Raw genomic sequence first — 52,500 nt, forward strand, 5'->3', positions numbered from 1 at the left:
TCATCTGTAAAATGGGGCTAAGGGTACCCACCTTGCAAGGCTGTTGAGAAAACTCCCAGAACGACCATCTCAAATGACTATAGGGCCAGGCAAGTCCCATGCATGAGGGAAGAGGGCGGGAGGGGTCAGTGCAAACTAGAGAGCAGATGCCTTATCAGAAGGGGGCAGCCGTTCGTCACTCTAGCTATTGATGCCGCAGGGAATATGGGCCCCGTGTTGCTAGAACTTCCAAGTTTTCAAGAGCGGCCCCCAACCAGCTTTTCATGTGGAATCTCCAGATATGTATATGTTGGCAATTAATTGAAATGTTTCTTTAAGCCCATGAAGGCCAAACAAAACATTTGCCTCCAGGTCACCAGTCTGTACTCTGATGTGTGCAAGGAGTTGGACCCAGTGTCCGCGCATAACAGAGAGTCAATAAACATTAATTCCCTTCTCTGCCCTGCTTATTGATTCTCTCAAAAGAAAAAAAAAAAAAAAGTCACTGCCGGCCGTTCCTCCCACTCCACCCCCATCATCATCATCTCCATGCAGCCCTCATTGACCAGCAGCCGCCAGGCCCTGTCCATCCACAGACCCCGGCAGGGCTCTGCGCCCCTCATCCAAGGTGCCTCCCCTGCCTGGTCCCCCCATGCCTGGCCTTCTGGGCAGAAGGGAGCTCTTTGCTTGGGTCCAACACTTCAAAGCCCCTACCCTTTCACTGTCTAACTTATATTTCCAACAACCTATAAAGTATTATTGACCCTAACATGCAAATGAGGAAAACGGGGTCCAGAGAGTGTACATCAGTCAACAGATACTTACCAAACAAACACCTACCATTCACCAGGCTCTATTAAATGGCAAACCCAAGGTCATACAGAGTATTCTTGGTTGCAAGTGACAGAAACCTAAATTAAATAGACTCGGGCAGAGGGACCGTGCAGTGGGGAAACAATACTGGGTTCCAAAGATAAATGGAGCCGGAGACGCAAACATCTTCCAAGCACTCACTTGCTCCTCGTCTCTGCTTCCCGCTCTGTCCCAGAATCATTATCTCATCCAGCCGAGCAGCATTTCCAAACGGCAGGACACCAGCAGGTCCAGTGTTTATCATCGACGGACTCTGTCCCTGCCCATATTCAAAAGTCCCAGGGAAGGACCCTTGGCAGATCGGCGTGGGTTACGTTGTCACTTTGGGTTGATCAACTGAGCAAGGTAAGTGTGACTGATGAGCTCGGTTTGGGGCTAGCCTCACCCCTGGGCCAATCAACAGGCAACAAGAGAGCAAGCTTGTGAGGCTGGTTAGCCTAAGGATGGGGGAATCGCCCAGGAAGTGAGGCTGCTGTTTGTTCAACAGCAGATGTCTTAGTTTGGGCTCTCCCAAAAGTCAAGCCTGAGACACGGATTTGCAAGCAAGTTGCTTATTTGGGAGGTGATCCCAGGAAATGTGGACATGGGAATGGGGAGTGAGGCAGAGAAGGGAAGGAAGCTGGGGAAGGTATGTAATTGAGTGAGTTTCTGTGGACAAGTGAGCTCAGTCATGCTGGGGATTGAACTCAGTCTGGGAAAGACTAGGACGTGGACCTCACAGTGATCTCAGCCCAAGGAGGAGGAGGCTGGAGGAATCATGCCGTAACTTCCACAAGGCATTGGCTGAAGGCTGCCCCCCATGAGGCGGCAATTCCCTGGCACTTCCAGGCTGCCCCATTCATGGGCAGAGAGACCCCAGAAGCCCAGAGAGCCCCGGCCGGCCGAGTGGCAGGTGCTGGCCACTGGGCACTGGGCCCACCTACTATAAATCACCATGCTTTACATAGGTCCCCTCAACCACCAAAACAGAACAGGCCAAGGAGATGTGGGCTGGGTTCTGACAGCACCCGCTACCTGTACTCACCGCTTGATGGAACAAAGTTTAAAACCCAGATCTGCCCAATTGTTTGCAATACGCCATGTGGTCCCCACACTAGACCGTGACTGAGCAGAGGTGCTGAGCATCCAGGCCAGAGCCCACAGGGAGGTCCCTGGCCCTGGAGTGCCAGCAGCAGAGAATGTGGTGGCCAGTGGCCAAAGCTGCAAGAACTGTACATCGGCCTCCCAACCCTCTGCAAAGGAGGCTGCACAAGCTGCCCAGAGACAGCAGGGCACCCGATGATTTGGGCTATCAGCTCAGTCTTACTGTGGGCCTGGCTGGAGGGATGGGGAGGTATGGAAGCATTGGGCCCCCAGCCTCAGGGACGGTGGGTCTCACTGCTGCCATGACTCAATCCGCCCAGAGCCACAGAAATAGTAGAGAGAGGCCAAGGGGCAAGGCCAGCTCTAGCCCCCTCGGGCTGAGCACAGGAGCACAGGCAGAACTGTGGGTGGGTCTAGGGCCCCAGGGGAACAGCGTGGCTGTTCCCTGGCGGTCCAGTGGTTAAGACTCCGTGCTTCCACTACAGGGGACACGGGTTCGATCCCTGGTCAGGGAACCAAGATGCCCCCGCATGCTGCGCGGTGCAGCCAATATTATTAATTAATTAATTAAAATCTAATATCTAAAAAAAATAAAATAAAAAATAAGAATGTCCACCCAAGCAACCAGAGAGCTGTAGCCTGCAGAGCAGGGAAGTAAAGGAATGGGGGTTGGCCGTGCCAGCCATGACCCACCGTACTTTTCCTCTCCATCACTTTTCTCCACAACAGCTGTCACCCCCGTGTACAGGAAGGACACTAAGGCTCAGAAAGAAAACTTGGTTTGATCAAGGACATGCGGCTAGGGAGTAGGAGGGGACTTGAGCCCGGGTCTGTGCGGGCTCTGTCTGTCACCCAGCTCTCTCCCCTTCCCAGCTCTGCTTCCTCTCTGCCGCGCCTGTCTCCCACCTTTGCTAGACTCCTGCCATCCCACAACTCCCCTCGTTCTGCAAAAGCATAGCCGTGAAGTCTCGCCAGGGATGGGAACTCACAACTCTTTCCAGGAGAAAGCAAAGCTTCTCCATCAAAGGAGCAGGCTGTCTGGCTAAAGCCAGCCCAGGCCTCACAGCAGACGCAGGTCAGCAGCAGAGGAAGCTCTCCCGGGGGCTGGGTCCTGCTCTTCCCCCAGAACCTACGTGACTGGGTCTCCCCCACCCCCCTCTACGCATCTGGAGGGCAGGAATCCGATCTGCAGCATCTCGTGTCCTTCCAGTGACGGAGAAGGATTGGACTGCTCAGGCCCACACGGCTGTTTACCTCTCGCCGCATTTCCCCTCAGCGGAGCTGAGACGGGCTCTCCCAAAGACATGTCCAAATCACGGGGGACAGAAATCAGAAAGCAGCATCAACTCAGTCTCACTCCCAGATAGCAGTCCTGGCTGAGAATTACAGCAGCTAGCATTTATTACATGTTTATTATGTGCCAGGTGTATATATTTTACATATTTTTATTCATCTGAGCCTTACAACAATCCTATGAGGTAGGTTCTATTGTAGTCCCTATGTTCCATGTGAAACTGAGGCCCAGAGAGGCTAAAAACTTGTGCAGGACTGCACAGCCAGCAGCAGGATTGCTGGGGTGGGAATTCAGGCAGCCAAGCTCCAGAGCCCAGGCTCTCAGAACAGTATCACTTCAATACCCTTGTGCCCAAGGATTTGGCAGTGTTCTTGGCTTTTTTACTTTCGATAAAGAGAATCATTCATCCATTCATCTTCAAATACTCATACATGCCAGGTTCTGTGCCAGATGGTGGAGATGGAGCAGTGAGCGTGATTCCCATGGCCCAACCTCTGGGCCTGGTCCTCGTGAAGATTACAGTCTAAAGGAGGAGAGGACATTAAACACACAAGCACACCCATAACTCTAGGAACGCAGTTGTGACAGGGATACAAAGGAGAAGCACATGCAAAGAGAATAGATAACAAAGATCCTGACCTAGTTTCAGGGGTTAAGAACGGCTTTCCTGAAAGTGACATTTAAATTAATATCCAGAGGGACTTCCCTGGTGGCGCAGTAGTTAAGAATCCGCCTGCCAGTGCAGGACACACAGGTTCAAGCCCCGGTCCGGGGAGATCCCACATGCTGCGGAGCAACTAAGCCCATGAGCCACAACTACTGAGCCCACACGTCTAGAGCCCGTGCTCCACAACAAGAGAAGCCACCGCAATGAGAAGCCTACACACCACAACGAAGAGTAGCCCCCACTTGCCGCAGCTAGAGAAAGCCCGTGTGCAGCAATGAAGACCCAACGCAACCAAAAATAAATAAATAAATTTATTTTAAAAATAATAATAAAAAAATAAATTGATATCTGGAACTTGATGGTAGTTAGCTCAAAGAAAATGAGGAAAGAGCATTGAGTCATGTGCAAAGGCCCTGAGGTGGGAAAGAGACTCCTCCGTTCTAGAAAGTGAAAGAAGGCCACTGTGTTGGAGCACAGACACGGAAGGGAAGAGGCTGGGAACAAAGGCTGGCAGAGGCCAGGTCATGCAGGACTTTATAGGACATATTAGCAACAGGAGATTTTATTTCAAGACAATGGGGAGCCTCTGAAAGACCCGGAACAGATTGTTTTAATATGATTTGCATTTTCCAAAGATGACTCTGCTTGTGTGGACAGCTGCTTAGAGAGGGGCGAGCGTTACGTACAAGATGCACGTAGAGCATTTGGCACGGTTTCTGGCACAGAGGAGGCGCCCAGTGACGAAGCTGATACTATTACCCCAGTGTCCAGCCTTCTCACCTCTCCTGAGAACAGTAAATGGACACCCTACAGGCCAACCTAGCTTGTTCGTCCAGGACCAAAAGTTAACTTGCCTTTGGGAACAGTAGTTTTGATGGGTAACTGGTAGGGTATCGGGCCCTGATGCCTGTGCTGCCCTCTGCCCTCTGCATCAGAAGGGAGCCTGGGGGGTTGGCTAGTCTCCAGAAAAGACTCCAACTCTCACCCACCCCGACCCATTAACAGGGAGAACAGGCAGGGCTCAGCCTGAGCCAGAAGAACATGTTGGAGGCGGTGACAAGAGTCAGGAATGCCTGGGCTGAAAACTGGGGGGACACAGAGAGCCGAGTAGAGGCCAGGGAACCAGGAAAGAGCAGAGTGGGGAAGGGATAGGATGGCGGATATAAAACAAGATCTAACTGCAGGTCAGATGGCTCTCCAGCAGCTCCTTTGATATGTCTGTTCCCATCTCCCCGGAAGAAGCGAACCCTTCTCCAGCTCTGATCCCCCGCCTTTCTCCCTCACTTGCCAGCTTCCTGAAAACGTGCCACCCACGGCTCTCTGGCTTCTGTCCCCATCACTCTGCAGAAATCACTCGGGCAAAAGTCCCCAGGGACCTGACCAGCCTCTCTGCCTCTGGGTTTCCTCCCCCGCCCGCCCTGGTTTCTCTGTCCCTCACTGCGCTTTCTCCTCCACAAGCATCTTTCTTGCCTGCTTCCTAAACATCAGTGCTCCCCCGAGCTCTGCCTGGACCATCTTCTCTTCTCACTCCACACACTCTCCCAAAGCCACCTCGTCCACTCCGACGGCGGCTCCCACCACCCCCTTGGGGCTGAGAACCCCCAAAGTACATGCCCAGCTGTTGCTGCCAGCTGCTGGCTGCGGGCAATCCATATGGCTGTCCTCCACACCCTCCCGTTCAGCACATGGAACATTGAACTCACTAACTCCCAAACATCTGGGACGAACTCCCCCTCACCTGCCCCCCCCCCCCCCAAGCAACCTGCTCTCCTCCTGTATTCCTTCCTTCCATCAGGAGACCCACCACCTGCCAAATCACCAAAACTAGCAAACTGGGCGCCCTCCTGGGTCTTCCTCCTGCCTCCTTCCCTGCATCCACTCAGACTCCAAACACTGCCAGTTGTACCTGACAGCTGTTTCCCAAATCCATCCCTCTGGCTCATCTCTTCCCCAAATCACTGCAGTAATATTTTTACTGGTCTCGCACGCCCCTTTCTTCGAAGAGCAGGAGCTTTCTAAACAGACCATCATTCCTCATTATTCACAGATTCCATAGGGGTGAGTTTGTCTAGTCACTAAAATTTATTTGTTTAACCCCAAAATCAATACTTGCAGTGCTTTCGCTGTCATCCGTGGACACGCACAGAGCAGCAAAACACTTGAGTCACCTATGTGCACATTCCCAGCTGAGGTTGAACAAGGGGATGCTTTGTCTTCTTGTTTCAGCTGATACTGTACACAAATGCCCCACTGGAGGTTGATTTAGTACCGCTTTTTTGCATTTTTGTGCTTGTGGAAGGTGAATCTGCTGTTTAAACTGGCCCCCAAGCGGAGCACTGAAGTACTGTTTGGTGTTCCCAAGCATAGGAAGGTTGTGACGGGCCTTAGGGAGAAAATATGTGTTAGATGAGCTTCGTTCAGGGGGACTCCCCTGGTGGTCCCGTGGTTAAGACTCCACGCTTCCACTGCAGGAGGCACGGGTTCAATCCCTGGATCCCTAAGATCCCGCATGCCGCGGCCAAAACAAAAGAGGATAGAAAGATGAGCTTCGTTCAGGAGTGAGTAATAGTGCTGTTGGCCGTGAGTTCAACATTAATGATTCAACACTATATATAATTAAGGTGTCTTTCAAGAGAAACACACATAGAACAAGGTTATGTATTGATCAGTTGATGAAAATGTTGTAACCAGAGGCTCGCAGGAACCGAACCCTGTATTTCCCCTACTGGCAAAGTTTCAAGATTTGCTGATTCAGTGTTTGTGGTGACTTACAGAACGTAACTACCACGAAGAATGAGAATTGACTGTACCAATCTGACCACATAGCCTCCTTCCTTCCCCCAGGTCTCCCTCTGCACACAAGATAAATCCAAGCCCCTGAACACAGTGTTCCAGATCTTTCATGGTCCAGAATGTCCTTGCTTTTTAGTGCCCCCACTGCTGCCTCCTCCAGCCCACTCTCCAAAGCGCTTCCATCATCTTTCACTGCACACTCTATGCCCTCTGCCTCAAAGGCCTCTCCTCCTCATCTCCTCTTGGTGAACTCCTACACATCCTTCAAGACCCAGCTTAAATGTCACTTTGTCTGGGTCCCCCTCTGGCAGAACTTGACACTCCCCTCTCTGTTATATGTCTCTTATAGCTCTTCTCACAAAATTGTACCCAATCCATTCATGTGTCTCCTCTCTCCTGTACTTGGCAATCGTTTGGAGGAAGAACGTGGAGGGGGATAGATATGTGTGACTCTCTTTGCAAGGTGTGTGCATTTCATACATCATTCATTCCATAAATGTAAACGGAGGCCTAACGTGGTACCTAACAGGCCCCGTACTAGGCACCCAGGGCTCAGCACTGCCCCACAAGTGTGTAGCATCATGCCCATAGTGTGGCCTGTGTGTAAGAGTGTGTGCGTGTGGGATGTACCACGCTCGCTGTAGACCTGCGGTGTTTGTGGCTCTTGCACACACTGTCCATTGAATTCAGGCCCCGTGTGACCTGCTGATAAAGGGCATCTTAGAAGTTAATTAGACCAACAGGCTGCGTCCAGGCACTAATGAGAAACCCTCCCGGGGCACAGACTGCCTGCCCTCCCCACTCCCCAACCGTCACTGCCTGACCCGGGTTTTGCCTTTTTAACCCAAAGACATCATCCATCCACATGAGATTTTCTCTGGGGAGTAGTCTGTCTCCCCCTCCTTTCTCTGCCTTCCTTACATCTCAGAGAGAAGAGATGAAGAACAGGGAAAGGGGAAGGAAGTCATTTTGGGTACCCACCACGTGCCAGGTGTGTGCGGGCAGTTCACATACATCAGAGGCAGTGGTAGAAAGGGCTTCCTTTGTGCCGGGCACTGTTCTGGCACTGGGCCTCTATTGGCTGGGCTAACCTGTGTGCCAGCCCTACGAGGTAGGCAATGCTATTGTCCCACTGCACGGATAGGAAACCAGCACCACACGGAGAGGAAGAGGCAGAGCCGGATTCAGGCCACGCAGCCTGCACTCAGGCACCGCCCTGCACTGCACTCACTGTCCTCACAGGACACCCCTCACGGGCACAAAATGTCTCATTATACACCCGAGAAACAGGGAAAGTACCCAGATCTGAAGCTACCAGAGGTGAGATTCAAATCCAAGGCTGTGAGATTCCAGATGCAGGGGTGTGGGCCCCGACGTAGGGGCGTATGAGCTCCAGATGCAGATCTCCCCTGCCTTAAGGCAGTTCCTTCTTCTGCCTGACCCATTAGACAGGGAGGCACCTACTCTGGACAGGACTCATCCACCCCAAGGGACCCCAAGTCCCTTCTGCTGGAACTCCCCCTCAACGTCCTTCTTACATCTCTGTGTCTCTGGGACCCCACCTGTGTGCCTGCCCCGGGCTGGGGGACCCTGCCAGCCTCTTCTGCTCCTCTCTCTATCTGTGTAGCCCAGCCCCAAACACAGCACCTGGCACACAGCCGTGTCTCAGCAATGATTCTTGAATTCAAAACACGGGCTGGGGCTTCCCTGGTGGCGCAGTGGTTGAGAATCTGCCTGCTAATGCAGGGGACACGGGTTCGAGCCCTGGTCTGGGAAGATCCCACATACTGTGGAGCAACTAGGCCTGTGAGCCACAACTACTGAGCCTGCGCGTCTGGAGCTTGTGCTCCACAACAAGAGAGGCCGCGATAGTGAGAGGCCCGCGCACCGCGATGAAGAGTGGCCCCCGCTTGCCGCAACTAGAGAAGGCCCTCGCACAGAAACGAAGATCCAACATAGCAATCAATCAATCAATTAATCAATCATTAAATAAATACAATAAAATAAAAAACAACACGGGCTGGTGGAAAGGCTAGTGTGTGCGGTATGGGGGTGGGGAGCAGCCCCTCAGGGTCGGGGTGGACAGTAGAGGGCAGTCAGCCATGAAAGGGCTGGGGAGGAGCTCGGTGTACATGTTTGGGGAGGAGTGGGGCTGTGTGTGCAGGGGAGAGGGTGGCTTTCCGTACAATGCCTCGGGTACTCAGTGTTGGGGTGCAAAGACTGAACTAGATTTCAGCAGCAATGGGAAGCTGGGCCCAGAAACTGTTCCATGACCTCTTCGCCATCATGAGAGGCTATGCAGCTGGTACTAGACTTATCAGCTGGTAATTAAGGTCAAGTTGGTGAGTTCCTGGGGGTCAGGGGCTGATCCGTGTTATGTCGTGCTCACGACAAGCCCCTAAAAATGTCCATTCGCGGGGACTGATTTGCTCATTCAACAGGCGGGTCCCTGGAGCAAATTCAATTAAAATCAACTATTCCAATACAGTCTGATGAGGGCATGGAAGCTGAGGGCAGTGGAAGCCCTGAGATGGGGCCCTAAGCCACCTGGGGCTGCACAGTCAGGGAAGGCTTCTTGGAGGAGTAGGCCAGGTGAGGAGAAAGGTGAAGGAAGGGCATCCAGGTGGGGACTATTGATGGGCAAAAGCATTTAGGCTGGAGAGAGAGTTTGGGACTCATGGCATTTCCAAAGGTAACTGAAGCTGCGAGAACAGAAGGCCACTGGGCAGCAACTAGAGAGGGAGGAGAGTCTGGAGCAGCCCATAGAGTCCCAAGAAGTAGCAGTGGGAATTTCTGGAAAGGATAAGAAGCCAGGTCAGGCCTCAGCTTCTTCCACACAAGGCCAGGGATGGGAAGACAAGCGGGGAGTCAGAGTGGACCTGTGGTTGTCCCCGAACGGATGCCAGGATTTGGGGCTCAGCCCCTGGGAGGAGGGAACCCCTAAATTTCCTGGGCCTCATCAGAGGCAGTCTGGGGAGGCTGGGGCCCAGCCAATGGCCGTGCCTGGCGCAGCTCCTCCTCCTCCTGGCCGGCGGCACACCCAGGCTGCCTGCCGAAATCTGCAGGCTCTGTCCTAGGAACGGGCTTCCCCAGACACTCTCCCTGGTTCTGACATGAGTCCCAGCTGCCTGCTGAGTTCGACGGCTGGCAGCCCAGAGCCGGTACCCAGAGAGTCCTGAGGAGTAGCCACTCAGGTAAGGCCATCTGTGTCCAGATGTGCCCTGCCCCTCGGCACACCTGGAAGGGGGAGACTTCTCTGGTGGAGAGCAGGGGGAGTGGCCTGGACACAAGACCACCCTGCGTCCTGATGGTGGAGGAGTGAAGATGGGCCCCTCCGTCCTCTGCTCTGAGTTTTTCCCCTTGCTCCCCAGCTGAGCAGAGGTGGGAGCCAGGGACTGAGTGGGAGAGGGGCTCACAGAGGGGCCAGGAGCTGAGCAGGTGGGGCAGCTCTGCCTGGGCCTGCAAAACCCCGCCAACCCCAGGTTGGGCTGGGCAGAGAGCCCCTGGGCTAGAGCCTCCTTGGGTGTTCCCTGAGAAGCTGCCAGGAGTTCCGCCCACCTTAAGCAGGACTGAGCAAAGACAAGCGGATGATTCAGAGCCAGGGCCCACATTCTCGTGTAGACAGGACAGTGGAGAGACAGGGCAGGGAGCAGAGTCACCCCCAGCCTCCCCTACTGGGGATTCACCTGGTGGAGGAGGGAGTGGACACAGCAGGCAGCTCCCCGAAACCTAAGGAAAGGGGCCCAGGCCCAGAGTGTGGGCTCCGAAGCCAGCCTGTCTGGGTTCAAATCCCAGCTCTGCCGCTTACCAGCTGTGTAACTATGAGCAAACCTCTCTGGGCTCCACTTTCCTCATCTGTAAATTGGGAATAAAACATATACCCTTTCATACAGTTGCTGTATTGATTCATGCCAAGTGCTCAGAACAGTGCTGGCACTGCATAAACACCTGATAAATGCTGGCTTTTATCACTACCCTGCCCATCTGCAGTGGATCACGCAGTGGGGGGGGGGGGGCGGGGGGAGGGGCTGGGGGAGGGGGGGAGGGGGAGGGGGCAGGACAGCACAGTCACCTTTGGCCTGGACCAGCACTAACCCCTTAGAGCAACAGGCTGTGCAGACAGGCTCCCTGAGGTCCCAGGGAGCCCAGTATGGCAAGACCACCGTGCACAGGTCTCAGTGGACCCCCCAGGAACCAGGCAGAGGAATTCCAAGACAGGTTGTTGGGCACCCCTCACTCTGAACCATAGTCACATTCCCTAATTGGAGGTAAATCCGATTCCTGTGTGTTCATCACACCAAACTCGCCAGCAGAACCGACCAGAGCAGCATTTCCCATTTCGGTGTCTTGACAAGGCTCTTCTACAAGATGACAAAAAAGGTTCTATAGTCAAAGGAGTTGGTGCAATGCTACATATTCTGTCCTCCTTTGGGAGACTCATAATGTGAATTTATTCGCATGGTCAAGTAAAGGGACCTATTTAACTTTGCACTGAACATAGTGCTTGCCTACTTTTCTTGAGCACAGAATAGAATCCTTTTCTCTTGCTGCTTCTGTTGCCAGCCTATCGAGCAGGGTTCCATGGAACACCAGTTTGGGAAGCACGGGAATACCAGGCTACTCTATGAAGCCTATTGTATCAATAGCAAGAGAATCATCGCTCCCTCCCTTTTGTTTCAGCTGCATTGCCGTTGGCCTTGCTTCAAGTGAGCCGCACGTGGGCAGGACACTGCCTGGATACTTATAGTGTTAGACCAGACGGGAGTTTGGGGACAAGGTTCCAGCCTCCTCTCTAGCCCCATCCCCCAAGCCAAGTAAAAGGCAAAGAGCAGGTCCCCCTTGGGAGGAAGCTGTCTAAGGGGAGACAGCCTAGCTCAGAAAGGAAAGGAGAAGTCAGCCCCAGGTCCAACTCGCTGAGAAGGGGGGCCATGGTTGGGAGAGAGAGGGAAGTCAGCATGTCCCACCTCCTTAAGACCTGGGAGGACTAGTGGCTCCCTGGACCTGCCTTCACCCAGTTTTATGGGTAAGAGTCGGGTTCTGGGCTGAATGACCTGTGCTCAAGGCCCAGCTCTGCACCTAATCGTGTGTGACCCTGCAGAAGCCCTCTGAACCTCAGTTTCCCTCAGCTGTAAAGGGGACGATCATAGAACCTAGCTCCGCCGTGGCTGGGAGGACCCAACCCAGCGACGCTGTTCTATAAGGTGCTGAGGGTGAGTGTTCTGTAAACTTGGGAGATGACAGTCATCCTCTCCCTGCAGTAGCGGCTGACGCCCGGGGCCACCATGAACTGGGGGATCTTCGAGGGGCTCCTGAGCGGGGTCAACAAGTACTCCACAGCATTCGGGCGCATCTGGCTGTCCCTGGTCTTCATCTTCCGCGTGCTGGTGTACCTGGTGACAGCCGAGCGTGTGTGGAGTGACGACCACAAGGACTTCGACTGTGACACCCGCCAGCCGGGCTGCTCCAACGTCTGCTTCGACGAGTTCTTCCCCGTGTCCCACGTGCGCCTCTGGGCCCTGCAGCTCATCCTGGTCACGTGCCCCTCGCTGCTCGTGGTCATGCATGTGGCCTACCGCGAGGCCCGGGAGAAGAAGCACCAAGAGGTGGCAGGGAAGAACGGCGGGCGCCTCTACCCGGACCCCGGCAAGAAGCGGGGCGGGCTCTGGTGGACGTACATCTGCAGCCTGGTGTTCAAGGCCGGCGTGGATGCCGCCTTCCTCCACGTGTTCCACTCGTTCTACCCCAGATACACCCTCCCTCGCGTGGTCAGGTGCCACGTGGCTCCGTGTCCCAATACGGTGGACTGCTTCATCTCCAAGCCCGCGGAGAAGAACATCTTCACTCTCTTCATGGTGATCGCGGCCGTCGTTTGCATTGCGCTCAACCTGGTGGAGCTGGCCTACCTGGTGAGCAAGAGGTGCCGCGAGTGCCTGCTGGCGAGGAAAGCCCAGGCCATGGGCCTGGGCCACCGCCGGAACTGGGCCACATCTTCCTCCAAACAGGACGACCTCCGCTTGGGTGAACTCATCTTTCTGGACTCAGACGCTCCCCCTCCTCTCTTACCAGACCACCCTCGAGACCACGTGAAGAAAACCATCCTGTGAGGGGCTGCCTGGTCAGGCCTGGGTTGGAAGGACCTGGCAGCCAAGGTGCAGCCTTGGGGGTGGGAGCGCTGTGCCAAGAGTGGGGACAGGCAAGAGGGAGGGTCCGACGACCTGGGTCCAGATCCCTTTTCCCCAGCTCCTGCCGCCTGCCCCAGCTGTGTGGCCTTGGGCAAGTTACCCCTTGGAGCTGAACTTCGGTTTCCTTTTGTGTACAACGGAGATGATGAGGCCCCCCCAACAGGGCTGCCGCTGTGAGGAGGGGCTTAATACGAGAACGGATGTGCACATGCCTTCAGTGTGTGCTGCCCACGGTTAGGGCTTAATAAAAGTCAATTCATTCACTGATTCAAGGTGACCTTTGATCCTTCGACCTTTGCGAGCCTTATCAGGTCATGGGGTCAACATCTCTGCCCCTGCAAAGGGCTGCGCTTGATCTAGCCAGGTAAGACAGCCCCCAGCACTCCTGGGGGGTCATGCTCCTTGCTCATGCTCAAGTCTAGCCTTTATCCCCAGTTGCAGTTTTAGGCCCGTGGGTTGCCTGCAAAGAGAATGGAGCTTAATTACATGGGGAACCTCTTGTCTCCGTGGAAAGTTAATGGGCTTTTGAGTCATAACACTTGCATTTGAACACAAGTTCCAGTGGAACGCTGAGAAAGCGACCACAGCCCCTCTCCAAACCGGGTTAATAATACTGAGCTGGTGGGGCTGTGAGTCTGGATGAGCTCACGACTGCAGATGGGGTTAGCCGGCTGTAAAAAGGGCCACATAAGCGTTAGTCACTGGTGTTAGGAAGTGCTCTATAAATGCTTGTGGGAAATGAGGCAGAGGAGCCCCTCCTCAGCTGCACATTAACCTTCACTGTTCCAGGCCCAAGGCCTCTCTGCAGCCCCCACTGGGTCGCACTCCGACTTCCCCAGAAACCCAGGCCCATGGAGGCTTGACAGGGAGGCTGTGCATTTCACGCTGCGACCTGCATTCCATGTCTCCACCAGGGCAGCGGTACCCTTGTCCAGAGGAACCATAGGCAGGCCCTCCCACGCCCTACACAACTCACCAGCAGCCCAAGCTCTAGTCCCCAGAAATGTCCTGCCAGGGTAGAATGCAACCCTGGACTGGATCAAGGTTGCCCCTTTCCATAGATGTCAGCTGCTGAGGGCCTCAGAACCAGGCTTCCAGAGAAAAAGGTAGGAGAGAGGCCTGGGGACAGGGGGACGGGGGCAATAGGGCAATGGGAGGGGGACGGGGACAACGCCATTTGGTGCCGACCAGGTCCCGAACACGAGGCTACCAGGCTCCTGTGCCTGCTCGGGCAGTTTCCCTGCCAGCACGGGGAGCCAGACCCAGCCATGCCTGGCCAAGCTGCAGAGAAGGCGTGGGCCAGGGGAGAAGAGACACAGGTGTTTGCTCTGAACGTGTGCCCAGCAAGCCCGCCCGCCTACCTGCCTGCCCACCCGATCGCTCTCATTTGGCTCATTGGCTCAGAAAGCTCCCCCAGCAGGGGAGTGAGAAACAAAAGCTGCCTCCAGGAGGCCCTTGGGCAGACGGGCAGAGAGACCGGCCCAGGGACAGGAGAGTGGCTGCTAGACCCAAGAAAGGTGAGGACCAAATCGGGAAGGAGGCTGGGCTGGGAGGCAGGGATGGGCTGAGGATCCCCAGGGGAACTCGGGCTGTGGGCCAGACTTCAGGGAGGAGTAGGGGGGACAGAGGATCTCTGGAGAAACCCGAGGGAAGCCCCAAGGAGGGGAACGAATGTCCTGCCAGACCAAAGGGAGGACAGAAGACTAGAGAAGAGATAAATAAGAGGAGAGATGAGGAAGAAGTGGGGTTTTGACTGGGTTTAGCAAATGTCTATTGTGTGTTCACTGGGTCAGGCTCGGTGCTGAGTCCTGGGGGATCAGAGACGAATGATATGCGGAGGCTTCCCTCCAGAAGCTGACAGTCTGGCACGGAAAACAGGTCAACAGACCATTTAAGTACCGGTGAGGCATTCTTCCAGAAACGATGGAGGAGGGCGCTCAGAAAGTGTCCCAGAGGCACAAGGTTTGAAGATGCTGATACCTGAGTCAGGGATAGGGGAGGGCCCAGGGCCAGAGATGGAAAAAGATGTCACTGCAGGTAAGGGGTGTGGAGGAAGGAGCACGCAGGACACAGCCTGAATGAACCAATGGCCTGTGTGGGCAGCAAACAGCCACCGAGCAGACGGAGAAGGGAGGTGTCCCTGAAAGAAAAGGTAGATGGTGGGGGGAGGACCATGCCAGAATCTTAGCTCTGTCCCTTCCCCAATCCCTCCCAAAGGCTGGAATGGTTGGAATTCTAGAGGAACCCACTGTGGTCAGGACAGTCAGCCCTCAGGCTCAGCACCAAAAGAAGGGGTGGCAGGATGATACCAAGCCACCATGGTTCCAAAGAGCCTGTTTCATTTGGAAGGGAATGTCAGGGTGGGGGACATCCTGGAGCCAGAGAGGAGAATGAGGATGGATATTACTCCGGGGTCTGCCCACCAGGCACAGGGCCTGGCTCATGCTGGCGCTCAGTTGGAGAAAGTTGAAGGATAAAAATACACATCCCTTGGGTTTCCCTGGTGGCGCAGTGGTTGAGAATCTGCCTGCCAATTCAGGGGACACAGGTTCAAGCCCTGGTCTGGGAAGATCCCACATGCCGCGGAGCGACTAGGCCCGTGAGCCACAATTGCTGAGCCTGCGCGTCTGGAGCCTGTGCTCCGCAACAAGAGAGGCCGCGATAGTGAGAGGCCCGCGCACCGTGATGAAGAGTGGCCCCCGCTTGCCACAACTAGAGAAAGCCCTCGCACAGAAACGAAGACCCAACACAGCCAAAAAATAAATAAATAAATAAATAAATAATTAAATTAAAAAAAAATACACATCTCTCAGATTTCCCTGGCGGTCCAGTGGTTAAGACTCCATGCTGCCACTGCAGGCGGCACGGGTTCGATCCCTGGTAGGAGAAGTTCTGCATGCTGTGCGATGCGGCCAAAAAAAAGTGATACATGTCCCTCCCATCCTGCCGGGTCCAGCCCTGGCAGCTGATGGGAGAGCGGATCACCCAACCCACACTTTGTTACTATTTCTTTAGAATTCATGTCACCCCGCAGGCCTGAAGGTTGGAGTCGATGAGGTTGGTGGGCACATCCATGCAGGATGATTACCCTTCACATGTATCTATTACTTTGTAGAATAAAATATGCCCTGATTTTGGAACTGGAAGATGGAAGTTCAAGACCAGCTCTGTCACTTCCAGCCGTGGGCCTTGGGCGTGCGCCTCTCTGGGCCTTAGCTTACTCCCCCGTGAAATGGGGACAATGGCAATCCTTACCCCACCGAGTCATTGCCAGTGTGGACATGATGACACGGTGGTTGTGAAATGGTTTGCCAATCACACCCTTAATGAAGTTTCCCATTTCCAGGTTCTCCTAGGCCTTGTGACCCCCTGGTCTAGATCGTCCACACGAGGAACAAAGGCCACAGTCAGCATGAACTGGGCGTTCCTGCGGGGCATCCTGAATGGGGTGAGCAAGTACTCCACGGCACCGGGCCGCATCTGGCTGTCCGTGGTCTTCATCTTCCGCGTGCTGGTGTACGCGGTGGCGGCCGAGGAGGTGTGGGGCGATGAGCAAAAGGACTTCATCTGCAACACCCGCCAGCCGGGCTGCCCCAATGTCTGCTACAATGAGTTGTTCCCCGCGTCCCACGTGCGCCTCTGGGCCCTGCAGCTCATCCTGGTCACGTGTCCCTCACTGCTCGTGGTCATGCATCTGGTCTACCGCCAGGAGCGCAAGCGGAAGCACCGCCTGAAGCACGGGCCCGATGTCCCATCCCTGTACGACAACCTGGACGAGAAGCGGGGCGGCCTCTGGTGGACGGACCTGCTGAGTCTCCTCCTCAAGGTGGCCGTCGACTCCGGCTTCCTCTACATCTTTCACCGCCTCTACCAGGACTATGACATGCCCCACGTGCTGGCCTGCTCCAAGTCGCCATGCCCCCACACTGTGGACTGCTACATCTCCCGGCCCACGGGGAAGAAGGTCTTCACGTACTTCGTGGTGGCCGCAGCCATGCTCTGCATCCTGCTCAACCTCAGTGAGGTCACCTACCTGGTGGGCAACAGGTGCCTGCAGACCCTGGGCTCCAGACGCCGGGGGTCTCAGCGCTGGACTCACCTGCCCGAGACATGCCCACCATATGCCCTCTCCCAGGCGGAGCACCCCCAGGATGGGAACTCTGTCCTAATGAAGGCTGGATCAACCACAGTGGATGCAGGTGTGTATCCATAACCGGTGAGGTTGGCGGCTGAGACCACCAGAGCCTCTGCCTGCTCCCTAAGGCCACGGCAGGGCAGGTGAGGAACGTGGGTGTGGAGCTCAGGAGACCCACCCAGGGGCCAATGCTGGGAAGCAAATCGGTCTCTGGGTCCTCAGCCCCAGGGGAGGAAAGTTGATGGCTGGAGGGGATTTTGTATATGGCGATAGGGTATGTCAAACCCTTAATAAATATGATTTTCTCAGGGTTTTCCAGACCAGGGAGGGAGTGATGGGAAGGAAAGCAGGGGGGTTCACAATGGACCTTGGAGAGGTGGCCAAGACCGTTCAGTGGGCCTCTGAGCCCTGGAACCTCAGATCCAGGTTTACCCATCACACACACACACACACACAGTCACACCACACTCACACACACACACCACACACAGAGCATGCCCCCAGGACGTGGTGGGAAGCCCAGAGGCTGACCCGGGGGTCTCTGGACTCTGCAACCAGCTGGTCAAAGCAGGAGGGGAGGGAGCCCAGGAGACCCTGTGCCAGCATGAGTTGGTTCTCAGCAAGTGTCCCTCAGATGAGTGCACATGGCTCCCCCATTCCGGCCTCCCTAACCCTGCCCAGCACAGGTCCCCAGAGGTAAGTCCCTTGGAGGGTAGGAGAGGCAGGTCTGCTGTGCGTGGGGCAGCACCGAGAGCATGTCCCAGATGGGCAGTCTGCCAGTGTGTCTAAGAGGCCCACGCCCACAGGCCAGGAACCCACAGAGAGCATCCAAGCTAACGGGTCCCTCACAGATCCTCAAGGATGAGGAACTTCCCTTCTCTTTACTGGCTACACAATCCCTCATCCTCCCCTATACACACCACTCAGACCTTGACAATGGCCAAAACCAGCCTAGACTTGCCCTGAGTCCCAGAACACACACAAATGGCTCATGGGACAACCATCTGGGAGACCCCCAGGCATCTCCCACTCAGCAACCCCCAAACTGACCGTGTCATCTTTCCCCAAACCTGCCCTCCTCAAGGATCACCCCTCCCCCATGAATAACACTGCCATCCACCCAATTGTCTAAGCCAGGAGCTAGCCTGACATCCTCATCCCTGCCCCATCTCCCAGCCCCTCACACCCCACGTCCCAGTACAGCACCAAATCCCACTGATTTCAACCCCTAAATGTTTCCTGAATCTACCTCTCCTCTCCCACCCCACAGCCTGACCACCTCCCACTGGGCCTCTCCCATCTGCCCTCCTCTACGGGGACAGAGCGGTTGTATACGAATCTGACCACATCATTCCTCCTGCTCTGACAGTCTTTCCACCATGACCACCACCCCCATTGCCCTCCACCTGGCCCCACTGACCTCCCCAGCCTTATCCCCCCACCCTCCTCATACCATCATAACACACCAAAGGGCTTGCGGATCTCCAACCAGACACATCATGCTGGGTCGTGCCGGGAGCTTTTGGACATGCTGTTCCCTCTGCCTGGAATGCACTTCCTCCCTCCACCAGGATGTTTCCCCAAACCCCAGGGACAGCCTCAACCACCTTCTCCGTGCACCAGCCTCGCCTGTACCTCTGCCATTCTCCCCGAATTGGAGGGGTCCTATCCCCATGCGTCTGTGAGCCCTTCACGCACAGGACGATGAGTCATCCAGCTCCCTGCTGCCTTCACTATAACTTTGTTAAATGAGTAAACGGGCTATGAGCTGCTTGACAGAAGGGACCGTGTCTCGTTTAGCTGAATCTGAATCCTCCACCACACCTAGCCCAGGGAGTTCAGCATGGTGTTTCCTTGCTTGTGTGTTTTGTTGTTGTTGTTGTTGTTTTAACTCATCCAGCCTAAAGGTTGTTTGTTTGTTTTTTTAAGGTATTCAGCAATTATTCTTTATTGCTACTGGAGCTGATAGATACTAAATCATTTAGGAGACACCATTTCATAGGGAGTATACATCCATTAATCAACTTCATTGTTTGGGAGCTAGAATTCGAAAGAAGGAACATCGTGCCAGTCTCTTCAGCTTTCCAGGGGAACTTGGTACTTTTTCCCAAGGTATCCACCCCCATCATACAGTGAGGGCACAGCAGCAGGAAGCTTAGGTCTGAACGGAATGGCGTTATGCAGGTACACTGAATAAGTCCATATTACATATCTTTGGTTGACTCAGTCTCCCACCAAATAGTTTAAAAACTTCAGTTCAGGGGCTTCGCTGGTGGCGCAGTGGTTGAGAATCTGCCTGCCAATGCAGGGGACACGGGTTCGAGCCTTGGTCTGGGAAGATCCCACATGTCACGGAGCAACTGGGCCCGTGAGCCACAACTACTGAGCCTGCGCGTCTGGAGCTTGTGCTCCGCAACAAGAGAGGCCGCGACAGTGAGAGGCCCGCGCACCGCGATGAAGAGTGGCCCCTGCTCGCCACAACTAGAGAAAGCCCTCGCACAGAAACGAAGACCCAACACAGCCAAAAAATAATTAATTAATTAATTAATTAATTTTTTAAAAAAAGAACTTCAGTTCACATGTGGGCACCTTCATTCATTCTTTTACTTGTTCATCTGAAAGTAGTTATTAAGCATCATTTGTGGATGGATGAGAAGTAGCAGCGTCATTCCCAAGACGGAAGCTTTTGGGAAGCTGGTCATTCCATTTCTGGTACCTGCACACAGCCTAAAGGTTTTTATAGCTGAGGAAACTTTGGCCTAAAGAGGGAAGGGGACCTTCCAAGCCCACTGAATCTGTAGGGGACTGTGTCCCCTATGATCCCTGGAGAGCCTCCAAGCCCACCCCTGATGATGGAACAAGATCAGAGTGTCACCGCATCTTAGGTCAGGGTCCCTGGAAGCAGAGCCAGTGGCAAGAATTTGTGTGCATGTAAGGAAGGAACAGAGGAAGCAGGATACGGAGGGGGAGGAGCTGAGCAGGGTGTGTGTTCAGGGAAACTCAGCCTTGACCTGATTGATCCCCATGGGATGAAGGGCATTTGGATCATAAATCCCACCACAGCGTTGTCCCCCCCCCCCGAAGGAAAGGGCATCAGGCTTAGGAACTCCCATAGCCGTCAGTCATTGGTTTCACCCCGAGCAGGAGGGCTGGCAGGAGGGGTAGGTGGCTCCCACTCAGTCAAGGTCAGTTCTCCAGGGGCAGCTATAAGCCATGAGTGGATGTCCCCCAGGAAAGGGGACATGGGCAGGGCACCAATACCATCCACTGAACTCCTGACCTCAAGAAACAAGGTGGCCCCCACCACCAAGCTGTGATCACCCAACCCTGGGGAACAGGGTGGCCCTCTCGACCAGCTCAGAACCAGACGGCCCCAAGCTGCTCAGCTCAAGGCAGCACCCGCATGCAGGACAGGAGACAAGCCACAGGCAACACCCTCTGAGATTCCAGGCTCCCCATTCCAAGGGCTGCTGCTGGGTCCAACACAGGGCGAGAGCATCCTAGGACCTTGACTACTCCCACGCCAGCCCTCTTCATGGGCACTGTTCCCAGAAGTCTCAAGTCCTGAGCCAACTGAGCCAGGTGGAGACCAAACACCATCTGACCAGCCTGAGGCCACCACTCTCTGACATTCCACCTCCATCTTCTTGAAATCTCTTCCCTCTCTTAGTCCCCGCCATCTTTCTCCTCCACCCTCCACCCAGCCCCATGGCTGCACCTACTTCTCCTCGTTCATTAAAGACTTGAGCACGTGACTTGCAGTCTTCCGGTATTCTCTCACGGCCCAGGGCTGCAGGGACCACCCACGTGTCACTCTGCCCTCTTCATTCCATGCCATCCTCGCGTCCTGTGACCTCCTCCTCCACTCCATTTAGCTACCCACTTGCAGGACCACACCCCGGACCTTGCCTTCACCCAGAACTGCTACACCTCTAGAATCTTCCATTCAATTCAGGTCAGTGAATATTTATTGTTCACTTTTATGTGACAAGCCCCGTGCTGGGTGCACAGGATTTGTCTGGGAAGAATCAGGCACAGTCCCTGACCTCGTGGAGCGTACATGCTATGAAGAAGATGGCTGCTGAACTCGTGACACCTGGAGAAGCAGGGGGTGCTGGGGGAGGGGGAGCCAACATCCGGGCACCCAGGAAAAGCTTCCCTGGGACTTCTTTCTTTTTGGGGGGCTGTGTCACGAAGCCTGTGGGATCTTAGTTCCCCGACCAGAGAGCGAGCCCGTGCTCCCTTGCAGTGGAAACACACAGTCTTTACCACTGGACCACCAGGGAAGTCCCTGGGACTTCTTAAGCTGACACCTAGAGAAAGAGGAGGATTCTGCCAAGCAAAGAGGGGACGGGATTCCAGGCAGAGGGGAGAGTATATGAAAAGCCTAGAAGGGAGAGCAAACCTGATGCGAAGGACAGGAAGTAACCCAGGAGGGCTCATGGTAGGAGTCGGGCCGAAGTAGACAGGGGCTGGATCATGCAGTGCTTTCTCTGGAAATCTCCATTAATGATTTTGGACTTTATCCTAAGAACAATGAAAAGTCACCGGGGAGGCTTTGTACAGAAGCAGCACGATCTAGTTTACAGCGTCTGGTCACAGTGCGGAGGGGCCGAGGCAGGGCTCTCTGTTTAGAGCCTGACGTAATAGTCCAAGTGAGAAACAACAGCGGCCTCAACTAGGGTGTGCACAGTGGTGACGGAAAGAAGTAGCTGGATTGAAGAAATGCTTACGAGATAGAATCGAAATGATTTGGTGACTTGGTTGGGTGTGGGGATCAGGTAGAGAGAGGAATCAAAGTGACGCCCGGGTTTCTGGCTCTGGGTGGTGATGCCATTTACCAAGTGGAGGAGCAGGTGTGATAACTTCCACCTGATAACCTCTGATAACTTCCGTTTCAGACGAATTAGTCTGAGACACAAATTAGATACCTGGTTATCCCCTCTCATTCATGGACTGCCTTATAACCCTGGCTCACTACTAAGACACTTATTATCCTTCTTGGCGACTTCACACCCAAAACCTTGACCTCTCAGTTCCTGGACTTCCTTGTTTCCAACAATCTTTTTCTCCACCCATTGAACCTGCCCACATGTGTGCTCACACCCTAGACCCTGTGTGTACCGAGAGCTGCACAACCTCCTATCTGTGTAGCTCACTCTCTCTCGTTCCCACTCCAGCAATCCTTCTGCCCCATCTATTAGTCAATAACCCCATTATCTCAATGTCCATCACCCCCTTCATGTCCCCACCTTCCCTCCTTCCCCAGCTTAGAGTCCATGGGCCCCCATGTCATTGCCGACTCATAGTTAACCTCACTCCCTTGCCTTTCTGTGCTTCTATCATCACTCCCCAGGGAAGACCCTAACTTCAATTAAACCCAACTCTCCATGTGGCCCCTGTTCCAGAACACCTGGAGAATAATACCACTGGACCGGCTGGTTTCAGGTGCAACTTCTAGCCACAAAGATCAAGTGGGCACTCAGCATCTCTAAGAAATTCTACGTTTTCCTAAAACTTTAACTCTATTCTCCAAGATAACTATATCATACCTTCTCTTTCCCCAAACCTCCAGCCCCCACTCTCCTAATCCCCCATTTCAGCCAAGAGCCAGGCATCCTGTGCCACTGGGCAATAGAAGCAGTAGGCAAGCATTAACTTATCCCCCACCACCAAGTCTGCCAGCCTCCTGGCATGAGTGCCCCTTCACTCTGCCTTCTCCCCTATAACATGGATGAAGCATCCCTGCTCCTGGTACCCCTGCCCCCAACTGTATGTGGGCACTGGACCCCATCCCCTCTCACCTCCACTGCATCATGATTCCTTTCTATAAATATATCCTATAAGGTTCTCCTCTCTCTCTTTTTTTATTTTTATTTTCTAATATTTATTTATTTATTTTTGGCTGTGTTGGGTCTTCGTTGCAGCACGTGGGCTTAGCTGCCCCGTGGCATGTGGGACCTTAGCTCCCCAACCAGGGATCGAACCCGCATCGCCTACATTGGAAGGTGGATTCTTTACCCCTGCGCCACCAGGGAAGTCCCTCTCTCTTTTTTAAAATTCCCTCTTGACATCACATCCTTCTCCAGCTACTACCTTGTTTACAAAAAAACCAAACTCCTCTAAAAGTTGTCTACACTTGACAGCTCCACTTCCTCACCGCTTTAACCACTGCAGTCAGGACTGCTCTTGTCAAGGTCATGAATGGCCGACACATTGTCAGATCCACTGGTCATCCTCATCTTAACTCTCTCAGCAACATTTGGATGTTGAGAGCTCCCTCCTTAAACACCATCTTCCCTTGGCTCCCAGGCAGCACCCTCTCCTGAATTCCACCTCATTGATGGGTCTTTCTTGACTTCCATGGTTTCTTCTTCCTCTTGCTGATCTCTGAACGCAGGATGCCCCAGGGCCCAGTTCTCTACCCTCTTTTCTCCTCTATCTACATTTCCCCTCTGTGGTCTTGTCCAGAACCATCCATAAAATCACCTATAAACTGCTGACTCTCACATTTTTAAGTTCAGACCTAACCACTCCCATGAGTGTTAGACTCATGCATCCAACTTCCTGTTGGTCATCCAAAATAGAACTCCTAATCCCGCAACAGAGAACAGATTTATGTTTCCTCTTGGTCTTCACCACTTTGGAAGATGTTATTCCCGACCACCCAGATGCTCGATTCAAAGACCTAGGTGCGTCTTTCCGCATAATCACATCCACACCATTAGTGAGTCAAGTTGGATATAATTCCAAAATATGTTCAAAGTCCATTCCCTTCCTACCATCTCCAAGTGCCACCTCATTGAACACTGGATACCTGCAGTTGGCTCCCTGCCCCCACTCTTGCTCCTCTTCAATTCCTCCTCCACTTGGCAGCCTGAGAGATCTTTCTATCATGTAAATCAGGCCAAGTCACTCCCTTGCTTAAAACCCTCCAAGTGACTTCCCATCAGGGCCGCAAAAAATGAAGATAAACTCTTTACCATGGCCCGCAAGTCCCTACCTGGTTAGGCCCTGGTTACCTCTCCAAACTCATCTTCCTAAGCCCTCCCCTCCCCTTCTCGCACTCACCCCCCACCACCACCACCCGGCTCTCCCCCACCCACCTCCACCGCGCACACGCACACACCAGCCTTCTCTCACCTCAGTGTCTTTGCTCTGACTTCTGCTGCCAGTGCTCTTCCCCAGAGCTTCACACAACTGCCTCTTAGCATTCTCATCTCAAGTCAACATCCTCTCCTCCAGGCGGCCCTTTGTGACCCACCCACCCCCGATGAAACACAGGCCACACAGTCGCCCTGTACCATATCACCCCATTTTATCGTCTTCATGGCATTTACTAGTATATGAAATTTTCCTATTTGTTTACATGCTTATTCTCTGTATCATCCCACTAGGATGAGCTCCTTGAGAACAGGGACTCTGTCACGTTCACCCCTTTATCCACCAGCACCCAGAACAGTGCTTGACACGTAGTAGGCACTCAATAAAAATGCGTTCACCCACTGAGTGATTGGCACCCAGGTGGAAACGTCTAGCAAGCTGTTGCGTATAAGAGGGAAAAGCCCTGGCCAGGAGATATCAATTTGGGAGTTGTCAGCAAAACATCTAAATATGAGATAAGATTTTGCTCCAAAATTATCTCTGAGGTAGGAAAGATTTGTCTTATATTCCAGTCCTTACAAAGTCTCCTGAATTACGGGGCAGGCTCTCAATTACCACGTTTTGAACAACAAAATGCTCTTTGGGGAAAACTCGTTAGCCTGAAATAACCTCAATCAATGAAGTTTTGGATATGCATGGAGGTCGCTGGTAGAATCAGGAAAAAAATGGAGGCAAAGACATTTCACACAGATTCAATCATTATTCCTAGGGGTATGACCTTATAATGGCAAGTATTCGTCTTTTTAAGCAAGTCTTTCTAAAAAAAAATCACTTCAAGAATAATAAAGAAATTGGTTATGTTGTGGAGATGACAAATACACACCTACAGGTGATTTTTTTTTTTTTTTAGCTTATGCAACCTAATATTATGCAATCAGGTTTTTGTGGCAAAGAATAAAGTTTCCAGCATCACACAGATTCAGAAAGCACTATGACACAAATAACTTGGGCAAAAATAAAGTTTGTGTGTTCTATAAAAGGTTAATGATAACAAACAAAAGCTCTAATGGTACTGACCCAGGTGTTAAAGAGAAATGTTAAAAGTTTAAATAAAATTGCTTCATAAAATATGAGGGGAGAAAAAAAATAATGTCTTACTACAATGTCTTATATAATATGTGATTTTTTTAATGTACAGCAAACTAAGTTAATAAAGTACATCAGTACTTCAACCACACTAAAAGTTTATGTATTCAAATTAGGCTCCAAACTCTTTGGAGAGTCTCCTCATTGGGAATCTAGGGGATTGCTTTTAATTTGGTTATTATCTTATATCTGGGCCTCTGTGGTAGGTGGTAACTGAAGCCCTGAGACTGTCTAATACTGTACAGAGACTGTTTGGGGGAGAGATGAGAAGATGCCCTAGGATGGAGGCTTAAAGACCAAATGGAGTGGGCCTGTGGGATAAACTGGTATCATACAAGCCAAGGGAAAACAATGTCACAGAGGAGGAAGTTGATGTCACGGAAGCCAAGAGAAGTTTCTAGAAGAGTTTCTAGGAAGAGGAGAAAGTGATCATCGGTGCTAAACACTGTCATGGGTCAAATCACATAAAGACTGAAAAGTGTTCTTTGGGTTAACAAAGATGGTCATTGGTACCTATGGCAGGAATATCATCTGTAGAGAATGGGGTGCAGAAACCAGGTCCCAACAAAGTGAAGGACAGTGAAGGGCAAGCAAATGGAGATAGCAAGAGCAGACAACTGGTTGGAAAATGGTGGCTGTGGGAACAATAGAAAATTAAAGGGTATTGGCTGCAAGAGAATGGGGGCAGTCAAGCAATTTTTTTTTTTTTTTTTATAATGAGAGAGGCTTGGGAATATTTAAAAGTGGTGAGATGAATCCAGTAGAAGGGAAAGGAGGTCAAGGTCCCCAAGAGAGCCAGAGGGAATGGGGTGCAGAGCCCAGATGGGGGCTCAGACTTCGACAGGAAAAGTACAGTTCGGTTACTGTAACAGGAGGAGAGGAGGAAAGGGTGAGGCAGGTACGACTCAACCCGCTCTCTAACCGCAGCTACCCCAGCCCTCTCACTTCGCTCTCCCTCAACATCTGCCCGTGTTTGTTGACCTCACGGGCACCTCCAGACCTGACCCTGTGACCCTCTCCCAATCTGCCAGCCCTCCCTACATTCCCTTCCGTCTGTATCCAGCCTACACTCGGGCTCCACAGAATCCCTCCCACCACCCTCCTCTCACATGGGAGCTTCTAAATTGATGTCTAATATCATATGATATCACTTATATGTGGAATCTAAAAAAAGTCTACAAATGAACTTATCTACAAAATTGAAATAGAGTTACAGATGTAGAAAATAAACTTATGGGGACTTCCCTGGTGGTCCAATGGTTAAGAATCTGCCTTCCGATTCAGGGGACATGGGTTAAATCCCTGATCAGGGAAATAAGATCCAACAGGCCGTGGGGCAACTAAGCCCATGCACTCTAGAGCTCATGCACCACAACTAGAGAGTCTGCACACCACAATGAAAGATCCCACCTGCCGCAACCAAGACCCAATGCAGCTAAATAAATAAATTTTAAAATAAATAAAAATAAATAATTTTTTTTAAATTTTATTTATTTATTTTATTTATGGTTGTGTTGGGTCTTCGTTTCTATGCGAGGGCTTTCTCTAGTTGTGGCAAGCGGGGGCCACTCTTCATCGCGGTGCGCGGGCCTCTCACTATCGCGGCCTCTCTTGTTGCGGAGCACAGGCTCCAGACACGCAGGCTCAGTAGTTGTGGCGCATGGGCTTAGTTGCTCCGCAGCTTGTGGGATCCTCCCAGACCAGGGCTTGAACCCGCGTCCCCTGCATTGGCAGGCAGATTCTCAACCACTGCGCCACCAGGGAAGCCCCCATAAATAAATTTTTAAAAAAATAAAATAGAAGCCTTTTAGATAGACTCATCCACCAGAGGGCAGGCAGCAGAAGAAAGAAGAACTACAATCCTGCAGTCTGTGGAATAAAAACCACATTCACAGAAAGATAGACAAGATGAAAAGGCAGAGGGCTATGTACCAGATGAAGGAACAAGATAAAAGCCCAGAAAAACAACTAAATGAAGTGGAGATAGGAAACCTTCCAGAAAAAGAATTCAGAATAATGATAGTGAAGATGATCCAGAAAAAAAAAAAAAGATGATCCAGGACCTTGGAAAAAGAATGGAGGCAAAGATCTGGAAGATGCAAGAAATGTTTAACAAAGACCTAGAAGAACTAAAGAACAAACACCTAGAAGAATTAAAGAACAAACGAACAGAGATGAACAATACAATAACTGAAATGAAAAGTACACTAGAAGGAATCAATAGCAGAATAACTGAGGCAGAAGAATGGATAAGTGACCTGGAAGACAGAATGGTGGAATTCACTGCCGCAGAACAGAATAAAGAAAAAACAATGAAAGGAAATGAAGACAGCCTAAGAGACCTCTGGGACAACATTAAACACAACAACATTCGCATTATAGGGGTCCCAGAAGGAGAAGAGAGAGAGAAAGGACTCAAGAAAATATTGGAAGAGATTATAGTTGAAAACTTCCCTAACATGGGAAAGGAAATAGCCACGCAAGTCCAGGAAGTGCAGAGAGTCCCAGGCAGGATAAACCCAAGGAGAAACACGCCGAGACACAGAGTAATCAAATTTACAAAAATTAAAGACAAAGGAAAATTATTGAAAGCAACAAGGGAAAAATGACAAATAACATACAAGGGAACTCCCATAAGGTTAACAGCTGATTTCTCAGCAAAAATTCTACAAGCCAAAAGGGAGTGGCATGATATATTTAAAGTGATGAAAGGGAAGAACCTACAACCAAGATTACTCTACCCGGCAAGGATCTCATTCAGATTCGATGGAGAAATCAAAAGCTTTACAGACAAGCAAAAGCTAAGAGAATTCAGCACCACCAAACCAGCTCTACAGAAAATGCTAAAGGAACTTCTCTAAGTGGGAAACACAAGAGAAGAAAAGGACCTACAAAAACAAACCCAAAACAATTAAGAAAATGGTACTAGGAACATACATATCGATAATTCCCTTAAATGTGAATGGATTAAATGCTCCAACCAAAAGACACAAACTCGCTGAATGGATACAAAAACAAGACCCATATATATGCTGCCTACAAGAGACACACTTCAGACCTAGGGACACATACAGACTGAAAGTGAGGGGATGGAAAAAATATTCCATGCAAATGGAAGTCAAAAGAAAGCTGGAGTAGCAATACTCATATCAGATAAAATAGACTTTAAAATAAAGAATGTTACAAGAGACAAGGAAGGACACTATATAATGATCAAGGGATCAATCCAAGAAGAAGATATAACAATTATAAATATATATGCACCCAACATAGGAGCACCTCAATACATAAGGCAACTGCTAACAGCTATAAAAGAGGAAATCGACAGTAACACAAAATAGTGGGGGACTTTAACACCTCACTTACACCAATGGACAGATCATCCAAACAGAAAATTAATAAGGAAACAGAAGCTTTAAATGACACAATAGACCAGATAGATTTAATCGATATTTATAAGACATTGCACCAAAAACAGCAGATTACACTTTCTTCTCAAGTGCGCATGGAACATTCTCCAGGATAGATCATATCTTGGGTCACAAATCAAGCCTCAGTAAACTTAAGAAAATTGAAATCATATCAAGCATCTTTTCTGACCACAACGCTATGAGATTAGAAATCGATTACAGGGGAAAAAATGTAAAAAACACAAACTCATGGAGGCTAAACACATGGAGGCTAGGTTATTTATTACTAAATAACCAAGAAATCACTGAAGAAATCAAAGAGGAAATCAAAAATACCTAGAGACAAATTACAAGGAAACCACGACGATCCAAAACCTATGGGATGCAGCAAAAGCAGTTCTAAGAGGGAAGTTTATAGCAATACAAGCCTACCTCTAGAAACAAGAAAAATCTTAAATAAACACTCTAACCTTACACCTAAAGGAACCAGAGAAAGAAGAACAAACAAAACCCAAAGTTAAAAAAAAAAAAACCCAAAGTTAGTAGAAGGAAAGAAATCATAAAGATCAGAGCAGAAATAAATGAAATAGAAACAAAACAGTAGCAAAGATCAATACATCTAAAAGCTGATTCTTTGAGAAGATAAACAAAATTGATAAACCATTAGCCAGACTCATCAAGAAAAAGAGGGAGAGGACTCAAATCAATAAAATTAGAAATGAAAAAGGAGAAGTTACAACAGACACCGCAGAAGTATCCTAAGAGACTACTACAATCAACTCTATGCCAATAAAATGGACAACCTGGAAGAAATGGACAAATTCTTAGAAAGGTATAACCTTCCAAGACTCAAACAGGAAGAAATAGAAAATATGAACAGACCAATCACAAGTAATGAAATTGAAACTGTGATTTAAAATCTTCCAACAAACAAAAGTCCAGGACCAGATGGCTTCACAGGTGAATTCTATCATTTAGAGAAGAGCTAACACCCATCCTTCTCAAACTCTTCCAAAAAATTGCAGAGGAAGGAACACTCCCAAACTCATTCTATGAGGCCACCATCACCCTGATACCAAAACCAAAGGTACTACAAAAAAAGAAAATTACAGACCAATATCACTGATGAATATAGATGCAAAAATCCTCAACAAAATACTAGCAAACAGAATCCAACAACACATTTAAAAAATCATACACCATGATCAAGTGGGATTTATCCTAGGGATGCAAAGATCCTTCAATATATGCAAATCAATCGATGCGACACACCATATTAACAAACTGAAGAAGAAAAACCACATGATCATCTCAATAGATGCAGAAAAAGCTTTTGACAAAATTCAACACCCATTTATGATAAAAACTCTCCAGAAAGTGGGCACGGAGGGAACCTACCTCAACGTAATAAAGGCCATGTACAACAAACCCACAGCCAACATCATTCTCAATGGTGAAAAACTGAAAGCATATCCTCTAAGATCAGGAACAAGACAAGGATGTCCACTCTTATCACTATTATTCATCATAGTTTTGGAAGTCCTGGCCACAGCAATCAGAGAAGAAAAAGAAATAAAAGGAATACAAATTGGAAAAGAAGAAGTAAAACTGTCACTGTTTGCAGATGACATGATACTATACATAGAGAATCCTAAAGATGCCACCAGAAAACTACTAGAGCTAATCAATGAATTTGGTAAAGTTGCAGGATACAAAATTAATGCACAGAAATCTCTTGCATTCCTATACACTAATGATGAAAAATCCGAAACAGATATTAAGGAAGCACTCCCATTTACAATTGCAACAAAAAGAATAAACTACCTAGGAATAAACCTACCTAGGGAGACAAAAGACCTGTATGCAGAAAAACTATAAGATACTGATGAAAGAAATTAAAGTTGATACAAACACATGGAGAGATATACCATGTTCTTGGATTGGAAGAATCAATATTGTGGAAATAATTATACTACCCAAAGCAATCTACAGATTCAATGCAATCCCTATCAAATTACCAATGGCATTTTTCACAGAACTAGAACATAAAATTTGTATGGAGACACAAAAGACCCCGAATAGCCAAAGCAGTCTTGAGGGGAAAAAATGGAGCTGGAGGAATCAGACTCCCTGACTTCAGACTATACTACAAAGCTACAGTAATCAAGACAATATGGTACTTGCACAAATATAGAAATATAGATCAATGGAACAGGATAGAAAGCCCAGAGATAAACCCATGCATCTATGGTCAACTAATTTATGACAAAGGAGGCAAGGATATACAATGGAGAAAAGACAGTTTCTTCAATAAGTGGTGCTGGGAATACTGGACAGCTACATGTAAAAGAATGAAATTAGAACACTCCCTAACACCGTACACAAAAATAAACTCAACATGGATTCGAGACCTAAATGTAAGACCGGACACTATAAAATTCTTAGAGGAAAACATAGGAAGAACACTCTTTGACATAAATCACAGCAAGATCTTTTTTGATCCACCTCCTAGAGTAATGGAAATGAAAACAAAAATAAACAAATGGGACCTATTGAAACTTAAAAGCTTTTGCACAGCAAAGGAAACTACAAACAAGATGAGAAGACAACCCTCAGAATGGGAGAAAATATTTGCAAATGAATCAACAGACAAAGGATTAATCTGCAAAATATATAAACAGCTCATGCAGCTCAATATTAAAGAAACAAACACCCCAATCCAAAAATGGGCAGAAGACCTAAATAGACATTTCTCCAAAGAAGACATACAGATGGCCAAGAAGCACATGAAAAGCTGCTCGACATCACTAATTATTAGAGAAATGCAAATCAAAACTAAATGAGGTATCACCTCAAACCAGTTAGAATGGGCATCATCAGAAAATCTGCAAATGGTAAATGCTGGAGAGAGTGTGGAGAAAAGGGAACCCTCTTGCACTGTTGGTGGGAATGTAAATTGATACAGCCACTATGGAGAACAGTATGGAGGTCCTTAAAAAACTAAAAATAGAATTACCGGGCTTCCCTGGTGGCGCAGTGGTTGAGAATCTGCCTGCTAATGCAGGAGACACGGGTTCGAGCCCTGGTCTGGGAAGATCCCACATGCCACGGAGCAGTTGGGCCCGTGAGCCACAGCTGCTGAGCCTGCGCGTCTGGAGCCTGTGCCCCGCAACGGGAGGGGCCGCGATAGTGAAAGGCCCGCGCACCGCGATGAAGAGCGGTCCCCGCACCGCGATGAAGAGTGGCCCCCACTTGCCGCAACTAGAGAAAGCCCTCGTACGAACCGAAGACCCAGCACAGCCAAAAATAAAATAAATAAATAAATAAATAAATAAAAAGAAAGAGCAGGGTAACTTTAAAAAAAAAAAAAAAAAAAAAAAAAAAAAAAAAAAAAAAAAAGAATTACCATATGACCCAGCAATCCCACTACTGGGCATATACCCAGAGAAAACCATAATTCAAAAAGGCACATGCGCCCCAGTGTTCATTGCAGCGCTATTTACAATAGCCAGGTCATGGAAGCAACCTAAATGCCCATCGACAGACGAATAGATAAAGATGTGGTACATATATACAATGGAATATTACTCAGCCATAAAAAGGAATGAAATTGGGTCATTTGTAGAGACATGGATGGATCTAGAGACTGTCATACAGAGTGAAATGTCAGAAAGAGAAAAACAAATATCCTATATAAATGCATATATGTGGAACCTAGAAAACTGGTACAGATGAACTGGTTTGCAGGGCAGAAATAGAGACACAGATGTAGAGAACAAATGTATGGACACAAAGGGGGGAAAGTGGTGAGGGGGTGTGGTATGATGAATTGGGAGATGGGGATTGACATATATACACTAATATGTATAAAATGGATAACTAATAAGAACCTGCTGTATAAAAAAAATAAATAAAATTCTAAAAAAAAAAAGAAAAGAAACTTATGGTTAACTGGGGGGCACAGGGAGGAGAGGGATACATTGGAAGATTGGGATTGACACATACACACTACTATATACAAAATAGACCAGGTGTCCCCAGCCCCCACGCTACCAGTCTGTGGCCTGTTAGGAAACGGGCTGCACAGCAGGAGGTGAAGCTTCATCTGTACTTACAGACGCTCCCCATTGGTTGCATTACCGCCTGAGCTCCACCTCTTGTCAGATCATTGGTAGCATTAGATTCTCATAGGAGTGCAAACCCTACCGTGAACTGCGCATGCATGGGATCTAGGTTGTGCACTCCTTATGAAAATCTAATGCCTGATGATCTGAGGTGGAGCTGAGGCAGTGATGCTAGCGCTGGGGAGCGGCTGCAAATACAGATTATCATTAGCAGAGAGGTTTGACTGCACAGAGACCATAATAAATCAATTGCTTGCAGACTCATATCAAAACCCTATCAGTTGGTGGCAAGTGACAATTAAGCTGCATCTTACGGAGTAGACTGGACATAAGCAACACACTTTGGGTGTCACTGTCTCCCATCGTCCCCAGACGGGACCATCTAGTTGCAGGAAAACAAGCTCAGGGCTCCCACTGATTCTGCATTATGGTGAGTTGTATAATTATTTCATTATATATTAAAATGTAGTAATAATAGAAATAAAGTGCACAATAAATGTAATGCGCTTGAATCATCCCAAAACCACCCCCACACCTACCCCCACCCTGGTCCATGGAGAAATTGTCTTCCACGAAACCGGTCCCTGGTGCCAAAAAGGTTGGGGACCGCTGAAATAGATAACTAATACGGACCTACTCTATAGCACAGGGAACTCTACTCAGTACTCTATAATGGCCTATATGGGAAAAGAATCTTAAAAAGAGTGGATATACCAGGACATGGAAGCAAACTAAGTGTCCATCATTGGATGAATGGATAAAGAAGATGTGGCACATATATACAATGGAATATTACTCAGCCGTAAAAAGAAATGAAATGGAGTTATTTGTAGTGAGGTGGATGGAGTTAGAGTCTGTCATACAGAGTGAAGTAAGTCAGAAAGAGAAAAACAAATACAGTATGGGAACACATATATATGGAATCTAAGGGAAAAAAAAAAGGTCATGAAGAGCCTAGTGGTAAGACGAGAATAAAGACACAGACCTACTAGAGAATGGACTTGAGGATATGGGGAGGGGGAAGGGTAAGCTGTGACAAAGTGAGAGAGTGGCATGGACATATATACACTACCAAACGTAAAATAGATAGCTAGTGGGAAGCGACCGCATAGCACAGGGAGATCAGCTCGGTGCTTTGTGACCACCTGGAGGGGTGGGATGGGGAGGGTGGGAGGGAGGGAGATGCAGGAGGGAAGAGATATGGGAACATATGTATATGTATAGCCGATTCACTTTGTTATAGAGCAGAAACTAACACACCATTGTAAAGTAATTATACTCCAATAAAGATGTTAAAAAAAAAAGAGTGGATATATGTATTTGTATAACAGATTCACTTTGCTGTACACCTGAAGCTAACACAACATTGTAAATCAATTATACCCCCCCAAAATTTTTTTAAATAAATAAATAAAATAAATTGATGTCTGCCCTCCCTACTAGAGGGCAAGCTCTCCGAGGGCAGGAACAGAATCTGCCTGACTTGCCAATGTATCCTCAGGTCCTACACCACACCTGATATACAGTCAAGGGGTAAGAAATATTTGCTGAGATAAAACTGGAATGAATTGCCATCGTACCAATACCCCCATTGTCCCTCTGCCCCTCCTGCTTGTTTTCCCACCTCTACACCCTGTGATGGGCTCTGCTGGTGTGAATCAAGCCACCAGCATGAGGCCACTGCAAATTCACGTTCTCCAGTCCAGTCTGACTGTCCTCATTCTTCCCTGCTTCGGTCTCTGCTGCTGCTCATGCTGGTAGCCTTCTCAACTTTCTCTACTCTCCTTCTAGCCAGTTCCATCTTGTTTTCATTCTACCTCTCCAAGAAAATAAAAGCTGCCTGAGAAGAACGCTCTCCCGTCTACAGCCACCAGACCTATAGACCAACCGTATTCACACTGGTCCTCCTCCTTTCCCCCAGCACAGAAAAAGGCGTGAGCCTGCTCCAGCCAAGGCTCTAATCTGCCCCTCACCCCGTGCTCAGATGCCCTCCCTCCCCATCTCCTTACTCTCTCCCGTTTCTTCAACCTCTGCTTCTCTCCAGGTTCTCCCAGCATCCAAGCATGCTCACCTCTCTCCATCCAAAAAACAAAAACAAAACCCTTCCTCGACCCCGTCTCCCGCAGCTACCTCCTCATCTCTCTCCTGGCTCTCACAACTGTGCCTCCTGAGTCAGAGGTCTTGGTCTTCACGTACTGACTCGATGTCCTCACCTCCCACTCACTCCCACCAGCTATGAGCCAGTCTCTGCCCCAGCACTCAGACCTGCCCTTGCCAAGCACACCTAAGACTCTTCTGTGGCTAAGCCCAGCAGGTGCTCCCAGTCCTCATCTTAAACCGTGAGTCATCCTACAGGTTAAACAGCCTTCCTTCTTGAGCCTCTTCCCCTATGTGTCTTGTGCACCCAGGATTCTCCCCTCCCTCTAAACTGGGGTGCTAAAGGTATAATAGAGAAGAACCTTTTGTATTCTATTACAAGTTAATCACTAAAGGGATGTTGCCTATAAGCTTAAATTATACATAATGGCCCATCTCTGGGAACCCTGTTACCCAGGTAATGAGCATTCAGCTAAAATACCTTTGTTTAGCTCACAGGAAACATCCTGGCCAGGCCCACCTGTAAATGACTGCAGGGAGGAAGAAATTAACACATCTCCTCCGGAGGCTGATGGGAACCAGAAAGTGTTTGACTTTACTCCTTCCCCTTCTGGTATAAAAGGAGCCTGAATTCTAACTCAAGCAAGATGGTTCTTTGGGGCATGAGCCCACCATCTTTCTCGGTTTGCTGGCTTTCTGAATAAAGTTATCCCTTGCCCCAACAATTCGTCTCTCGATTATTGGCCTGCGTGGAGCGAGCAGTATGAGCTTAGACTCGGTAACAAAAGCAACTATCAGCATGCATCCTGGCCCCCTGACCTCAGAGTGGATATGTGCTCGAGGTGGGGCCACTCAGGTGTCTTCTCCAGGTTACTTGAATCCTTCCTAAGGGAAGCATGTAGCAGCAACACCTGGGGAGGTGTGTGCTCAGGTTGCTGCAGGCCATGAGCAAAAGCCTTGTGTAGGGGCTTCCCTGGTGGCGCAGTGGTTAAGAATCTGCCTGCCAATACAGGGGACACGGGTTCGAGCCCTGGTCTGGGAAGATCCCACATGCCGCGGAGCAACTAAGCCCGTGCGCCACCACTACTGAGCCTGTGCTCTAGAGCCCACGAGCCACAACTACTGAGGCCACATGCCACAACTACTGAAGCCCACGCACCTAGAGCCCGTGCTCCGCAACAAGAGAAGCCACCGCAATGAGAAGCCCGTGCACCGCAACAAAGAGCAGCCCCCGCTCACCACAACTAGAGAAAGCCCGCGCGCAGCAACGAAGACCCAATGCAGCCAAAAATAAATAAATTTTAAAAATTAAAAAAAAAAAAACCTTGTTGCAGAAGCCCATCCGTACGAGGAGAGAGGAAGCCAGGAGTCCCAGAGGAGCAGAGGAAGGCAAGCAGGAGAGAGGGCCTAGAAAGCAGATCTGACTTGGGCCAGGTGCTTGTGGGGTCCCAAGGTACCCCTGCCCTTCCCACGTTTCTGCAAACCAATAAATTCCCCTTTGTGCCCAAACTAACTCAAGGTGGGTTTCTGTCATTTGCAATCCAGGGTGCCGACGAATACACCCAGGCTTCTAGGACACCCCTCCTCCAGTTTTCCCGCTGTTCCAACCACTCCCCCTCAATCTCCTTCACCTGCCCCCTTCGTTGGGGAGGTCCTCAGGGCTCTGTCCCAGGCCGTCCATCCGCAGTCCTCAGTGTCCATGCCCCCCCTGGGTGAACTCGTCCTCCCCCATGGCCTTCATTACCATCTGGACACCACTGACTCCCAAACCCATATTTCCATCCCCTTTTTCTTTTTCCTTCATTTTTTTAATTGTGATAAAATATATACAAAATGAAATTACCATTTTAATCATTTTTAAGTGTAAAATTCAATAGTGTTAATTACATTCACAAGGTGTACAACCATCACTACTATTTCCAGAACTTTTTCATCACCTCTGAAAAAAAGTCTATACCCATTAAACACTAACCCCCACTCACCCTTCAACCCAGCCCCTGGTAACCTCTGACAACTTACTGTCTCTATGAATTCACCTATTCTAGATATTTCATATAAGTCAAATTATATGATATTTGTCCTTTGTGTCTGGTGTATTTCACGTAGCATAATGTTTTCAAGATTCATCCATGTTGTAGCATGTATCAGAACTTGATTCCTTTTTATGGCTGAATAATATTCTATTGTATGGATAGACTACATTTTGTTCATCCATTCTTCCTTTGATGGACATTCAGGTTGTTTTCAAACACTGGCTATTGTGAACAGTGCTGCTATGAACATTCATGCACAGGTATTTGAGTCCCTGTTCCCAGATCTTTCGGGTATACACCTAGGTGGGAACTTGCTGGGTCAAGTGGTAATTCTATGCTTAACTTTTTGAGTCACCACCAAGCTGTTTTCTTCAGCGGCTGCACCGTTTTGCATTTGCACTAGCAAGGCATGAGAGTTCCCAGTGTTCTTCTCTTTCCCGAGGCCCAGGCCCATGCATCCAACTGTCTCTGGACATCCACGTGCGTGTTGTCCCACAGGGAGCTCAGACCACCTGGCAGGGCATTTGGATGCAGAGGACAGTTTGGCTGTATAGAAACAACCAGTCCTGAGCCACGCCCCAGCCCTGAGGACCTGGGAGAGGCCAAGGGTTGGGCTTCCGGTGAGGCTCAGGGGTGGAGTGGCAAACGGGGCAAAACTGTCTTCTACGTGCTTGCATCGCAAGAAAGGGTTTTTACAGCCACGTCAGAATGTCCCAATGGCCCCTGTCAAAGTGGCTGCAAGGGAATATCATTTACAAACACAAATATCATTTAGCAAACTCCAGGCACAAGGCCCCCACCATTTTCTTCTTCCCCACCCTGTCTGCTCCTCTTGTGCTCCCGGCTCAGCTAATGGCAAACCACCTACACAGGTGCCAAGATCATGACCTCCCCAGTTCACAGGAACAGTGAGTTCAGGAAACACCATCCTGCAGCCCAGACCCAGTCTAGGCTCTAGTCCCCGGTGCCCAGTGCCCATCACCTAGTTGGCCCAGGACCAAGGCTCCAGAACCTCCCACACTGCAGGTGGCTGGTTGGCTTCAGGCATATTGCACACGCCGCACCCCAGGCTGGCTTCCCTGGCCGCCCTGATGCCCAAGCGAAGAGCTTCCTCCCATCCAGAAGGACAGCAGTGGCTGGATGAGGACAGACAGACTCAGCCAGACACACAGCCCACCTGACCCTTGAGTTCCAGGGGTTTGGGCCTGGTGGCAAGAAGAAAGGGAGACAGACAAGGCTCGGTCAGTAAAGGCTTCCTGGAGGAGGGCAGGCAGTCAGGGAGAGACTTCTGGAGGGTCGGAGGGTGGGAGGCTAAGCTAGAAGGGGCTGATTAAACAGCTGCTATGTGCTGGCCTGGGACAGGAGCTTATTGTGCTTGATGGTGCCATTCGCTCATTTGGTGAGTACTTTCGTCCACAAAGTGCCAGGCGCTGTTTCAGGCATTGGGAATACACTAGTGGACACAACAGACAAAAGTGACTGCAGATTCTAGTGACTGGGAGACAATTAACAAGAAGCATAAGCAAAATATAAAAGACGCCACATGATTCTAGTGCTAAAGAGAAAGATAAAGCAGGAAGGGATGGAAGGAGCACGGGGACGGGAACTGCAATTTGAATGGGGAGGCTAGGCAAGGTGAGGGGGCAAGCCAGGCAGAGGTTTGGGGGAAAGTGTGTCAGCTAGAAGGAAGGGCAAGGTCACAGGTGCTGAGGCTAGGGAAGACCCAGTGTGGACCCAGGATAGCAAGGAAGTCAATGAGGCAGGGCAGGGAGAGAGTCAAGAGGTGTGGAATATGAGGCCAGAGCACACTGGTGAGGCTGAGAAGGACCAGCTCACATAGGGTCCTAAAAGCCATCCTGATGCCTTTGGCTGTCACTCTGAGTGAGCAGGAAGCCCGTGGAGCATTTCTAGCAATAGATAGACGGGGCAAGGAATAAAGCAGGGTGACCAGCTGTAAGGCTATTGCAGTGATGCAGGGAAGAAATGATTCGTGACTTTAATGTTACCAGAATAACACTAATGGAGTCAGTGAGTAGTGTCCAGATTCTAAAAATAATCTGAAAGTAGAGACAAAATAATTCAGTGACATTGAAAGTGTGGGCTCTTTGAGCCCAAGCCGCCTGTTCTCCTTCCTCAGACCTTGCAATAAACCTTTCTCTGCTCCAAAGTCAAGAAAGAAAGAGAGGAGAGAGAGAGAGAGAGAAAGGAAGAAATAGAGAGAGAAAGAAAGAGAGAGAGAGAAAGGAAGGAAGGGAGGGAGGGAGGGAGGAAGGAAGGAAAGAAGAAAGGAGGAGAGACAGAGAGAAAGAAAAAGAAAGAAAGAGAGAGAGAGAGAGAAAGAAGGAAAGAAAGAAAGAAAGGAAGGAAGGAAGGAAGGAAGGAAGGAAGGAAGAAAGAGAGAGTGGAAGGAATGAAGGGAGGAAATAGAAAAGAAATGGAAAGAAAAGAAGAGAAGAGAAAAGAAGAATGATTCACTGCCATTGAATGTGAGGTATGAGAAAAATGAGTCAACATGCCTCTGTATGGGGCCTGAACAGGTAGATGAGTAACACTGCTGTTTACTCCAGGAGTACATGAGTAGAGAAGGTGGAGCGGAATCTAAGGAGTAGGTTGCTGGATAGAATACAGGACACCCAGTGAAATTCCAATTTCAGATAAACAACAACAAATTTTTTTTTTAGTTTTAAGTATGTCTCATGGACTATGTGAAACTTAAATTTAACTGAGTGTCCTGGGTTTGGTTTTTTGTTTTTGCTTTTGTTTTGCTTCATTTCTAAATCTGGCAATCCTATTAAGAAGATGAATTTGGGATGTGAGAAGTTTGCAATACCTGCTAGATGTCTTGAGGGAGAGGTTGAGTGGCAGCTGCATACAGGGGTCTGGAGTTCAGGGAAACGGTCTGGGCTGGAGATAAGTATTTAGGAGTTGTCAGCCTAATTTTGATATTTTGAACCCTGAGAGGGATGACATTACCAAGAGAGTGAGTGAGGACAGAGAAGGAGTCCTAGGACTAAGCCCCCGGGCACCCCAATATTTAGAGGTCAGGGAGATCAGGGGGAACCAGCAAAGGAGACCTAGAAAGAAAGGCCAGAAAAGAAGGAGAAAAGTCAGGGGATGTGATGTTCTGGCCTCCAAAAGCTGCTAGGAGTGCAGGGAAAGATAAGGGTTGAAACTTGACTGTGGGATTTAGCTATGGGAACCTTGGCAAGAGCGGTTTACGTGGAATATATGGAGCAAAAGCCTGACTAGAGTTCCAGAGAGAGAATAAAAGGAAGTGAGGAATCAAGACAACTCATCTGAGAAGTTTTGCTATAAAGGAATGGAAAGAAACGAGGCAGGTGCTGGAAGATGTGGGGTCAAGGGACTTTTGTCTGTTAAGACAGAGAAATACCAGAGTATCTATTGTCATGGGAAAGACCCGGTAAAGAGCAAAAGGGTGGGGGTAAAGAGCAAAAGGGTGGGGCTTCCCTGGTGGCGCAGCGGTTAGGAATCCGCCTGCCAATGCAGGGGACACGGGTTTGAGCCCTGGTCCAGGAAGATCCCACATCCCACATGCCGCAGAGCAACTAAGCCCTAGCGCCACAACTACTGAGCCTGCACTCTAGAGCCCGTGCTCCGCAACAAAGAGAAGCCACCGCAGTGAGAAGCCCGCGCAGCGCGACAAAGAGTTGCCCCCGCTCGCCGCAACTAGAGAAAGCCCGCGCACAGCAACGAAGACCCAACGCAGCCAATAAATAAATAAATAAATAAATTTTAAAAATAAAAAAATAATTTAAAAAAAAAGAGCAAAAGGGTGATGACATGGCGTGAGGTCTGGGGGTGGTGAGAAGGGGTGGGATCCCAGGACACAGGTAGAATGGCTGAATCCCGACTTCAACTCAGAAAAGTCCTGGATTACCTCTATCTGAGGATAAAGTTGGGCAGAAGTTCCAGGTCACTTGGGATGTCTTGTAAGGAAAGTAACATTCTAGCCCAGATCCTGGGGCATCTCTTCCTACCCACAGCCCCAGACACACTGCAGCAGGACTGGAAAGCCCCCATGCTTCCGCCAACCTGCTTTCCAGAGGGTTCTGCCTGCCCCACCTCTGTGCTCAAAGGTAGAAAGGGCCTTCAGGCCCAGGAGAGGGCCCAGGTCCCTGCCTCGCGCGAACACACACACAAACACAAGAAAATCCCAGCAGGAGAGGGAAGCTCTCGCCCGAGGCCTGGGCAGAGTTTCAGACACAGGGGCTCTTGCCTGGGAGCAAGACCAGCTGGGCCAAGGTCTGAGCAGGAAGAACACAGTGGCAGGCTTCAGGCCTGCTGCCCCCGGAGAGCAGGTGCAGGCCCTGAGGGGAGTGGGGTGGCCCTGAGGGGAGTGGGGTGGCCAGGGCAGCTGCTAAGCCCTGGTGCAACACAGCCCTGCCCTGAGGCAGGAGGATGGCCTAGATGGCCTCCCACATACTCCCCTGCTCAGGAAGCAGAAACTTGGAGTGGGCCAGCAGGGCCTGGGGGTCCTCAGAGCCTCTTCCTGGAATGGGGACTCTTCCAGCTCACTCCAGAAAAAGCAAAGGCCGGTTGTTGGGGGCGCTGCCTGATGTCAGGAATGAGTGGTGGCATCTGGCAAGGTCGGAGTGATAGTGAAACCGTGCACCTTAGATTGGGACTTGTGAACCCACGTGCCAGGACTCGAACCCGGACAAAACCCACAGTCTTCCAACTGAGATCACACACCTGGTTTCAGGACTTAATGAAGCTCAGGTTCTTGATGTCTTATCGCAGAAAGAATTCAGTGAGAGACAAAGTGATAGGTAAGAAGTGGATTTATTTAGAGAGAAACACACTCCACAGAGTGTGGGCCATCTCAGAAGGTGAGAAAGGCACCAGGGTATGGGAGTGTCACTTTTTATAGGGGTGGGTCATTTCATAGGCTAATGAGTGGGAGGAGTATTCCAGCTATTTCGGGAAGGGGTGGGGATTTCCAGGAATTGGGCCACCGCCCACTTTTTGATCCTTATGGTCGGCCTTGGAACTGTCATGGTGCCTGTGGGTGTGTCATTTAGCTTGCTGACGTGTTACAGTGAGCATATACTGAGGCTCGAGGTCTAGTGGAAGTCGACTTGTCCGCCATCTTGGACCCACTTGGTTCTAATCAGTTTATGTCATGTCCTCGGGCTATGTCATTCTTTCACATGTTGTGCCCTGCCCCCTTCCCTCCTGTTACAATAGGACCTGGGCAATCAAATCACCTGGTCACCAGAGCAGATTAACCCAACCACGCACACAGCCACACATGCACACAACCTCACAAAACCCTACCAGCCACTTCCACAAGCATGCACATTCACAACCACACACACCAAACATACACACCTATGCCTCATGCTACCACTTCGACACCCAGCTACCCCAACTCACACAGTAACAGACAGTCCTCACACACAACCTTATGTGCGCCCAACTTTTACTTTACAAATAGAACTTGTAGAACTGATGTCTACAACCAGTGAGCTCCCTACTCTCCTGGAAATAATTTCAAAGAATGTTCTGAAGAGTGACTGCTGAGGAAGTGGGTGAGGTCTCTTCAGGTGGGGTGACCAGGGAATACCCCTGTGAGAAGGTGAGACCTGAATAAGGAGGAAGAACCTGCCAGCTGAAGAGCAGTCCAGGCAAAGGGAACAGCAAATGCAAAGCCCAGAAGGCTGGACTGAACATGGACTGAACATGCTGTTTGTGGAACAGAAAGTAGGCCAGTGTGACTGGGGAGCAGTGATCAAGGGGACGTGTGATGGGAGGTGAGTCAGGACTAGGTCACTTGGGGCTTTGTAGGGCAATGTCAGGAGACTGGGTGCTAGGATAAAAGTAAAGGTAAGCCACTGTAAGCTTTTAATAGGCGAGGGACGTGATCTGATTTATATCATTAAAGCACTAGTTTAGCTAGAAGAAACCATGGAAGAAAAACTTTTTTCAGTTGTCAGAGGGAGTAAGGCATTTCTAAGTATGACCAATCCCAGAGGCCATAAAAGATAAGATTGATACTCTTGACTACGTAAAAAAATATTTAATTCTGCAAAGCAAAAACCCCATAAGCAAAGTCAAAATACAAGTGTCAAACTTGGAGGGGAGGGTGAAATCCTTGTTATCTGCATCATAGACACAGGGTATATTTCTTTAATATGTAAAGAGCTCCTAAGAAATCAATAATTTAAAAAAGGCAACCACCCAACAGAAAAATGGGCAAAAGCAAAAGACAGTTCACAGAAAAAGAAACACAAGTGGCCCTTAAGTGTATGAAAATATGCTGATTCTCACTCATAATAAAAGAAATGCAAAATAAAATATAATGAGATACCACTGGCAAAGATAAAGTTTGCTAATGCTCTATATTGGCAAGAATATGGGGAAACATGCACTTTATGTCTGATGGTAGCATAAACTGATACATCTATGGAGGGGATTTGGCAATATCTATCAGAACTTTAAATGAGCACACTTTAACCCCAAAATTCCACTTCTAAGAATATATCCTATAGATACAATTTTAAAAAAAAATGTGTTCAGTGATGCTTATCCAAGTGTATTTATTGCAATGATGTTTACAACAGAAAGAAACACAAGATTGAAAACATCCTTAATTTTCATCAATATGGGAGTGATTAAATATATTATAGTGCCTATGCTATTCAGCTGTTTGTTTGTTTGTTTTAAGAGACAGCTCTCCATCTACTATAGGGGAAAATGAAATACTATTCAAGCATTAAAAAAAAATGAGATAACTCTATATCTACTGATAGAGGAAATGCCCTATATTTTGTTACATGAAAGGACATGAAAATAGCCAAGTGCAGAACCGTGTACACAGCACACTTCCATAGGGTAAATGGAAATATAAATATCTACACAGTTGAATATGCAGTTGATCTCAGGAAGGAAAAAACAATAACTGGGAACCGAGTGGTCAGGTGGGCAGCCCTGATACACAGTCTGGTGTTCAGGGAGAAGCACTAGAAATGTGGGACTCAGCAGCCAATGGATAGTATTGGAAGCCCGAGGACTGGATGAGCTCACCCAGGAGAGAAGTGGCTGAGACAAGGATGTGAGGCCTCCGAGGTACAAGGAAACTAGGAGTGGGGCGTCAAGGAAGCCAAGGGAAGAAAGTGTTTTGAGAGGGAAGGAGCAGTCAGCTGTGTCAAGTACTTCTGAAGGTGCAGGAGGAGGGCAGAGACATTACTGTCGGATTTATCACCCTTGATAGGGCTGTCTTTAGTTATATGGTTGGGTGAAAACATTGTTCAACGGGTTGAAGAGTGACTAGGAGGTGAGGAAGTGGGAAACGGGTTTTGCTCTGAAATGCAGCAGAGCCGGAGAAGGTAAGGAGCAGGTGGCAGTCATGGACCCCCCACAGGACACCATCATACTCACACATAGTCCCACACTGACACATGCACAGAAGCACCCGGCCCACCCCAGCACTGGTCAGTCTCAGCAATGATTTTCAAAGTAAAAGATGGCCTCTGCCCTGTGGTTTTGCCCTATCCAGAAACTCAACATGGCTGAGGCCTCCAGAGCTGGCTCTGCTCCTGTGTGACCCAGGGCAAGTCACATAACCTCTCTGTGCCTCGGCTTTCTCATTCATAAAAGTGAGAAGGATTGTACCTTCCTCATCTGGCACTGTGGTGATGAAAGAAAGCCTGCGGGACAGTGCCGGGACCAAAGATGTCTCTGAGCCCCCAATGCAGTGTTTGTTTTCTACCAGGAGTAGTAGGTAGGGTGATGGTGTAATTGATCTTTCCAAGATTGGAGTTACTTTTGAGAGTAAAAGGGGAGGCTGTTAATTACACCAGGGCCACAGGCATAAACCAGTACAGTCTTGGGAAGATGCCATGTATAATCACCCTCCAGCTAGCAACACCATCTCTGTCCAGACAGGGAGTGCTCAGGCCCTTTGGTGACTAAAATCCCGGGACTCCCGGGAAGGCCGGAAACCCTGGGGGTTCCCCGACCAGGCTGAGGCCCCGGGGCTCTCATTACGTTCCTAGTCGTGGCACACTAGTAAATAAGACCCTTGTCCCCAGAGCCCAGTCCAGCCCAGCCCAGTCCAGCCGCAGGCCCCGCCTCCCTCCGCAGGGGGTCTAAAGCAAAGGCTCCGCTCCCTCACCTCTCTCTTACCCCCGCCCCACACCGCACACGGGATTCGCCCCCTGCAGTAACTCCAGGTAACGGCCTCCCCCCATCCGGCCCTCACCCCGGGACAAAGGATCCCCCCATCTCCTTTCCAGGCGCAGTGCCCCTTCCTGCTGCGGGCACAGGGTCTGCCCCCCACCCTGGTTCTCCAAAGTGCCCATGCCCATTCCAGGACGCGGAGCCTGAGCCACGCACCTACGCGGGGAGGGCAGCCTCCGGGAGTGGTCGAGACCCAGCGCCAGGCGGGGACCGTGACCCGCAGGGCGCGGACACAGTACCCGTGGTAACGCACGTGGGCGAGTCCCGATTGCAGTCCGTCCGGGGACCACTTGACACTTAACAGTTTAGAGCGCTTCACGCTCCGAATCTCATCGGACCCTTTGCCACAGCCCTGCCCAGGGCCCCGTTTCACACATGAAGAAGAAGCCGAGGCTCAGACGGGCGTCAAGCCCGGGAGAAGGTTGCCGGGGGAACGAGTGACAGCGTCGGGACTAAAACCCGACCCTCTGCGGTGGGCGGCTCCCGAGCTCCTCCCCTGACCCTCCCTCCTCCACGCCGCCCCCGGCTGTGCCTGCCGCCCCGCGCCTCGCCGCCACTGCAGAGACGCGGCTCCGGCCCCGCTCGCCTCCGCTGCGGGCCTCGAGGACGCGGGGTCCCGGCCCCCCGCTGGCTGCGCCGCTGCTGGTGAGTGCGGGGCGCCTCCCCACCCCGCGCCCACGGCCGCTGAGTGCTCCCCAGCGACCCCGGGCGGGGAGGGGGCTTGATCCTGCCTTCGGGCCAGGCTGAGACTGGCAGGTGAGGGGATGGGAGGAGGTCTAGGGAACTAGCCCCACCCCACTCCCCACCTGCCTTCTCACCCCTCGGTTCTGGGCGGGGAGGGGGCTCCAGCTGCTGAAGGTTCCCGGACAACCCCCTCCCCCGTCGGCAGGCTCCCAGGCTGCCTGGAATGGACGGAAACTTGGTGCTGGGACGGCTGGGGTGGGGGGTGGAGAGGGGAGGGGAGCTCTGCCCCGAGGAGGGGGCCGGCCGGCACTGTGGAGTGGCGGCGAAAGCTGGGCGCGCCTTGGTCCCCGGGCAGGGGAAAAGCGGATAGCTGGGAGCTGCTGCTGGGGCACCGCAAAGGGGACCAGAACCGGCTCCACCAGTCCCGGGCCCGGGCTTGGAGGGAAATTCTTTGCCGGTGAGTCGCATCCCTAGGGTGTGTTAGGCAGGACTGGGCAGACAGGACTAGAAGGTGGAAGGTGGGGGCCCAAGAGGGGGCAGCTCCCAGGTGGGCCGCCCTGAGAAGGCTCAGGTGGAAGCACCTGTCAGGGCCCCTCTCCTCCTGGGCTGGCAGACAGGGTTCCAACCTCCACTTCAGTCTTCTTGAACTCTCGCCAGGGGAGTGGCAGGCTGGGCAGGGAATGGTCTTTTACGACTCTTACCACAGCTCAAGAAAGTAGGAATTATTTCCCTTTAGAGATAAGGAAAGAAGGTCAAAGAGATTAGGAAAACTTGGAAGTCACCCAGGTAGAAGGGGTAGAGCTGAGGCTTGAATCCAGATGTGACTCCACGCTCAGTACACATCCCACCGCCCCTCCCCAAAGGACAGGTCTTAGAAGGAGCAGAGTTGAGGGAGACACTTTTTTTTTTTTTTTTTTTTATAAATTTATTTATTTATTTATTTGTTTTTGGCTGCATTGGGTCTTTGTTGCTGCGCGCAGGCTTTCTCTAGTTGCGGCAAGCGGGGGCTACTCTTCATCGCGGTGCACGGGCTTCTCATTGTCGTGGCTTCTCTTGTTGCAGAGCACAGGCTCTAGACGTGCAGGCTCAGTAGTTGTGGCACGCGGGCTCAGTAGTTGTGGCTCGTGGGCTCTAGAGCACAGGCTCAGTAGTTGTGCCTTACGGGCTTAGTTGCTCCGCGGCATGTGGGATCTTCCCGGACCAGGGCTCGAACCCGTGTCCCCTGCATTGGCAGGCAGATTCTTAACCACTGCACCACCAGGGAAGCCCGAGACACTTTTTTTTAATTCTAAGTATGTTACTGTATGCTGCTGCCAGCGCATATAAAATAATCGCCCTTGTGAAACAGAAGTTCATGAAAATGCAGAGGTAGAGGATTAAACAAATACGTTTTTTTAAATTTTATTTATTTATTTATGGCTGTGTTGGGTCTTCGTCTCTGTGCGAGGGATTTCTCTAGTTGCGGCGAGCGGGGGCCACTCTTCATCGCGGTGCGCGGGCCTCTCACTGTCGCGGCCTCTCTTGTTGCGGAGCACAGGCTCCAGACGCGCAGGCTCAGTAATTGTGCCTCACGGGCCCAGTTGCTCCGCAGCATGTGGGATCCTCCCAGACCAGGGCTCGAACCCGTGTCCCCTGCATTGGCAGGCAGATTCTCAACCACTGCGCCACCAGGGAAGCCCTAAGCAAATACTCTAATTCTCACTGGTAATTAAATTCTGGGAAGAAAATAAGGGGACAGGAGCAGAGTGACGGGGAGGGCAGGGGCTTCCAGACCCAGGGTAATCTAGGGTGGCCTCTGAGAAGAGGATATTTTAGCAGAGGCCTCAGTAATGAGAAGGATGCAGCCATGCAAGTTTCTGGAGGAAGAGCATTCTAGGCAGCAGGAATAATTACAAAGCCCCAGAGGCCCCCATTGCGGCCCGAGCAGAGAGGCAGGTGGAGAGTGTAGGAGAGTAGGGTGAGAATGCAGAACCTGGGGTTTTATTCTAAGTGTAATGAGGAGCTAGTAGAAAGTTTTAAACAAGGGAGTGACATGATTCAATTTAATGGACTCTGCGGGCACAGGAGCAGACACTTGAAGGCCAGCCAGGAGGCTTTGGTCATAATACCAGCAAGGGTGATGGTGGTTTGGAGCAGGGGGGTGGTGGTGGAGGGGTGAGAATTGGTGATGCAGGTGTGGACCCTCAGTCAGCATGCATGCTCAGAGTCACAGAGCAGCTCCAGGAGCACTTACGTGTGCACACAAGCCCACACGTACACACGGAGAGGCACATGCTCCCAACACCCTTTGCAGCATGTAGACACTAGGTGCACTCAGGCAGACCCACCTGTCCACACCTTCTGAGTCACTCCAGCACTGGGAGGAAGATGTGTGATCTGGGGACCTGAACAAAGCATGACTCCCCCCAACAAAGCTCTGGCATCCTGGATTGCTGGTGTGTCTGGGGCTCCCCCAGGTTCTGGCACAGGGAAGGAGGGTGTCCCTAGATTTTTCCTGGATCTGGTGTCCCCAGGAACCAGACCATTACCCTCTTCATGCACCCCCCCAACCTGAATTGGTCTCCCAACTTCACCACTCACTGCCTGTGGGACCTTGGGGAGATTATTTCCCCTCTCCAAGCCCCAGTTTCCTATCTGGGGTTCATCACCCCAGCTTCACAGGATGATAGCAAGGCATCAATGAGGTAAGTTTTGAGAACCTGGTCTGGGGCAGGCATCCAGCAGAGAAATGGAGAGGAGGCGGTGGACAACCCAGCCTTGAATTCAATTCTAGTTTTAAATGAGTGACTTGACCACTCTAGATTTCACAATGGATAGCCAGCATTTATTGAGCACTTACTGTGTACTGAGTGCTTTGCAATCATTTTCTCATTTGATTACCAGTTTCTTCATCTGTCAATGAGAAGCATAATAGTGTCTACCTCACAAGGTCCTTATAAGGATTAAATGAGATCCAGCACATAAAGTATTTAGCTCCTTGCCTGGCTCATTGTAAATGCTCAATAAATAATAACTGTTATTATCAGCAAATGCACATTCCCTTCCTTCCGGCATATAGCTCTGTGACTTTGGGCAGGTTACTTAGCCTCTCTGTGCCTGTTTCCTCTCTGTAGCTTAGGAAGAATAACAGTCCTGATCTCATAGGGTCGTTGGGATGATCAAACGAGTCCATCCACATAGAGAACTCAGAACAGCGCCTGGCACATAGTAAATGCTCTATAAATGGCATCTACTCGTTCTCAGACCGGTTTTCCCATCCTGTCAGGCGGGCACGGCCCCCAGCGCCCCCACCAGGCACCATGGACTGGAAGACGCTCCAGGCCCTACTGAGCGGGGTGAACAAGTACTCCACAGCCTTCGGCCGCATCTGGCTGTCGGTGGTGTTCGTCTTCCGCGTGTTGGTGTACGTGGTGGCTGCGGAGCGCGTGTGGGGGGACGAGCAGAAGGACTTCGACTGCAACACCAAGCAGCCGGGCTGCACCAACGTCTGCTACGACGAGTTCTTCCCCATCTCCAACATCCGCCTCTGGGCCCTGCAGCTCATCTTCGTCACGTGCCCGTCGCTGCTGGTCATCCTGCACGTGGCCTACCGCGAGGAGCGGGAGCGGCGGCACCGCCAGAAACACGGCGACCAGTGCGCCAAGCTGTACGACAATGCGGGCAAGAAGCACGGCGGCCTCTGGTGGACCTACCTCTTCAGCCTCATCTTCAAGCTCCTCATCGAATTCCTCTTCCTCTACCTGCTGCACACTCTCTGGTACGGCTTCAGCATGCCCCGCCTGGTCCAGTGCGCCAACGTGGCCCCCTGCCCCAACATCGTGGACTGCTACATCGCCCGGCCCACCGAGAAGAAGCTCTTCACCTACTTCATGGTGGGCGCCTCCGCCGTCTGCATCGTGCTCACCTTCTGCGAGATCTGCTACCTCATCTTCCACAGGGTCGTGCGAAGCCTTCCCAGAAAGAGCGGCCCCCGGGGCCGCGGCCCCCCGTCCTCCGCCAGCCGGGCCTCCACCTGCCGCTGCCACCACAAGCTGGTGGAGGCCGGGGAGTTGGGCCCGGATTCCGGCGACGACAAGCTATGTGCTTCGGCACCCAACATGACCCCCATCTGACCACGGGCTGGGGAGCGATCGTGGGGCTGCCCCTGGGGACAGACAGGGAGGTATTGTGCCCGTGGAGCGGTCCTCCCGGTGCTGCGGGGCCCCACTCTGAATTCACTACGCTATTCAATTTCACCTTGAGCAGATTTTTTTGAGCGCTGGGTACTGTGCTGTCTATCTGGTATAGGTCACACCACAGGCCCACTGGCAGTCCTCCTGGGAGAAAGACAAGCAAATTAACTACTGCCTGCAAGGGGACACTTAGAGGACTCTGCTGGGCTTCACCTAAGCCAGGAGGGGATGATCAGGAGAGGCTTCCCTGAAGGAGGAGTGTTTAAGAGAGGTGAGAAGTGCTTCCTAGCAGACAAAAGCAGGTGCAGAGGCCTGGAGGCCACAAAAAGAAAGATGCTTGCCCTGGGTCTGGTGAGATGTACCAGACCAAAGGGAATCTTCATTCCTTCGGGAGAAGCACCCAGATTCCTGGGATGGAAAGGAAGTATCCTCCCAGCAGGGGAGGTCTGGAGGCTGAGAGTGAGCCTGGGAAGAGAAGGCAGAGGCTCTGGTGACACCAACCCCGGCTCGAGACACCCAGAGATCCCCTGGGTCACCACTGCCCTTTGGGAACCCCCCTCCCATCTTATTCCTCCACCCTCAGGCAGCTTTGCTCCCATCTTCCTCCCACAAGTGTACTCAGTCTGTTGCCAGCCTTTCAGACCCTACTCTCAGGGACTTGAGGTGGATGTGCTGATAGGAACATCCCCAAGGCAATTTCTTTGAAATCAATAAAGGCTGTCTTTTATACAGGTTGACTCTCTTCTTTTCTCCCACACTCCCACCCACAAGACCCTGAGGGCAGAGAAGGTAGCCCCTCAGAAGGGGAGAGAGCTCCATGGCTGGAGCTGAATTTAGGCTGGGGCTGGGGTTGAGCCGGGAGGGATCTCGGGCGGAACCTACAGATGTACATGCTGTGATTGTAGATGTGGTCACAAGAGGGCGCTGTGCTCCCTCTACAACAGCACTGCTAGCCCTTCATAGTGAGGCCCTGCCCTGAGCACACACAGTCACAGCCCTCTGGTTGCAGACAAACCACACTCCTTCCTCGTTTGTAACCCAGTCACCGCCATCCAGAACGTGCATCCCCACCCTGTGTACACAAAATCCCTGTTATTCATACTCTCACTCCTGTATGCTCACTACAGGCTCCTCTAAAGGCATGAAGCCCCAGCCTCACCCAAGCACTATCCAGCTCCTTCCATTGTCCCTGAGCATTTTCTCCACCCCAGGCCCCTGGCAGACACGAGGACTGCACAGGGGAATAGGACCTGAGCCCAAGGAGCTCAGAGTCTGGGGGAGACAGACACACTCAGCTCCTGCACTAACCAACCCCAAGTGGATCCCAGCCCCACTCCCAGCACTGTGGGATGACCTGAAATTTCAGGAACACCAACATCCAAGCCAGGACAGGATGGAAAGCAAAAGGGGGTGCAAGGCTATACTCACCCAGAGGAACATTTAGTAACTATCAAAGCCAAGGCCAGGAGCCAGAAATCCAGGAGGCAGTGAGCCAAGAGCCAATGCAGGCAGGGAAAGGACGGGTCATTGTGTCGACAGGACAGGCTGGGGCTCACCTTTGCTCTCACGTGTGGTCGTTACTGGCGTGGATAAGCCAGCCAAGTTTAAAGGGCCCGGGCTGGGCTGACACTCACCTCCCAGGTTAAATCATAGCTTAACCACTTCATGACCACAGCTTCACCATGCTGCACCTTGGGCGGGCTTTCAGAACCTCAGTCTTGTCATCAGTACAATGGGAATTTTATCAGTCAGGGTCTCAACAGGAAACAGATGGCACATTCAAACCAAGGAACTTCAAAGAGTTTCCTTGAGGGACTGTTTTTGAAGGTATAGGCATGATTAAGGAAACCCATAAAAGGTACCCTGGGGCTAGTACCAGGGTAGCAATGGACGGGTTGCCACACAAAGGCTGCCAGGATGCATCTAACCGCAGCAATCAAATAAATACCATGACTTCACTCTACCATCTCCTACTCACCTGCCAGCGGCTCCCACTGACCCAACACAACCAGAAACCAGAGGGCACAGAAGCCTATTGAGGCAGTCAGTACGGGTCAGCCTCCCAGGGCACAGAGCAGATCTGAGGGGCAAAAGGAACATATTCAGCCCAGCACTCAGGACAGTATCCACTCCTAGGATTGTTGTAGAGATAAAAGGATACAGTGTCATAACATGTTAGTTTAGCGCTAACGTATCCAGTAAATATCCAGGCACAACCATGCTTAGGAAAGTCTCTGCCTGCTGCCCAGGCCATCTCGTGTGTCAGTCCCAGCTTGGAGTGGATGGTTGCCAAGGTCCCAGGGAGGGGTAATCTCTACCTATTTGCTGTCTTGCATTCCAGCATCTTCCAGGACGGTTCCCACTGCCTGGATAAGGATGGCTTTGAGGTCAGAGCAACCAGAGAACAACATCAGCTATCCCAGCATGGACTGAGCCTCCAGTCCTGGTCCCACTACTCCAGGCTGCGGGCCAGGACCACAGACGAGGGAATATTCCAGCCCTAACCGTCCTACATTTGGCCT

The 52,500-nt window shown here is 50.6% G+C and overlaps 3 protein-coding genes across 4 annotated transcripts; all 3 read left to right on the top strand.

Annotated features, from left to right (window-relative positions):
- Positions 1-11,971: 11,971 nt before the first annotated feature.
- Positions 11,972-12,793, top strand: GJB5 (gap junction protein beta 5). The gene has a single exon (XM_007182484.2). The coding sequence runs from the start codon at positions 11,972-11,974 to the stop codon at positions 12,791-12,793; it is 822 nt and encodes a 273-aa protein (XP_007182546.2).
- Positions 12,794-16,283: 3,490 nt separating this feature from the next.
- GJB4 (gap junction protein beta 4) lies at positions 16,284-17,084 on the top strand. Its single transcript, XM_007182485.1, has one exon. It carries the CDS (start codon positions 16,284-16,286, stop codon positions 17,082-17,084), a length of 801 nt encoding a protein of 266 aa, XP_007182547.1.
- A 28,441-nt stretch (positions 17,085-45,525) lies between these two features.
- Positions 45,526-50,687, top strand: GJB3 (gap junction protein beta 3). 2 transcript variants are annotated; one of them, XM_007182487.3, is made up of 2 exons: positions 45,526-45,767; positions 49,072-50,687. In XM_007182487.3, exon 2 carries the CDS (start codon positions 49,106-49,108, stop codon positions 49,916-49,918), a length of 813 nt encoding a protein of 270 aa, XP_007182549.2. In that variant the 5' UTR covers positions 45,526-45,767; positions 49,072-49,105; the 3' UTR covers positions 49,919-50,687. The 2 variants fall into 2 exon arrangements, with proteins under 2 accessions (XP_007182549.2, XP_057402280.1); XM_057546297.1 differs by lacking the exon at positions 45,526-45,767 and adding an exon at positions 46,169-46,263.
- Positions 50,688-52,500: the final 1,813 nt, after the last annotated feature.

This window comes from Balaenoptera acutorostrata, chromosome 1, assembly GCF_949987535.1.
Source record: "Balaenoptera acutorostrata chromosome 1, mBalAcu1.1, whole genome shotgun sequence".
Taxonomy (NCBI): Eukaryota; Metazoa; Chordata; class Mammalia; order Artiodactyla; family Balaenopteridae; genus Balaenoptera; species Balaenoptera acutorostrata.

What these genes read in the sequence shown, in the direction of transcription:
- GJB5 (XM_007182484.2), top strand. Translation starts at nt 11,972, where the DNA reads ATGAACTGGGGGATCTTCGAGGGGCTCCTGAGCGGGGTCAACAAGTAC.
- GJB4 (XM_007182485.1), top strand. Translation starts at nt 16,284, where the DNA reads ATGAACTGGGCGTTCCTGCGGGGCATCCTGAATGGGGTGAGCAAGTAC.
- GJB3 (XM_007182487.3), top strand. Translation starts at nt 49,106, where the DNA reads ATGGACTGGAAGACGCTCCAGGCCCTACTGAGCGGGGTGAACAAGTAC.